General features: G+C 43.5%; 7 protein-coding genes across 7 annotated transcripts; 1 reads left to right on the top strand and 6 right to left on the bottom strand.

Annotated features, from left to right (window-relative positions):
* Nucleotides 1-6744: 6744 nt before the first annotated feature.
* LOC136652877 (olfactory receptor 14A16-like) lies at nucleotides 6745-7692 on the bottom strand. The gene has a single exon (XM_066629804.1). The coding sequence runs from the start codon at nucleotides 7690-7692 to the stop codon at nucleotides 6745-6747; it is 948 nt and encodes a 315-aa protein (XP_066485901.1).
* A 2259-nt stretch (nucleotides 7693-9951) lies between these two features.
* Nucleotides 9952-16787, bottom strand: LOC136652874 (vomeronasal type-2 receptor 26-like). The gene is made up of 4 exons (XM_066629802.1): nucleotides 16005-16787; nucleotides 13345-13572; nucleotides 12056-12182; nucleotides 9952-10856 (listed from the first exon to the last, which is right to left on the bottom strand). The coding sequence occupies exons 1-4, from the start codon at nucleotides 16785-16787 to the stop codon at nucleotides 9952-9954; spliced, it is 2043 nt and encodes a 680-aa protein (XP_066485899.1).
* Nucleotides 16788-27730: 10943 nt separating this feature from the next.
* On the bottom strand, nucleotides 27731-28672 carry LOC136652873 (olfactory receptor 14C36-like). Its single transcript, XM_066629801.1, has one exon. It carries the CDS (start codon nucleotides 28670-28672, stop codon nucleotides 27731-27733), a length of 942 nt encoding a protein of 313 aa, XP_066485898.1.
* Nucleotides 28673-47397: 18725 nt separating this feature from the next.
* Nucleotides 47398-48435, top strand: LOC136652872 (olfactory receptor 14A16-like). Its single transcript, XM_066629800.1, has one exon. It carries the CDS (start codon nucleotides 47398-47400, stop codon nucleotides 48433-48435), a length of 1038 nt encoding a protein of 345 aa, XP_066485897.1.
* Nucleotides 48436-53179: 4744 nt separating this feature from the next.
* On the bottom strand, nucleotides 53180-54139 carry LOC136652871 (olfactory receptor 14A16-like). The gene has a single exon (XM_066629799.1). It carries the CDS (start codon nucleotides 54137-54139, stop codon nucleotides 53180-53182), a length of 960 nt encoding a protein of 319 aa, XP_066485896.1.
* Nucleotides 54140-59267: 5128 nt separating this feature from the next.
* LOC136652870 (olfactory receptor 14A16-like) lies at nucleotides 59268-60203 on the bottom strand. Its single transcript, XM_066629798.1, has one exon. It carries the CDS (start codon nucleotides 60201-60203, stop codon nucleotides 59268-59270), a length of 936 nt encoding a protein of 311 aa, XP_066485895.1.
* A 2967-nt stretch (nucleotides 60204-63170) lies between these two features.
* Nucleotides 63171-66615, bottom strand: LOC136651087 (olfactory receptor 14I1-like). The gene is made up of 2 exons (XM_066627208.1): nucleotides 65718-66615; nucleotides 63171-63208 (listed from the first exon to the last, which is right to left on the bottom strand). Exons 1-2 carry the CDS (start codon nucleotides 66613-66615, stop codon nucleotides 63171-63173), a joined length of 936 nt encoding a protein of 311 aa, XP_066483305.1.
* Nucleotides 66616-71185: the final 4570 nt, after the last annotated feature.

The following is a 71185-nucleotide window of genomic DNA, read 5'->3' as shown; positions in this document are numbered from 1 at the left end:
TCCCCAGCACATAGTGAGGAAGGGCAATTTGCCAGGAGTTTGCCTCCTTTGTTTGCCTATAAGGCCTAGTGGCTGAGTGGTGTTTTACGCTCAACATTGAGTGAAGCTAAGCAGAGTTAGCTGTGGTTCAGAATTGGATGGGAGACCGTAAGTCTGTTTTGCTGTGTCATTTGCATGCTAGTTTAAAAAAAAAAAAAAAAAAAGGGGGGGGAGGAAAGAAAATAAGAAGTTGATTGGATAAATAAATAAAGAGGTGAGATTAAAATAATAATATTAATAAAGATAATAAATAATTAAAAAAAAACAGCAAACAAACAAACAAAAAACAAATTCCGTAATTAAGGAAGTTGTCGTTAAAATATAAATTAATAACAAAACAAAACAAAACAAAACAACAACAACAACAACAAAATAAAATTAATGATTGTTAAATAATAAGAAGGTCATGATAAATAAGACTTCAATCTTGTCTACACTTTCCTGGGAGTAAGCCCCATTGACTATATTGGGATTTACTTCTGAGTAGACATGCATAGGACTGGGCTCTCAGAAATAATATATATATTTCTCTAATAGAAGTATATTGGAGGGGTGAGAGGTGGCTGTCAGTTGCCACCACTCCCCCCCCCCCAGGTTTTTTGTTGAGACGTCTGTATGCCCAATGAGGAATAAGAAATCAGGGGGGAAGGCCCCCCCCAGCTTGCACTGATTTCTTCCTCAGAGGAGGAGGATGATACAGCTGAGCTGTGGGCTCTGGTTGCACAGGTAGAAGCTTTTAAGAAGGAGAGTGCAATGTGCAAACGCTGGTTTGGGTGATGGTCAATGCATCAGGTGCTTCCCTCCCCAGGGAGGTCTACCAGGAAGGACGTGGGGCAAACCTAACGCAAATCCTCTCTTCCAGAGTAACCATTGGAGGAGCTTAAGGAGTGACAGGCTCCAGCCAGACCTCCGGTTGTGCAAGCACAGTGGGACCCTGATGAGCAGCAGTAGCCTCAGGTGGCATCTTCCCAGGTTGCTGGGTAGGGACAGTTCAGGTTCTTATCTGTGGGCACTCCATCATTTTCTGGGCACAGAAGAGATTAACCGCTTTGGACAAGCTCATTGAGCGACAGGCTCCGGGACCTCCAGTTGTTCAGGTACAGGCATCGGATCTTGATGGTCTCTGGTGTCCCTTACAGCCTAACTCCTTATGCTGATGTCCTGTATGGGGTTTTCTCTCAGGGAGCCACAGAAGGGTCAGGTGAGCATCCACGAGTGGCCTAGTGGGATGTGGCCCTGCCTTTGGGTGGTCAACTCGCCTTGGCAGTTAAAGGAAAATTTAGCAGGGCGAGTTTGTTAATGTGTTTAGTTTATTGTGTGAGCAACCTGAGCCAGCCTTGAAGGTGGGTGACCCAGTGCCTGTCCCCCAAGTGGGGTGAAGGCAGAAAAATTGATAAAAATTGGAATAATTGGTTGACCTGATATATTATTTTGCTGCAGTAGTTATTCAAATGTAGGCAGCACGGGCAGCTGCACTTTAAGTACCTGGATATTATCCCCTCGACTGGCAGGTTTCAGAGCAGGATTGTGGGTTCAATTTATCTGGCCGGCCCGGTCCAATTTAGGCGATTGATCCTTAGTGGGCATTTGCTCTGGGTGCAGCCAGGCCAGTGGCAGGGTTGTTAGGAATGTGATGCGTTCACCCCCCGCTCCTGCTGTGAGTTTAACTCCATGGGGCGGTGCGGCAGGGCAGGTTGCACCCTTGCACATGTCAGTGGGCAGTACAACGGCCAGCACTTGGTGTCCGTGTGCCCCAAGTTGGCAGGATTTAGGAGGAGTCCCAGGCTCCGAGCTGGGCAGGCCAAAAGTGGGGGTGGTCAGCCCCCTCAAGCTGGGAAAGTGGCCCACCCTGATTAGAGTAGAGGTGTTGGGTGTATTTTGTAGGGGTATCCTAAGTTTTCGGACGCTCAATCATTAGTTGAAGGTAGTGACAAGGGATTTCAGATTCCTGCGGCCCCTCCCTCTAGGTCTACCTGGGCCAGGAATCTCCTGTCAGTAAAGGGTATGGAAGGAACAGTTTAAGCTAAGATAGATAAGGAATAGGGAACCGGCCATCTGGCGGGCCCCTTTAAGTCTCCTCCGTTTCCCAATGTTTAGGTGTTCCCATTACGTGTAGTTCCAAGAAGGTCCCTGGACCTTCCATCTCATTCACCATCTGTCCTATCCTTATGGGGGTTCAGTTAGTGATAGGATCCCTGCACACCTTAGTTCATTATGATATATTCTTTGGACCAAGCTATCAGGGTAGTATGTGGCTGTGGCCTTGACGCCCTTATGGCCAAGGCGGATATTGTGTCTACAATCAGACTCTTGCCCGTCCACCCTGATGATTTTTGTTTGCTTGGTTTTCAGTTTAATGGTTCCTTATATCTGGATAAAGCGCTACCAATGGGATACGCAATTTCCTGTGCCCTTTCGAGAAATCTGCCTCCCTTTTGGAGTGGTTAGTGGTGAGCAGAGCACGATTCGCCTCAATGGTCTATTATTTTGAGGGCCCCGCAACTACCCTTACGTTTTGGTATTGAATTAGACACTGTCCAGCGGTGCAGTAGGCCGCCTGGCAACAGGTTGGTTAGGCTGCAGCAGCTAATACGTGCTGGCCTCCAGGCTCCGAAATTGTCCTAGAGACATTTGCAGGTTCTCGTGGGACATCTGAATTTTGCCTGCAGGGTAGTTGCCCCCAGCCAGGCCTTTTTTCAGGAGGCTGCATGCCTGCGTGGCAGGTATTAGAGGCCTCACCATCGCCTGCGGATCACCCAGGACATGAAGGCAGATTGGGTAATCTGGTTACAGTTTTGGAGTTTTATAATGGTGTATCCTTTTGGCAGCAGGAGTGTTTACTTGGGGCGGGGCTGCAGGTTCACTCTGATGTTGAGGGTGGTTTTGGATTTGGAGTTATTTTAGAGAGAGATGGTGTTCTGCCCCTTGGCCGGATACAGGGGTTTCAGAAGGGGTTACTGTAGGCATGATTTTTTAGGGCTGTCCCCTCCTTGCGGTGGCAGTTCAATTATGGGCAGAGGAATTTGCCAACTCCACCGTGCGTTTCTGGTGCGACATCCAAGCTGTGGTTTTTGTCGTTAACCAGCAGACGTCCCGGTCCCCACGGGTGATGGGACTGGTGAGGGTGTTTGTTTTGCATTGCCTTAAGATTAACACCTTGTTTTTCATTAGGCACATCCAGGGTCTTGATAACGGCATAGCCGACACCCTATCTTGTTTTTTAGGTGGAGCATTTCCGGCAGCTGGCTCCAGGGGTGCGGCGGGATCCTGACCCGATGCCCCTTTCGCTTAGGACCCTTGGCTATGCAGAGCGCAGCATGTAATTTTGTCTGCGCTTGCGCCGTCTACCTTCACAGCTATCAAAGGGAGGCAAGGGAATTTGAGGCCTTTTGGGCAACCCTGGCTGTACCCCAAGTCTGGCCTATTCCGCCAGAACACCTGATGCGGTTCTTTTATACCTGCAGGGCATTAACGTATTGTGTGGGTCTTTATCAGTGTACTTGGCGACATTGGCGTTCTGTGCCAAGGCCTCAAGTTTTGCTGATGCTGGTCTTGTTTGGCTGCACGTCCTGTGGTTTGGGTTGCCTTGTTCTGTCATGTTGATGCCTCACCTGTTATGTTTTTCCAGTTTAGGGTCCTTTTTCGCAGGGCAGTGGCAGACCTTGGGTTTCGGGCGGAAGATTACGGCCTGCACTCTTTCAGGACTGGGGCTGCAGCGGCTGCAGCTGATATCGGCCTCCCAGCCCGGGGCATTCAGAGGATTGGCCGTTGGCGCTCCTGCGCATTTTCGTATTACGTCAGAGAGCCTGACAAGCGCTGAGCGGGATTCGCTCGGCTATTCCCCCTCGCCCTGGTGGTAGGGGCGAGGGGTGATGCAGATACCACAGAAATTTCCAGGCGCGGCCTGTGACAGCGGTTGGGCGCTCTTTATACTGGCATTGCCAGGCGTTATAGTGGCACTGCCACAAGTTCCTGTATTGCATGCTATATTTCCGGGCTTGTCCCGTGACAGCGGTTGGGCGCTCTTTATACTGGCATTGCCAGAAGTTTATTGTGGCACTGCCACATGTTCCTGTTTTGCATGCTATATTTCCGGGCTCGTCCCGTGACAGCGGTTGGGCGCTCACTTGCACTGGCTTTGCCAGGTGCTATATGGTTAAGTGATGCATGTTTCTGGAATTGTGATTCCTGTTTTCCTGTCCACAGGTTCCTGGGCGGGAGCAGTTCGGGTCATTATCTTCAGCCACTCCATCGTTTTCTGGGCAAGGAAGAGGGCGGCATCCAGTAGCTTTGGCATGCAGTTGCAGCTTGGTTCCTTGGCTACTGTGCATTGGGTTGCACGGCGGGGAATGCTGTGGGATCAGCTTCTTCCTGCTTTTTATGAGTTTGTGCATGCCCATGCCCAGCCTCACATCGTCGTTATACATTTGGGAGAGAACGACCTGGGCCAGAGGATGACTCTGTCCTTGAGGCTTCAGGCCTACAGCGATATTCTCCACATTAATCAGCATTTTGCAGGAAGGTCATCTTATGGTCTGACCTCTTGCCTCACAGTGTTTGGCGTTATGCCTCTGATGTTAAAAAGATTGAACTGGCTAGGAAGAAGGTAAATTCGTATGTGAGGCGGGCGGTACCCCTTTATGGAGTCGGTGTCATTTATCACCCAGGCATCAGCTATGATGCGCCCCAGTTGTTCAGAAGCGATGGAGTACACCTTTCGGTGTTGGGCAATTATACTTTTCTTCTTGAATTGCAACTGGGCCTGCGGAAATTTGTTTCCGTGTGGGGCGGTGGGGCCAAGCGCTAGGCTGACCCCCCGGGTGGCAGGTGTCGTGCGGGTTTTGGGTAGGTAAGGTCATATCGGTGTACACCGCAGGGTGGCAAGGGCCGGGTGGACTCCACGCTTGGTCATGCTGGCATTCCCGGCTGGGTGGCGCAGGCTGGATGAACCTTGGCCTGGTGGTAAAGGCACACCGCGGGTTCGCTCGGGTGGCCTGAGCTAGCCTGCCACCCTGCCCCTTCGGGGTGACAATGAAGGGGGCGGCAGGCTTGTACTGACGCTGCCCTGAGTCTGGTGTGGTCGCCCAAATCACTATAGGGGGAAGTAGACGGGCAGCTCCGTTTCCCCCATGTAGAACCCGCATGACTTATTTGTTAGGCCCTGTTGCAATCTGAAGTATATTTAAATAGTTAATAAAGTGGCCCTTTGTACCATATACCCTTGCCTGTGTCTTTATTGGGGGGTGCTGGGTAATGGTTTTGTTCTGATAAACGCAGGCACAAAAAACTCTGGAGAAGGAAGTCCTGCTTTCCCCCCCCCCCCAACCGACATGAAAAGTGTTTTGAGCCCTATGGAAAGTGACATTGAGCCACAAATGTGTGTTTACTTATGAGTAGGAAAACATGCCTGGCTTCTTAATGAAGGGCAGGTAGAATGCAAAGCTACCAGGATGTTTCCAACCCAATGAATGTGAAGTTCAACAAATGGTCCAGAAGATCGTCCCCCACCATAGTAACAATGCTAAAAACAGGGGCTTAAGCAGTTAGTAAATTGAACCTTTTTTAATTTTCCAAAGGTGGGTGGGTCTCAATAGTGTATCATTTTAAAAAGTGGGTAATGGTGCTAAAAGGTTTGGGAACCACTGTTCTAGTGGAATTTTCCACCCTCACTCTGGAAAGGCAAATTCCCATCTTCAAAACTTGGTGAGGTTGGTGATGGTAAGTGGATTTATGTCAGCCAGGAAAAGTTTGAGCTAGACTCTTTTACTTCACTTTGAACACTGCCTCTGAATCTTAAGTATTGAATCTGAACTTCTTTGTTTTTTCCTCTCATCCCATTAAACAAAAAATCCCTCATGTTTTGGTTAAATCCAATCTGCCTTCAGTGTGTTTGTGATTGTAAGAAGTGTTGGTTAAAAAGGGAGATAAGTCAAGCAGGGGTATTAGTCAAGCCACTCTGCCCCCTTCTCCTTCACGGGGAACTCAGTGTGCAGGCTCCTGATGTACAGACAGACCCATGGCTTAAGGTGAGTGTGATCACAAGACAATAAGATAGATTATCTCTCAAACCTGAATAATGTAAAGAAAAAAATCACTAATACCAAGCAAGTGATTCAAACTGTAACTTATGTACAGAAATAAGCATAAAGATCATTTCACTCAAATGTTTACGTGTACATATAGGTACACATTATTATTATTATTATTATTATTATTATTATTATTATTATTATTATTATTATTATTATTATTTAATTATATTATTATATTATTATAATTATATAATAATAATAATAATAATAATAATAATAATAATAACAACAACAACAGTATTTATATACCACTTTTCAACAGAAATTTCACAAAGCGGTTACAGAGAAAAATCAAATAACTAATTGCTCCCTGTCCCAAAAGGGCTCACAATCTTATATATATATATATATATATATATATATATATATATATATATATATATATATATAACACGTCATTTACTATTAAACTGCTATAAACAGAAGTGCTACATTCCAAGTCAAGTAAAACTATTTTTAGTCCCTCTGTTTTCAATCGGGCAGAAAAATTATTCATGTCCATTACTCTCCCACTAAAAATAAATAAATAAATAACGGCCCAATCATAACTAGTGCCTTTCAAGTTCCTTAACCTGAGTTTCAACTTGCAGGACAGGTTCCTAAAAAAGATTCACTACAGACTGAATTTTTTGGAAGAACTGGGGACAAAGCTGAGAATGAGCTTCCTTAGGGCTGTTTTGAGTTCTGTGTTTCTCATGCTATAGATCAGGGGGTTCATTACTGGAGGGACCATGCAATATAATATGGAAGTGAAAAGATCAAATGCCGATGGGGAGCTGGAAATGGGCTTTAGGTAGGCAAAAGTACCACTTACCAAAAAGAGGGAGATGACCAGAAGATGTGGCAAGGAAGTGGAGAAGGCTTTCTGCTTCCCCTTGCTGGATGGGATCCTTAAAACCACTTTGATGATCTGAACATAAGAAAATACCACTACTGCAAAATACATAAAACCCAAACAAGCACCGAAGATCAAGACCCAAATTTCAGTGAGATATGAGCCAGAGCAAGAGATTTTGAGTAGTTGTGGGATTTCGCAGAAGAACTGATAGATGACATTGGAGCAGAACTCCATGGTGAAGGCATTTCTAGTACATGGTATAGAATAAGCAAGACCAGCAGTCCATGCACCGGTTGCCAACTGGATGCAGGTTTTCTTGTTCATCAGAATCTCATAATGCAAGGGATTGCAGATGGCAACATAGCGGTCATACGCCATGACGCCAAGAAGGTAGAAGTGGGATATCATGAAGAACACAAGGAAAAACACTTGGCTGACACATCCAGAGTAGGAAATGACCTGGGTGTTCATCAAGGAATTTGCCACTGACTTGGGGACTGTGACCGATATTGAGCCAATGTCCTGGAATGAGAGATTGGCCAGAAAGAAGTACATGGGGGTATGGAGATGAGGGCTGTAGATGATGACGGTGATGATGAGAAGGTTTTCCATGACAGCCACCAAGTAGACAATTAGAAAAATGATGCTTTGGAATATATGTATCTCCTGGATATCAGAAAATCCGTGGAGAATGAATTCAGTCACTCTTGAATTGTTGGCCATTGTGGTTTTAGCTTTTGGTTTGGTGTCTCTGAAAAGAAGGATATCTCTCTGCCTCTGCTTCCTGGACTGCCCCAGTCTGAGAGATGAACTGACATTCTTTGAATATCACTCTCCGTACAGGCAGTGGTGGCAAAGAATCTGTAACAATGGCTTTATAAATCTGTGTTTCTTTTTGTGTGTGTGTCTTGAGAGGATTAGCCTCAAAGGACTCTGCTGTACTGCTATAGCTATGGTGTAATATATGATACAATGGAAGGTATGATAGAGCTGCTGGTGGAAATTATAAGTAAAAAAAGTTTAATTGTTCAATCCTATCCAACTATCCAGTACTAATACTTCTGCGCCAGTGGGGTATGTCATACATCCTGTGCGGCGGGGGGGGGGGATGGACAACAATGGTGGAGGCCTCCTCCTCAAGGTTTGTTCTCTTACATTGGGGCAGCATTGTGGCTGGGAAGTTATATAGGATCACACCACATGTAAACCAAAGTCACCCATACTTATGTTCCTTATTTGTAATTTTCAGTACCGTACATATGCTATGCAAAATGAAAAATCCATTCTTTTAGACAGCCAGGAGAGGCTGTCCTCTCTAGCCTGTGGCTAACAGATTTTGAGCCCAATTCTATCATCCCACCTCCCAGCTGATGCAGTTGTAGCAGATTCTTTCAGCAGAGCTTGAAGAGTATTGTGCCTGAAATAGCAGTGGCATTCCCAGGGGGGGCACAGTGCTAAGGTTTTCAGGGTACCTCAATGTACCTTATAAATGGCCCCTCCCCCTCACTGTTGGAGCCATTCCAGGTGGTGAGACCAACGCTGAGGAGAAACCCTCGTGTTGCTCTCGCCCCCAAAATGGCTCCAATGGTGAGGAAGATGGGCAGCTTACACGGCACGTTGAGGTACCTTAAGAACTTAAGAGCTGTGCCCCCCTCTGGTATACCACTGTGAAATAGCATTATAATACTCCTCTATATTTTTCTATAATTTCTTGCGGCTTTATTGTGTACTGACGTTTGTGTAAAATGCTTTGGTCATCTCATGAAAAGTGGTGCATACATCTTGGAACAGAATATATATTCAGATAAAATATTTATATGAGCTCTGGAACACAGGAAAATGGGGCTACAGTGTCAGATGTTTGCCTGAAGTTTTCAAGCTGAGTAAAGAGATATTAACAAACTACATTACTGCAGACAACTCAGGGCCCAATTCTAACCACTTTCCAGCACCAGTGGAGTCAGAATGCAGCCCAGAGGTAAGGGAATTAATGTTCCCTAACATTGAGGAGGCCTCTGTGACTGTCTCCCCACCAGAGGATGCAGCACACACCCCATTGGCATGGCTGCACCGGCCCTGGAAAATTGGATTGGATTGGGCTGCCTGTCATCATATAGCCACAGGTTTCATTTTCCATTCTTCATTCATGGGCGTTTACTACATATCGCTTGTGATAGCTCAGGATCTGTGAGTAGAATGAAATGGATTGGATTGACATCTATGGCAGCCCCAGCTGATTCCTAAAGTAGGCCCACAGTCTCCATTCCATAGACATTACTGTAAAAATACATCCAATATTTGTATTTATTTCTTTTAAAGACTTATATACCACCTTTGTTTTTACACAGGATTCAAAGAGATTTACACAGGCAGATGAATTCTAAACCACCGTTTTAAAATGGGGTTTTCACAATATTGTTCTGTGAGAGGAACTCAAAGTACCCTCAGTTTACCAGATGTATCCCTTCATGGTGTGCTCATCTCTTCTGGCTGCATGCCTTCGAGCTTCCATGTGAAACTGCAAATTACATCCAGGCAGGTTCTCATCTATCCTTGCAAGCTGACCTCTCCCGCTCTCCCGCTCTCTCACTATAGTAGCTCATCAACCACTCTTTCCTCTCACAATGGGTGATAGCAGCTTGTCAGCTTGGCTTCCAGTCTCCCCTCCAGAGGCATGACCTGAGCTGTTCCTGCTTAGTTCTTAAGGCAGTGAGACAGTTCAACCACCAGACCACACCTCCTTCCCAATAGGACTTATACAGCACAATGCATGTTGACTTGGAAGAAAGTTCCACTACATCATATCCAAAGAAAGTGAATCCACACTTAGTGCTGTTGAAATCAACAGAAACAATTTATTGCTGGCAAACTTAAATCCTTTCAATTTAAAAGGGACTCAAGAATCACTTTATTTGCATACAACCCATTGTGTCCAGTGGAACATACCCTTTGGTTAGTGTATTTGGGATTATAACCATAAATTCATATATTCTTTCTCCTTATTAGCATCTCTCTATTGTTCAGTGTAGGCTTTAGCAAAATAATGTAGCATTTAGGGAAAAATATACAAACCAGTAACCCAGCACCGGAGGCCAAGATCGAGAAGATCTCCACAGCCACCAAATACTTTCCTTTGGTGCTCAGATAGGCTGGAACAAAGGACAACCAAACACTGCAAAAGACCAGCATGCTGAAGGTGATAAACTTGGCTTCGTTGAAACTATCTGGCAACTTCCTGGCTAGGAAGGCTACAGTCAAGCTTATGAATGACAGAGTTCCCATGTAGCCTAAGACAATGCAAAACATGGTTATAGACCCTTCATTGCATTTTAGTATAATCTCTGCAACCAATGAGTGTATGTCAACTTCTGGGAATGGTGGAGAGGTTGCCAGCCACACAATACAAATGCCCATTTGAATCAGAGAGCAAGAAAGGACTATGGAGTTGGTCAGTCTTTTGCCCACCCAGTTTCTCATGCTGGACCCTGGCTTGGTGGCCATGAAAGCCAGAACCACAGTGATCGTTTTAGCCAACACACAGGAAATAGCCACGGAGAAGATTATCCCAAAAGCAGCCTGTCGGAGAAAGCAGGTCAGCTTCCTTGGTCGGCCAAGAAAGAGCAAAAAGCAGAGGAAGCAGAGCAAAAGCGAGACAAGGAGAGTGTAGGTGATACCACGGTTATTGGCTTTGACTATAGGGGTATCTTTGTGCTTGATAAACGTTCCTAGCACCAAAGCAGTGATCAGAAACAAAGAGACAGCAACTGAAGCTAAACCTATCCCTAGTTGGTCTTCATAAGAAAGAAAGATTATAACTTTGGGGATGCAGCCATCTCTGTTCTCATTTGGATATTGATCATCGAAGCACCTGAAACAGTCATCCATATCTGGGGGAGGGGGAGACAAAGAAGAAATGCTTATTCATGATTGAATTGGGGCCAGTTCTACACCCCCCCATAGGAATTGATGCTCATAGTGATTTCTACCTCCTGATTGGAGTTGACTGTGTGAAAAGACATTTTAATATCCTCTAACTTCTGATGCTGCTCATTCTTAATGCTATTGCTGTCGAATTTGACTTTTCAGGGTGGGGTTTCATTTTTTTTCTTTTTTAGTAAAATGCTCTTTCAGTGTATTTTTTTTTAAATACATATTTCACTTCTCCGGATTGCCTTGAGCAGGTACAGGAGAATGACTAAGCTTCCTTTATGCAAATTATAAATAAGTGCCATTAATAATTATTATTATTGATAATAATACAGTTATTCATTATTAATTAATATGATATAGTAATACCAGAAGAAAAAGAACTGGAAAAAAAAATACAAAGTTTTTCAAATATAAATAGAAAGGTTGTGGTAGAAGAAGAAGGTGATCCCAGTGGTGATTGGCACTCTTGGTGCATTTCCAAAACACCCTGAACAGCACCTTAACAGTACAGGGGCCACAGAAATTCCCACCCACCAACTACAAAAAGCAGCTTTACTAGGAAAAGCTCACATTTTGCAACGGTTTCTGCAACATGAAATGTGATAAAAGTCAGGCATCTCAGGTCCTTGGGAAGGACCTGATGTCTGGAAAAAACAAACCAGTTGACAACACTCATCTGACAGCCCTATCTTTAGATGATGCTGCCAGCAGTGCAGCAGCACCAAAGCAGCTACTGCTTGGCAGGGAGGGAGGGAGGTGGGAGGGAGTGGGACCAGCAGATCTCAGCTCCACTGGATCCTGAGCCCCATGTCGGGCTGCAAGACCCGACACTGTACACCTTGATTCTGTGGCAGGGCTGCTTCCCTTACCTGGGGAAGGGGGACAAATGTCCCCTTCCCCCAAGGAGACGCCGAGGGCTGCCCAGCACACACTGGATCCCACAGTAGCCATTTTGGCGCCCCAGTAGCTTTGCGTGCTGGGCATCTCAGGATTGTGCTGTGAGCTAGTGCAGAAATATGGTCAAAATTCCTCGAATCCCTCTACTGGATTACAGGGAAGACTACATTAACAAGTGCTTACAAAGGTGTCATAGAAAGGTGTTACTGGAATTAGCGAGTGCCGCATGCAAGAAGCATTGCTCTACTGTATCACTAACCATTCTGGTTTGAAATCTTCCCTTCCGGACATGGAGAACAATCATAGCAGCAAAATTTCTCCCCTTCTTTCTTTTTCTTCTGATAGCCACGAAAGCAGGGGTTACTGCAAGAGGAAGTAGGCAGCACCTAGCAGCAACACAAGAGTAGAATGGAAACTAAAATCTTAAGACCAGTCATCAGCTGGTCTACAAAGAAACAAGTAAGCAGCATACATTGAATAATCAAACTATGCAGGTGGAACCACGGATTTGACTCACCACTAATACTGGAGTCCCCCTTTCAAAGCCTTGTAACAAGAGGGGAAAAGCACCAAAATCCAATATCCTACCTTTGCGCTGTTAAAATGCACTGGTTGCAAGCTTGTCAGGGTTAAACATAGCTTTAAAGACCCACTTCCAGATTTCTTGCTCATCCATTGCCATGCCAGAATGCACTGGTATAGATGCTATACATTCAGCCACTAGATGGGGTAAATAATGGAATCCAATAGAATAATTTCATTCCATTAGATTCCATTATTCACCCCATCTAGCGGCTGAATGCAGTATAGTGTCTATACCAGTGCATTCTGGCATGGCAATGGATGAGCAAGAAACTTGGAAGTGGGTCTTTAAAGCTATTTTTACACTGATTTAGTATCCACTGATTTTTTTAATTCACTGGAGTTCTGGAATGGAACACCAGTGGATAACGAGGCATGACTTGTATACATTTTGCATGTAAAAAGTCTGCTAGCACATTGCTTAGTATGACAATTGCAATGTTTGCCATCTGTTCCCAGTAAAGAAAAATTTGAGACTGGGGGTGAGAACTTAACTATTCAACCAAGCCCTATAAAAACAAGAATGCCCAACCTGTTGCCAAAAGTAACTGGACAAAAACTGTAGCAGCTTTAAAAAATATTGATTGAGGCATGCATGCCACACTTGTATAGAAAATAAAATCTTGTTCTAAATCATGATCTTTCTAAAGCTATAATTTAGAAATTATAATCTTGTTTCTAACTGTTGCAAGGAATAAAGATATTGAGTGCCTTTATGGTATAACTTTATTGCTTTAATGTGATGGGGAGCTGATCTTATTAAAAAGACTAATGATCATCTGGTAATGGGGTCAGGTTATAAAGTTAATAAGAGGACAATCTTATGCTTGTCTATTCAGAAGTCCCATTGTCTTCAATGGAGATATCTCTCAGAAAGTTGTACAGGAAAGACTGTGGACTATATTTCCGCTCCCAAATCACACATCAAAAGGATAGAGTAACCTATGAATACCCCAGAATCCACACCTGGTTAAAATTTTTGTGCCACACAATTAGTTCATCATTAATGGTGAATTCTTCGCCTGTAAGAATCTGATGTTCAATCTGCCCAATTTTCACTCTAACGAATGTGTTATTCGGGAACACTACCATGTTGATTATATCAAATGCTGCTCCTATTTCTCCATTGTCATTAAAGGATACTGTTTCTCCAGCTGAATTATTAAACAAAATGCTTTGAAGAAACGGATGGAGCTACTTGAAAAAAAGTGGAGAGAAAACAAAGGTATAATAAGATCTGTTGGTTGTTAGTGCAGGTATTTCAAAAACAACACAAGAACATAGAGCAATGGTTCCCAAACTTTTTAGTACGAGTACCTACTTTTTAAAACAGCACCCACCTAAGTTTACCAGACTTTAAAAACAGGAGATCTAGAAAGAAATGTTATTTGTTTATTTAGAAGTAATGAAAGACCCATAAAGAAAGACCCATTAAAATTTATCTAACTATATGAGGCTTGAGGCAATTAGATACTGATCTTTCCATCACCCTTTAGCAACCCACCAAAAATCAGGTTGCGACTCTCCAGTGGGTCCTGACCCACAGTTTGGGAACCACTGGCATAAACATAAAAAATAATAATAATTTAACATCAACAGTGCCAGCATGATAAAAGAATGAAAACAGATACAGTTCCAGATCAAAGATGATCTAAAAGGTTACCTGAAAAGACTTGGGCAAATAAAAAAGTAATCACTTAGCATGAGGAAGACAGCCCAGTGCCAAATGAGCATTCTTGGGAGAAAATATTGGGGGGGGGGGGGGTTACAACAAACAAAACCCTTCATGGAGTTGTCTTGGAGTGTTTATACCAAAGTATGCAAGCACTTTTTCCTCTGCCAATTATTTATTTATTTACATTTATAGCCCATTTTTCATCACTCTTGATCCCAAGTCAGCTAAAAAAATGTAATTAAAAATAGTACTGAAAAATAATACAAACATCAAAATTTTAAAAAGACACTGAAAACAAGTCATGATTCAGCTGCAACAGGTATCAGCATTGCTTATCTTTTGTAGTTCAAATGCCTGATTAAATGAAAGGATCTTCAATATACTCTTTAAAGGTAAGTAGTCCCCCCCCCATACCTTCAAGGGCAAGGAGTTCCATATCTGACCCACAAAGAAGGTCCTTTTATTGAGTTTCATACAGACTTCACCCGAACATCTAGGTAGTTTACCATAGTAGAAAACTGAATATGAAAAGTGTTCCTTTTTCAGGTTCAAAGTAGAAGAAGAAATGGGAACATTGTGTACATAATAAAATGGTTTGGTTTGCAACCTTCAGTCTCGAAAGACTATGGTATAAGCCTACAGCACCCGGTATTCCCATGCGGTCTCCCATCCAAGTACTAACCAGGCCTGAACCTGCTTAGCTTCCGTGATCAGACAAAATCAGGCATGTGCAGGGTAACAGTTGCTGTAGCATTCCACCCAATGATGTCACTAGGGTTTCCGTTACCCAGTGTGGGAGGCTAGTGCTTCACCCCCATGAAGGAATTCCTCCCATGCAGTGGGTGGGGCAACTCCCCAGGCGGTGGAAGTAGTGATGTACCATTGCCCAGCCCCAGTGGTTTTTGGGCTTTAACGTTTGATAAAACAGTGATATTTCAACGCAGCTTGCTTCATTGTATTCTAATGAAATTATACATCAAATAATATATAACATGATGGTATCGTTCGAAAATACCAAAATTTCTTAAATGTCGACCAGTAATCGTGTCCGTAGTCATGTCACCACCCCCGGGCACATCACCCGGTGTGGCCTGCACACCTCTAGCGATGCCACTGATTCCACCGGTTACTCATGTTTAAATTATAAATTCCATACAATTACTAAAATATAAACCTGGGGGAGGGGGGAAGGCATATCAAACAGTTACAAAAATATGGAGTAGAGAAAAGGAGGAAAAATAAACTTCAATATGAATTCAAATTTAATCATTTGATACTTCATGCTTCATGTTTTCATTTTGCGAGTGTGCATGTGTGTATTCCAATAGTCAATGAACAAATATCAACTATCCAGGCAGTTTCACTTTGATTTGTACACCTACAGTAACTGTCTACTTCAGGGCTGCCAAACTTGTTTCATACAGTGGGCCAAATTTATGACGCCTGCTGAGGACTGAAAGTGATGTGATGTCATTAGGCAGGAAGTGATGTAATTAAACTGGTCATAACCAGCACTTTTTTTTCTCGTTTAGGAACCCATTAACTGCAAGTGACAGAAGAGAAAATATGCAAATCTTGAACATATTTCATGACATAGCAGAGCCCAATTATCGTGCAAGCTGCCCTTTCAGCAGTAACACCTCAGCAGCTGAAAGCCCAAGGGCCAGATAAAAAGCTTCTGCAAGCCTCATCCATCCCGGGCCTTATGTTTGACACTCCAGGTCTACTTAATTTAGTAATCAATTAATTAATTAATTTAATGTGATTTTGCATATCCAAATTCCAGTCACATTGCTTTCCTCCATGCATTCATTGTGAGCACATCTTGCTATTTCCATTTTTATAATTATCATTATCATTGCCGTAATTTATTGTGGAGAAAGTTGGATATTGTCTCACCTTGCATTAAGCTGATCAGGGAAACAAAGCCATTTCAATGCGGAGACATTACCTGCCAAGGCCAGAGAGCCTGATGTCTTTTACCTTTCTCCATCACTCTGTGACTGGATCTGGATGAAGACATTGTGCGCAAAGCATGTGCCACAGCATAGACCGCATTATAGATACTGTAACTGTGGCCCGTCATGTCCATTTCAAACAAAGGACCAGGAAGGCTTTCCAGCCGTTCTTCCCCAGTACATGTTCCATTGACCTTGATCGGTTCTTGAAGATTTACAAAGGAACAGTCAAAGGCTTGCTCCCAGAAATCCCTGAGAAACTCAAATCCCTGTTTCCAGGAAGGCGTCAACGTGCAAAGAAATTGCTTGAACCTTGGAAGCGGACGTGAGTGTACGGCGAAGGAAATGGTCCCTTGGAAAGCCTGCAGATTGGTTTTCCTCTGAATGCTTGCTAACGCAAAATCAATCCGGGCTGTCAAAATCCACACATTATTCAATGGTGTGTTGTCATTTACATAATCTGTTATAAGAATCAACCAGAGGAGAGCCATAGTTTCACCATAGATGAGAAATGCCCTGGCTTTCTTATCTGTAACACGTAGGTAAATTTTTTCAGCCATATTGCGCATCTCATCCCCAGTACGCCAAAAAGCTTCCTTTAGGAGTCTCGCTGTGAAGGCTGAACAGATTCCGTTTCGGGAAAGCAGAGGCTCTATCACCTGCAAGAAGTGTTCCCCACTGTCATCATCAACCACAATCAGCCCAATCCAAGTCCATCTAAAATGTTGGAGCAACCGGATAATCCCCACATACTGCTGGGATTCGTTGGGGACCATGTGATATAAGAGAGGGGGCTGCTTTGTGCTATCCTCTTCCAGGGCAAAAGAGCAATATGTGAGCTAAAAAGAAAAAGCGGACCATTGTTTTAGAGTGCACTGTATAAAGAATATGCAGGGAGATAAATTTCAGACTAGAATTTGCAAATCGAGTGTGGGCTAAATTCACTTATTCTTCTGGCTGTAGTCTTGCAGTGAGTGGGAATATGTCACAATTTCTGGGAACCAGTCATGAGAAAGTTCCTAGCTGCTTCTCTCCCTTCTGTCTGTCTTGTTTTTATTTCAATGTTGCCTCACTCTCTGTCTGATTTGTGAAGATCCCTAGATTCTCATAAGAAGAAGAGCCCCTCTGGATCAGGCCAAAGGTCCATCTAATCCAGCTTCCCCTTATCTCACAGTGGCCCACCAGATGCCTCAGGGGACACACAAGGCAACAAGATACCTGCATTCTGTTGCATCTGGCATTCTGAGGCAGCCTACTTCTAAAACCAGGAGGTTGCACATACACATTGTGGCTTGTAACCTGTGATGGACTTTTCCTCCAGAAAACTGTCCAATCCCCTTTTAATCCGTTTTTGCCCAATGTTGCATATATGCAACAAGGATCAAATGTGTATACCTGTGGACTGGGCAAAAATGGGTTAAAGGCATCTAGGCCAGGTGCCATCACCACATCTTGTGGCAAGAAGTTCCACAGACTAATTATAAGCTGGGTAAAGAAATATTTTTCTGTCTGTTCTAACTCTCCCAACACTCAATTCTAGAGGATGTCCCCTATGATTTCTCATGTCCCTCTCCTACCTGTGGAATCTTGTAGAGACCTAATATGTCGGACATGCGGAAGGTGATTTCAGAGCCAAGACTCCCAATAACAGCTATTAAACTTTTCTGTTTGTCACATTTGTAATTGGGAACAAGTCTATGCCATTTGAAGAGCAGGTCCAGGGTGGTACGATAGGTCATTCGCTCATCAAAGTAGCTGTCATAGATGTGGAATCCAAGTGTAATATTGGACAAAATCTGTGCATTTTCATTGATTTCATTCACAGCAAATGCCAATGTCAGGGCATGCTGGTAGAACTTGGTCATTGCACTGCAAAGAGAGTTAACTTAATCACTGTCATGCATTCTATGGTGTATCTAGTCATGCTATCTTAGCACGGACCCATTCTAGCTTTACAGCAACCTGATGGTTTAAGCCAGGGGTCGGCAACCTTAAACATGCAAAGAGCCATTTGGACCCGTTTTCCAGAAAAAAGAAAAACTTGGGAGCCACAAAACCCTTTTGACATCTAAAATGAAGATAACACTGCATATACAGTTTGCGCTCCCCTCTTATAGGTCCCAGTTATATAATACACTCCCCTCTTAGAGGTCCCACTAAAAATCAGGTCCAGACCCACAGTTGGAGAACAACAGTTTTAGATTGTGCACAGGTGAACTGCTTGTGAAGGATACTGTCATTCTTTACTGTCATTTACTTCTGTACTTCTGTAAATGCCTTTCCACACAATACTACCTCTGAACAAGACCACTTAGTACTACTTAACACTGTTCACAAAAGTGCTCCTGAACAAACAAGCTAAGAGTTCAAAACTGCATAAAATAAAAGGCATACTAACAGTGATTACTTCACAACCATGAAATATGCTTTGGTGCTACATATACAGTATGTTACACATACAGTATACAAACATATACAGAATACCATCTGGTGCAGGGGTCTCCAAACCCCTTTCAAGTTTCCAAGTGAAGGAAATGGAGCAGTGAGAGTGTGAGTGAGTGACGGGGATGCTGAGTGGAGAGCTTGAAGGCTGTAATCCTGTGCACACTTTCCTGGGAGCAAGCACAATGGGACTTACTTCTGAGGAGACACACACAGGATTGTGCTCTGAGCTTGGGAGGAGGAGAGAGCAGCTGCATTCAATTGCTTGCTTTTGCCTTGGCTCCCTGGGGTCAGGGCTGCTTGCGGAAAGGGGGGTTATCAGGGTGTTCAATGGGACTTACTTCTGAGGAGACATGCACAGGATTGTGCTCTGAGCTTGGGAGGAGGAGAGAGCAGCTGCATTCAATTGCTTGCTTTTGCCTTGGCTCCCTGGGGTCAGGGCTGCTTGTGGGAAGGGGGGATCATCAGGGTGTTCAATGGGACTTACTTCTGAGGGGACATGCACAGGCTCGGTCTGCGGCTCCGGCAGGAGGGAACGGGTGGCAGCAGGGGCGGGAGCTCGCTCTGCCAGTCGTTCACACCCTCTCCAATGGGGCGCAGCTGCAGCCCATGTGCTCGAGCTGTGGCTCGGAACATGCGGCGGGGGCTCGCTCTCGGCAGAGGAGCTGCTCCGCCAGCCGTTCGCGCCCTCTCCTATGGGGCACAGCCGCAGCCCGTATGCTCGGGCTGGTGAGCGGCAGCTGCGTCGCGGGAGGGGTGAGCCTCTCCCCCGGGACGGGTTGGCCCCGCACAGAGCCGCAGCCGAAGGCTCAAAGAGCCGCTTGCAGCTCCAGAATGGCAGGTTGCCGACCCCAGGTTTAAGCAAACCCATATAAGAATCATGAGCTTTCATCATTGTTAAAATAAGTGAGAAAAACATCACACTGCCTGACAACTATAGGGAGGAACTACAAAGGTGATCAAGGATAGGGGGTACAAAACACAGAGGAGGACAAGAGATGACTGGGTAACAGTACTGGTGTGAATTTTTGAAGCCCAAATAAAAGATAAGTAAAAATAATTTTTTTTGCATCTAAATTAATACTGAGCATCATTCCTTCTAGCCAAGTATCATCCATTATAACTAGAAGTGGTCTCTAACTGCTGGCATCGGAGACTGGACACATTGGCTAGTCTAGGCCAGTGTCTGAACTGTCAGGACCAGCAGCAATGGGAGTACTCAATACACCATGCGGGAGCAGGTGGGGTGTGGGGCACCACTGCAGATCAAGTGCAGTGCTTTGCCAGGACCTCAGCAACCTGGTGCCAGCACTGTCCAAGGTGGCAGGCAAAAACCTTTTCCATTTCTACTACCTGTGATCCCCCAAATCAAGATGCCAGGGACATGCTTCCACATGGTAACTATGTTCTCTACTACAGAACTATGGCCAAGTCTGACCACGCGTCCTCAACATTAAGGATATGTTCAGTTTGGGCATGATTCGTCTTGACATTAGTTAGTAGCTTGCTTAGCATACAATGAACACTGTGTCTTCTACTAGGCTGTGAACTAGTTTCAAGCAGTAGCAGAGCCAGAGGGGCTGGCACAGAGATGTAAGTGCCGCATGGCTCCAAAACCCACAGTGTGAGCTTCCCCCTCACTCTCAGGGCCAATCTGAGGAGCGAAAGCAATGTGGAGGTGTCTCCTCTGTGTTGCTTTCACCCTGGACAGGCTCTGAGATCGAGAGGGAGCTTACACGGAGAGTTTTGGAGCCATGCGGCACTTTCAGCTCTGTGCCACCCCCTCTGGCTTAGCTACCGGTTCCAAATAATAAAAAATGCAAAAAATTAGTACTCTGTAAAATAATGAAAAACACTACCATACTATATATTTATCAATAGTAGGAGAGATTTCGACAAATTTTAGATACTCCTTTTATTCTAGTCACTCTTGTGTCCTGACACCCACCTTTGTCAAAGCTGACTTTTTACTTTCTTTCTGAAAACACACATACACACACACACGCACACACACACACGCACACACACGCGCGCGCACACGCACACACGCGCACACACACACAAATTGCACGGCATCCAAAATAGAAAAAGCTGCTGGAGGAAAAAGTTTAGGTATACCATGAAAAAGGGAAAAAGAACAAGACTTCCAATCACTAATGAATAGGAAAGAATTACTGATGTAGACACATCCAACATTTACTTTTGTTGCAGTTACTATCCCTTGTACCACATTTCTTAGGTTGCTAGGAAGTAAAAGGAAAAGGATTCCTTACATCGAGAAACCAAACAGATTCTGAGAAGGATGCTCATTGAAGAAAACTTCGTGTACAATATACACGACCTGAGAACCGATCCCACCAATGAGGATGTCGCCAGGCTGATACCATTCATGTGGAACAAGGAAGAGATCTTGCGCAGGACATGCCTTGGTATCTACCATGCTGGGCATGTGATACAACAGAAGCAACGCCATTGGGCTCACCATCTTGGCAGCAAAGCTTCTTCCCAGATGTGGGTTTTCCTATGAACCTCTACAGAAGCAGCCTATTAAAGTTCACTATCTTGGATGGAAATAATTATACCAATGCATTTCTTAAAGGGAAAATATATCAGTCTCATTTCTTTCTTTTTTTTAGCATCAGTTTGGTTACAGGTTTTTTTTTTTAAATAACAGTTGATATTGTTCATCCACCAATGTCAAGTCTGGTTTATAAAATGGTAAGAAAAAACAATGCCTTCCCAATTCGCTGTGGCTCTTGGTTTTAATGATCACTTCTAGAGCTTTATGTCAATTTTTCTCCTCGCATGGAGAATCAAGGGCAGGGATTAGTATAATTACAGAGGAGATAATTAACTCTGCAGAGTTTGGGCAGTAAGTGGCACTATTGGCAGCAAGTGTTTATTTTAATTTCAAATGTGGTCACTGTTTTTTACAATGGACCAGTTTGAACAAAACACTTGCTGCCAAGTTAAACACATGATTAAAGAGATGAATGCTTATGGCTCATACATGTCCTGACCAGTGTGTCACTAGGAGGTGCGGGGTGTGTGGGCCTCACCTGGTGACACGCAAGGGGGGTGATGTGCACGGGAAGTGATATGCTAAAATTGTGGTGGTTAGGAATAACACTGTCATGTTATATACCATTGGATGCGGAATTTACAGCTGAATGCAATGGGGGGAAAAGAGTGAAATATCTCTTTTCTATCAAAAGATATTGGCAAAAAACTAGAAAATAAAAAAAATGCATGGAGTCCTATGGGAAATGAAACGGAGCTATATCATGTGTTTATTAATTGTACTTAGTAAGTACTAACACTTACTAAGAGTGTTTACTCTTACCCCTGCTAATTGGGTAAGAGGCACTTTTTCAAGTGGGTGCTCTTTTTTTAGCAGGGGGAGAGTAACTGGCCCACCTCACCCCAGCACTGTCTGTTCTAGTGGCTGTCTGCTGTCTTTTTAGATTGTGAGCCCTTTTGGGACAGGGAGCCATTTAGTTATTTGGTTTTTCTCTGTAAACCGCTTTGTGAACTTCTAGTTGAAAAGCAGTATATAAATACTGTTAATAATAATAATTAATAATTTACTAGCGAGTAGGCGAACTTGTCTCAGTCCTTCAGAAAGGGAAGACAAAGAGGAATCCAACAACACGAGAATGGTCCTGATCCAAAGAATGTAGCACCCAAAAAACACCCAGGAAGGAGGACCCTCCTTGCAAGCTGGAAAATGTATTGAGCCCTATGGAAAGCGAAACTAAGCCACATGGTCACGTTTACTTGCGAGTAAGCAAACATGCCCTTGCTCCTGGGCAGGTCAGGCAAAGGGAAATGTGAGGCCACCAGAATGGTCCTGATGAAACTGGAGCTCAACAAATGCGCCAGAAGGCAGTCCCCCCCCTAAAAATAATAAAACAGAGCCTTGACAGGGTGTGGTGAATTTTTTTCTATTTTAGACTTGAACAACCAGGTGGGTCTTGATAGTGATATGCTTGAAATATAAGCACTTAAATTGGTCAGGGTACTGGGTAGGGCTGAAAATCTTATTGATTGTTTGGGGGGGGGGTGTTATTGCAGGCAGGCTACAGAGAAAACTCACTTGGTGGAACAGGGCTGGTTTCCCCTTATTTAATTATTTGTTTTACTTTAATTTAATTATTTATACTTATTTATTTTAATTTGCTTTATGATGTCACTTCTGGCCATGACGTCACTTCCAGTGGGTCCTGGACAGATTGTCATTCTAAAAAGTGGGTTCCGGTGCTAAAAGTTTGAGAACTGCTGCAATAAGTTGTTAGTAAGTTGACACCGGGGGGGGGTGTGACACCACTAGTGACAAAAATCACTAAAATCAGAGTTTGCAAGAATAATACCATCATGTTATATATCAATCAATGTGTAATTTCATGCAGAATGCAATGAAACAAACCACATTGAAATATCTTTATTCTGTCAAAAGGTACAGCCAAAAAAAAAAACAGTGGGAATGGGGCGATGGTAGATCACCATGCCCACCACCTGGGGTATTGCCCCACCCACTGCATGGGGTGACGCGCTGGCCTCCTGCACTGGTGTTGCAAACCCTAGTGACGCCACTGGTCCTGACTCTTCACTTCCCAGTGAGTTTATTCAATAGTGTGGAGGGGTTGATTTGTCCAAAGATGTTTACAAGGGTAAACATTTTTTCAGAGGTAGCCCAGTTTGGGGACTAGCTGTGGACAGGAAGCGTGCAATCAAGAACTGTGGCAGGGGCTGAAAGAGGGTCAGATCACCCCCATTCTTCAAGGGCAGCCCCAGGTTGCATTTCTAAACTACTGTTCAGTGACTCATAGCCTATAATGCTTTGTACATATGTACAAATATGTGTTTACTGGCACCAGAGAGGACAGCATTCAGCAAAAGTTGTCTACAACCAGATGCTACCCTTCCTGCCTCCAACATGCCTCTTGCCCTCTCCACACCCTTGCTATGCCCACCTTAGTGACTCACCTCCCTCAGCAGGCCTACATCTTCCTGTCTCTGCATGCAGGACCTCTGCAGTCTCTGGCAGCGCCGTGGACGCACCCAGGTATGCATGAGCATGTCCACTGTTGGAGAGGAAAGTGCTTCAGGCCTCATGTATGAAAACGCATTTGTAATAAGAAATGAAGAAAAGACCATCATGTGGGGATTGCAGATAAAGAAGGCTTTATATCTGAACTGATGGAAGCCTCAACCCAGAAGAGAAGGGGTATTCGGGTATTCACATCCAGAACAATTGTGTCCCAATAAAAAATGCCCGGGTCATTGGCTTTCCTGGATATTTGCACCTGTTTGTGTGTGTTTCCCCTGGGTATTCACATCCCACTGTAAGTCGGCAACAAACGAACTATAACTAGGCAACAACTCATATGTCAAATATGCTAAGGCTCTTATCCTAACCGTAACCTGTCTTTGCATTTTAAAAAATTAAAAAAAGAACGTCTAATATAAATACACATATTTTGGGACACAAATGTTCAAGATGCAAAAAAGAAAAAAAAAAGTGCAAATGTCCCAGGTCACGCAGTTGTCCAGGACACAATGTTTTTGTCACCATTATTTATTATTTATTTATTAGTAAATGCTTTCACGGTACAGCCCATTCCTGTATAGGATTGGGCTGTTGGAAATAGTGTTGCAGGGTCATATTAGAGGTGTGTTTGTGTGTGTGTTTTGTAAATGCAATAATGTGCTATAACATGGAATTTGCATCAAAATAAAACCATGTTTACTAATAAAACAAAATAGTCCCAATTTTTCCTCCCAAGTATTGCCCCATGGTCCTCTTTTCTTTTCAAATGAATTATGGTCACCTCTCCAGGACCTGGGAAGGCTGGAAAGATCCAGCAAGGCATCCTGAGCACATTCATTTTTATTGGTGCAAGTACCTTTTCCACCACTGGATGGCGTCAGTTTGCAATTTTCAGAAAGCACCATTCTTTTCCCAGAGTCTTATTCATATAGTGCTATTTATCCATCTGCAAGAAGATGAGGTGCTGGGCATTGCAAGCAAGCACACAAGCTGTGGTTGTGTAATGAATGGTTGCTCCTACCAGTTTGTGCTAAAAGATTTATGAACTGCCTGGTAAAATAGCATATTGATCCATGCTATGGATTTCCTCCCTGTAAATATTGGAATATTCTGTTCTGTGCCTCTGTTCCGTACTCTTCCTGAATGTTGTAGATTTGTGTGATTTTGCATTTTCTTTTTCTTTTATATTTTGCATGCCCCCCTATACTGAAGCATTTGCAGTTTTTTCTATGCTGTTTTCCATTGCCTCCTCCCCCTTGCTTCTTCCAATACCTTACCAGGAGCTCCAGAATGTGGGTTGCAACTACTTTCACTATGGGCCCAATCCTATCCATCTTTCCAACTCTGTTGCAGTTGCAATGAAGCCCCAAAGCAAGGGAACAAACATTCACTTCAGGTCTCCATGACTGCCCCCCCCCCCACAGCAGAATGCAGCACTTACCCCATTGGCATGGCTGCATCAGTGCTGGAAAGTTGGATACCATTGGGCCCTATATCACCTATGTTACTTTCCTACCGCACATACAATCTATCTGAACTCTTTGACATCAAATGAAATTTTTTAAAATGATAACTTGGAATAAAAACACATAACATCATTTTTTTTGCCTTTTTCAATGTTTTTATTTTCTGAAATTTTGAAAAAATAACACAATTTTCACACACCTGTGTCAACTTGCCAGTGCTATATGTGTAGCTAGATATGTAGAATCTAGCTGGTGCCAAATGACTGGGATTTTCTATTGCAATGTGTATTGGAATGGTGGAAGATCTGTCAAGGAGGTAGATGTGATGTCAGCAGTGGCCCCTTTAAGGGTAAGGCCTGGGCATCCAGCAGAGTGTGCTGCACAGCTGCAGCCACTTGAAGGCAACAGGATTCTCAGGCATAAAAGCACCTGATGAAGGGAGAGTTTGGTGTGGGTAGCAGAAGGAGGAAAGCTTGAGGAAGGGGAGACTGCAGACATTAACTGAGGAATTGATGGCTAATGGACTGATGTGTGAATGGACTTTGGAAGCTGCTGGAGCAGAAACTACTGGAGATGCTAAGACTGGTGTTTGGCCTCTGTGCCCAAGACCTGCTGAGGACCAAGGGGCTGCTGTAGTGGTGGGAGGCTGCTGGCACGAAGGAGGACCTCTGTAGATTCAACAGGTGAGCTACCCTGGTGGTGGGGTCCAGCAGTACTGCAGGGCAGAACCAGGGTCACTTTTGAGGAAAGAAGGGGAGCTAATTAGCTAAAAGTGGGCATAATTCTCCAGGTGGAGCTTGGACTGGGAATCTGGCAGAACACACACACACACACACACACACACACACACACACACACACACACACACACACACACACACACACACACACACACACACACAACTTAAGACAAGATATATTTTGGGTACAATACACCACTTTTATTAAATGAGCATGCAATACAATGAGCATGTAACAAGTCCAAACTAAAGAGAGGTCCCCCCCCCTTTAGTTTAGTCACCTACCCTGGAGGAGACAGGAGCCCTGTCATTTCCCCTTGGGCACTGCTACCTTGGCACAAACCTGTGATCACCACCAGGCAACCCCAGCTTCTCTATGCTTAAAACATTTTTGTTTTGTTTTGCTTTTGGGATGTCTGCCTCCTGTGCCTCTAGAGGAGTTCTTGGAGTTAGTTTTGCCCTCTTCCACTTGGTTCCCCCTATTGTATTTTATTTTTCTTTTCTTATACTGTATTATCTATTTTTTACTGTATATTGTATTTTTTTTTTAAATCTATAAATTGTAAACCGCCTTGGGCATCTGCTTTTAGCAGACAAAAGACAAGGTAGAAATCTTTTAAATAAATAAATCCGACACCTTGAAAGAAGACCAAGACAGCCAATTTTTTTTCAGAATTTCCTGTACCTGATAACCTTTGAGATACACTTCATGATTCAAGCCCTGTGGAGTCACAAGCCTTCATCCTCAAGCCAGTCAGATTCTTGTGATCAGTTCTGGTTCCCTTGTAATTCTTGCTTAATTCGGGGTACACACCTGATACCTAATCTTAAACCCAGTTCCTGTCCCATACTATTCCTGCCGGTGTAGATAGATTAGTATGTGTGACAGGTTAATCTCACTCCACACCATAGCCAATCTGGTAAAGAGCCAAACATTCATACCTGGCCCCAAAGATGACCAGCTCCTCTCAGATTGCTCTCTTGGAAGGGGGGGGTGCGGGAGAAGGTTGTGGCATCATGCAGAGAAATGTCAGAAAGCTGAGCTCAAAGCTTGGTATGAAAACTCTCCCTTCACCACATCCCATCTGGCTTGTGGATACCAACGAAGTGTCTGGATTTTCCGATCTGCTTCATGCAGGATGTGAGACTGTAATAATGACATCCCCCCTCTATGGCATTTCATGGAAAGTAGTTTCTGCAAAGGACTTTTTACAGTGCTCATATCTGATTATCATTAAACGACAGGTGGGAGCTGAAGCTGAGAGACAATGTCCTACTTTATTTATTTAAAAGATTTCTGCTTTTCTAGTACTGAAAGTGGTGTACCAAATGGAAACAAAACATTCAAAAGATAACACATCTAAATAAAAGACATTAACACGAAACCATTAAAACCATTACCGCTTAAAAGATTGAAGTACCGCTTAAAATATAAAACAGCAATATCATAAAAGGAGGCAGGAGGTCTGGTCTAGTGGGTTGAGCCTCCATTTGCCTGAAGATAACATCCACAAGGTCGCCAGTTCGAGGCCACCGGCACCGTGCGACCTTGAAGCAGCTGACAAGCTGAGCCGAGCTATTCCATCTGCTCTGAGCGTGGGAGGATGGAGGCCAGAATGTGCGACCAGATCAAGAAAGAGACATCTGAGTGTTGTGGTTTCTTGAAAGATAGAAACCTTCTTTCAAAATGTAAAAATACCTATGGGAATTTAAATTTGCCTGCCTATGTAAACCGCCTTGAATAAAGTCTAAGGAGAAATCTGAGGACCAAGAAAGGCAGTATAGAAATACCTGTATTATTATTATTATTATTAAAAGCTTATGTGAATTCATGCCAGAAGTCAGATTTCATGAAGTTAATACCTGCCAACTGCATTGTACAAGGTCATTTTGCTTTAGAATATTACATCAACATGGACTTATCTTTATTCATCATTGAAAAGCTGAGTCAGTCACAGAAGAATCCCCTGGTATGTCTTCACACCATTCGATCAGAACATGATCTTTTTGAGAGACAGAGGCCTATGAAATCACTATATGAAATCTAAACCTCTTCTTGGACATTTTCCACATAGCCCCTTGGATCTCTTTGTTTCTCAGGCTATAGATGATGGGATTCATCAGTGGTGGTAACATAGCATACAAAACCGCAGCCAACAAGTCCACAGGTGGAGAAGACAAGGCCTTTGGTCTCATGTAAGAAAAGGCGGCCGTGCTAAAAAACAAACAGAAGACAGTCAAGTGGGGGGTGCAGGTGGAAAAGGCTTTTTGCCTGCCATGTGCCAACTGAATCTTGAAGACAGTGGAGAAGATGTAACCATAAGAAACCAATATAAACAGAAAGCAAAATGAACCCACAGTAAATGCTCCAGCCATAATGAGCCATTCATTAGCTGTTGTGTCCATGCAAGAGATGATCAACAACTGAGGGATGTCGCAGAAAAATTGTTGTATATGAGAACTGCAGAAATGCAAGCGAAAAGTGTTTGCGGTTTGGACCACTCCATTGATTGAACCAGTGACCCATGAAGCAGCAGCTATTTCAAGGCAGGCATGAGGGTTCATGATCACCGCGTACTGTAGTGGATGGCAGATGGCTACATAGCGGTCATAAGCCATGGCAGTGAGAAAGAATAGCTCTGTACCTACAAACGTGATCACCAAGAACACCTGGGTGACGCACCCCAAGAACGAAATCCCTCTATTGTCCATCAAGGAGCTGGCCATAGAATTTGGAACAGTGGCTGAAATGAAGCAGGTGTCTATGAAGGAGAGATTGAGCAGGAAGAAATACATGGGGCTGTGAAGGTGGCAGTTCTGGATGATGGTCAGGACAATGAGCAAGTTCCCCATCAGAGCAGCCAGATAAATGGAGAGAAAAGCCAGGAAGTGCAAAATCTGCAATTCTCGTATGTCCGAAAACCCCAGCAGAAAGAACTCCTTCCACACGGTTTGATTCGTCATTTGTTAATGGGACAGCAATCTGGGGGGAGAGGAAAAGGGATGTAGTACCAAGAAAGAAATGAGATAAAATAATATAGTATGATGGAACTCACTGTGCTTCACATGTATTCTGTCCAAAGCATCTACGCACTAGAATGAAACATTCCAGAGAACAGAGAAGATTGACACTATTAGATGTTCGCAGAACTTTAAAAATGTATCCAAGCTCATACATATATGCACAAACAAAGGGTTGTATCCCACGTTAAGGTAGTCCATGCTGAACTAACAATAAAGGACAGTGCATTGTGACATCTCAGAAGGAACATCCCAGGGGGAATTAAAAGTCTGGTTGTGAAGATTTCCGGTTATTGTCCTAATCCAGAGCGTTCCCAAGTCGTTCACCTTTTAGATTTCTCTTACAACTCACAAACAGTCCAGTTGCTGTTTTTGACATCTTTGCCTGCATAAATACAACTTGAGAATGTGTTGTCTCTTGCTCTTTCTGCTAGCTGCTTCCTCCTGTAGATTCTTAAACTTGGGCTGCAATCCTAACCACACTTTCCTGAGAGTAAGCCCCATTGAACAAAATAGGACTTACTTCTGAGTAGACCTGGTTAGGATTGTGCCCTAACCTTCTTAAATCATAATTCCCTAAACTCATCCTATACAAAGACAAAGCAGCACTCTAAACATTGTAAATGCATCTCATGACTTACTTGTCAAGTATCAATGAACGATCAGGTAACATTATCTCCTTTCTTCCAGGTATTTGTTCCTCATGCTGAAGAAGGTACAGATTTATCCTCTTTTGTTATTGTTTGTTTTGATATCTGCTCTCTAGAGTCCAGCATGGCCCAACAAGAAAAACTCAGAGGGAGAAATTAATTTTTGATTTTCTTTTGCTCATTCACTAATTTACTGATAATAAGTAACAGTGTTGAAAAATCACCAACAGGAGCCACTTGGCTGAATATCGTGCCTTCCAGTTGTTAGTGAAAGGAAAGCATAGAGATAGCAGCTCAACACATTTATTTCATCTTCAGAACAGAATTAACAATATATAACACCAGTCACTGGAGGAAGGGAATGTATGTGTGTGTCAGTTTCATTAAAGCAGTAATGGTAGTGGTTGGAAATCTCCTGCCTGAATTATAGTTCTTTTGTGTGTGTGTTGAGGAACTATTTAACAATTTCCCTCCTTCTTGTCTCAATTCTTGTCTCAATTTTATACATATAAAACCTGCAAATCATGTTTATTTCAAAAGTTGTATATTTTTCCTCTAAAACGCCGTGTTTCAGGTGGCTAAATGCCATTGTAGAGCGGCCCATACCCCTCGCTTGCAGAGACATTCGGATCAGGGAGAGCATCTCCTTTGCATCAGTCTCGCTGCTTCTTATGGCTCTGCAGGTGAGGGGGGTGCTTTACACCAGCATTCAGGTGCCTGAAAAATGTAGCATCCCCCCCCCCCGCCCTTCTGCAGGAACACCAGTGCAAGGAATGGACAAAGTGATCTTGGCCTACCATCTAAGATACAAGTCCATAGCCATTTAATTAATTGATGTGAAATGACAATGAATAGACATGAAGTGATTGAATGGGTGAGAGTGTGTGTGTGTGTGTGTGTGAGAGAGAGAGAGAGAGAGAGAGAGAGAGAGATTTTCAGTAAAAATGCATATTTTTGTGGGATTAACATTGGATGAAATGGTGATTTAAAAAAAAAACAAAACACAACCTACATTTTTGAAGAAAGTGCATACATCTGAATAAATTAATACACCTCACTGAATAGATATACTTGACAAAAAAGGTATAGCCCCTGAATATGCTTCCTAGTGAATAGTCTAACAAGAAACACTCCAAACTCTTAAATTCCTGGCATCTTTCTCATTAGGCAATCTTTGCGATTGAGATTGGGCTTCAGAACAATTATGTAACATTTGGGGAGAAAGATGCAACCTAGGAGAGCAGCAGCAGAGGCCAAGATGGAGAGGACCTCCACGGCCACCATGGACATTCCCTTGGCACTCAGGTAGGTTGGCACAAAGCTGATCCAAACACTGCAGAAGACCAGCATGCTGAAGGATATAAACTTGGCTTCATTAAAGCTGTCTGGCAGTTTCCTAGCTAGGAAAGCCACTATGAAGCTGAGAAGGGCCAAGAAACCCATGTAGCCTAAGACCACATAAAACATGGTGACTGAGCCTTCATGACATTCCACAATGATCTCGCTGGTCAGGGAACGGAAGTCCAAATGTGGAAATGGGGGAGAGGTGACCAGCCAGATAGCACAGATAATAACTTGGATGAGAGGACAGGTCAGGACAATGCCATTGGCTACCTGTTTCCCCAATAATTTTCTTGCCAGGTTTCCTGGCTTGGTGGCCATGAAGGCCAGAACCATGGTGATCGTTTTTGCCAATACAGATGAAACGGCAACAGAGAAGGTGATTCCAAAAGCAGTTTGCCGGAGAAGACAGGTGAGCTTCCTGGGTTGACCAATGAACAGAAAGGAGCAGAAGAAGCAGAGCAGGAGGGAGATGAGAAGGACGTAGGAGAGGTCTCGGTTGTTGGCTTTGACAATGGGTGTGTTCCGGTACTTAATGAAGGTGGCCAACACTAGAGATGTGATTACAGCGAGGAAAAGAGCAAGGGAGGCTAAAATGGACCCCAGCGTCTGTTGACAGGAGAGAAAGTTCACACTTCTGGGTAGACATTGATCTTGCTTCTTGTTTGGATATTGATTTTCTGGGCACTGGACACAGCGTATTGCATCTAGAACAGACAACAATTACATGTTAGATTTTTGGTTATCGCAGCCAGTTAATCCCTACCCAAGTATATGGACCATTCCCTGCCTTATTGTAGCTAAATGGTAGAGATTAATTTTCTTGTTCACCTTCTTCCTCCAGCCACAGACTTCACTCATTGTGAGAAAACATCCCCATCTATCAAACTGTTATAAGCCATTGATTTTATCTGGATACAGTGGCAAACCCATCTGGTACTAGAGGGCCAGATTCCTCGTATGCAATTGGATTTATCCATTTTCCCCCCACATTTTAATACCTCCCATCTTCCAAAGAACTCAGGACATTGTACAGGATTCTTTTCTCCTCACAACAACCCTTTTAGGTAGGTGAGGCTGAAACGTAGTGACTGACTGGCTCAAGGCAACCCAGGTAGCTTCATGGCTGAGTGGGGATTTGAACTTGGGTCTTCCAAGTCTAAGTCCAGTTCCCAAAATGCTACAAGGTGTGCTTCTGAAATTAGTCATATTTTCTCTAAACTAAAATATCCCAAACATGGAAAGGTGTTGAAGGTCTCTAATCATTTTCCGTCAGTCACTGTATCACTGTACACAAGCAAGCTTTTCAGCAGCACTTGTGTCAGTGCCCTTGTGAATATTGATAGAGAAAAGAAATTCCAATAAACTGAAGGAGCTCCATCCAAATCCAGGCAAATCCAAATAATAATATAGGGAAAGAATGGCAGATATGAATGTCTCCCTGTCAACCCCAACTCCCTGCAACTTCTGCACTTATGGTTTTCAAGGTTCAAACTACCTGTCTGGTTGGAAAAGGCCCCTTCTGGACAAAGGATACATTTATAACAGCAAACCGGCATCCCTTCTACAACTTGCTTGCTGTGCCCTTCTGAGCAACTCTGCACACACCTAAAAGAGGGAATCTTCTAAAAGAGAAGAGAAAAATGTACTTGAGGTTTGCTGGATGAGCAGAACCTTTGTCTTGGACTAAATAGATACATTGGGTTTCTAATAAAGCAAGATCAAGAGTCTCAAGGGATTAGAATGCCCTATTTTTATTTTTTTTTAATTTGTGGTATGACCCAAGAATATCTACCTCAGTAGTCCATGCAGGTTTACCTCAGTAGTCCACACAGTTGCATCCTTGTTAATGGAGGAGCCCCTGCATCCACCTTTCCAACCTCCACAGAAGTTGAAGAGTGATTTGGGAAAAAGATCCAGTTCAGAATATCATAGCTAGCCAAGCTCTCGCCATGTTCCGTGAAAGATATTTCATCTCCAGCACTATTGTTAAAGCGAGTGTTCCTCAAAAAGTGTAGGATCTACAATTAAAGAGACACTTTGGAAACATGGGTCTTGGTCATGACTGTGGAGGGACTTGTCAAAGACTGTGCAATCTCACACACCACCCGTCATGGCCAAAACCTCTGCTGTGACATGTTTTAAAGAGGAAAAGCCCCAAGTCACTTGCACAGATTTCTCAGACCTCGAAGTATGAGACTTCCATTTTTTTTAAAATATTTTATTTGATTTAAGGCATGGGTACTATAGATTTAAGATTTGATTTAAGGCATGGGTACTATAGATTTAAGATTTGATTTAAGGCATGGGTACTATACTATTATGGGTATTATAATTTAATATTTTATCAAATTCCGTCTATCCTGAAACTATTACAAGATGTTAAAGAACGAGCGGGTTTTGGAATGCCAAATTGGGAAATTTATTATTACGCGGCAGCAATGAATTGGATAAAGAATTGGGTAGAAGCGGAAAAATCTAGAGAGTTAAAATTAGAATTATATGATTTGCAGATTGGTCCTCATGCTTTTATGATATATGATAAAGCCAAATATCATAGCTATTTTAAACAACATCTGATAAGAAGGGCACTGTTATTTGCCTGGGAACAAATAAGGTATAAAGTTTATGAGAAAATTCCAAGATGGGTTAAACCATTGGAAATTAGTACAAGGCCAATATGGTTGAGAGGTTCACAGAATAAGAGATATGATGAATTATTAGATGAAAAAGCAGATCTCCACTCAAAAGAAATATTGTGGGATAAAGGGATTAAACTGGATTGGTTGACGGAACTACAAATTAAAACAAGATGGATGAAAGATAAAAAAGAAGGAATCTACCTAGAGGAGACGGAATTTTTTTTTTTTAAGGGACTATGTGCAGGGCCAGGTTTAGAAGCTGCAGAACCCAATCTGAAAAATTGTTTGTGGGGCCCCAGGTTCAAAGCCAAGATCTGTAGAATCTTTGAGATGTTAACAAATTTGATTTATATCTTTATGGTAGAATGGAAAACAATCAAAATGTGTGCTTCATTGATGATATGTGAATCATCTGGAACTGGGCCACATAAATGTCAGAAATTACTTTCTTAGATTAAGAAGTTCTTAAATTAGAACTGGAGATAGGTTTGGTGCAGTAGGCGTATGACTCATGGAAAAGTTATCATTTGGAGGTTTAACAGGTGGTCATAGAGAAGTAGATGAGGAGATGGTTGTGTTGTGCTGTGTGGTGGTGAGGAAGACCAGTACTACTCTGCTGTCTAGCACTGGACATCTGGGTCTTTCCTGATCTGCCTTCTGGAATGTATGCATTTGCATATAAACAGAAATTCATTCCACACTTATCAAAGAGTACCCCACAGTGACTACAATAAGACTTACTTCTGAGTACACTTGATTTTGATACTAAAGCCTTTTGATACTAAAGTCTCAAGTGCTTTCGAATTATGGTGTTGGAGAAGACTTTTGAGTGTTTTCTGGACTGCAAGGAGATAAAATCAGTCAATCCTATAGGAAATCAGCCGTGACTGTTCATTGGAAGGACAGATGCTGAAGCTTAAATACTTTGGTCATCTCATGAGAAGGGAGGACTCCTTAGAAAAGACCCTGATGCTGGGAAACATTGAAGGCAAAAAGAGAAGGGGATGGCAGAGGATGAGATGGTTAGATAGCGTCACAGAGGCAATGGACATGAATTTGAACAAACTCTGGAAGTTAGTGATAGACAGGGGGGCCTGGCATGCTGTGGTCCATGGGATCACAAAGACTCGGACACAACTTAACAACTGAACAAAAACGCATGCTTAGGATTGGGCTCTAAGGGCCAAAGCTATTGCTCTCCAGTGAAGGTGCTGAGCTCCAGTGCTGGGTGTTGTAAACATGCCCTAAAGCACATTTACAGCACCCTTGGAGTAGGTAGCATTGGTATTGGGCAAGCACCAGTCAGCGCTGGGCCCTGCGCTGGGTGGAGGATGCCATGTGGCCGCCTGGAGCAAGGTAAGAGCACCAGGCAGTGGTGAGGCCTTACAGGGTGGGGGAGGAACAGGCTCAAGAGGGTGATTGGATGAAAGTCCCCTTCCTCTGAGGAGATATCTGGTGACTTTCCTGAATCTGAGGGATACAGCGGTTGCCAATCTGGTGCTGCTATTCCTCCGGTTGCAGGAAAGATACATAGGATTGGGCTGCCCATCTTTACTATATTCTTCACATCAGCGAAACATGACTTATCCTTTCCCGCTTAACCACTGCCTGTTCTCTACCATCCCAGTAAAATCAGAAAGGAGCTAGGTGGTCCATTCCTTTTCATAAGAGAGTCAAATCTATGGACCTCACCTGCCATGGCTGGACATTCAGAAAACTCTTACTGTTCCCCATCATTCCGTGTTTCCATTCCATAGAATACATGGCATGCAATGCGTGTGCTACGGTATAGACGGCATTATAGATTCTGTAGCTGTGGCTGGTCATGCTCATTTCAAACACAGAGACTGGCAGGGTCTCCAGCTTCTCTTTTCCTGTACAGATTTCCAAAGTGCTCGGAGAGGCCAGATCTGATTGCAGAAACTCACAGTAGAATGCAAGTTGCTAGAAGTCACGGAGAAAGACATCTCCCTGGGGTTGATATGGATCTAAAGCCGAAAGAAAATGGTTGAATCCTGGCAAATCACCTGTGTGAGCTCTGAAGGACAAAGCACCATAGAACTTTAATTGCCACCAGGTGGCATATGGTTCTAACTCAGCAAACTCACACTGCATTGTCAGGATCCAAAGTTTTGTGGATGAGGGGTTGGTCACTTTTCCCAGAACAATGAACTGTCTTGCTATTGTTGAAACGGTATTCTTGTCCCCATAGACAACCATCACTTGGGCCTCACTCTCAAAAATTTTAGAAACACGAGAGACCCCAAGGTTACGCCAATAGGTGCTCTGCATGTTTCTTTCGATGATGGCCACGCAGATCTCATTCTGGACAAGCATTGGCACAAGGGATTGGATGAAATGTTCACCATTGTCATCATCTGGAGCAATGAGCCCAACCAGTGGAAATGCAGGAGGAGCCGGACCAAGCCCACATTCTGTGAAGCTTCATTGGGATCAATCCGGTAGAAGGAAGGAAAGAGGGTTCTCGACTTGCGAACAGGATTCAATGAGCCATAACCAAACTGAAGGAAGAAAGTTCTTCAGTTTAGATGTGAATTTCTCAGTTCCATTGAGAACTGTTTAGTTATCACTGCTAAATTCATTTGTGCCCCCCCCCCAAGAGGGGGGGTAATTCCTACTCTCCATGACTGGAAAGGATTTTTTTTTTTTCACCTTCACCTGCTGCCTGATCTTGACAGCACGGACATTAGGTGAATGTCCATCCGGTGGGAAGCAAGAAAGGAATTGGACTGCAATGATGGAAGCAAATTGACTGTGAAATGTTAATGGGGTGGAAGAAGAAGATACTTCCAGGTAATCCACTTTGAGATGAGGAAGTCACGTGAGAATCATGTTGAACCTATAAGCACAGGAGACTACCTTATTCCCAGATTGCTGGACCACCTGGCTCAGAAGCTGTTTACACTGACTGGCCACAGCTTTCCAAGGTTTCAGAGAAACATTTCTCTGTCCTCCCTGAATGTGCCAGAGATTGAAACTGAGATACTCTGTACACAAACCATGTACTATGACTGAGCTATAGCTGCTCCTTCTCTCCCTTTGCCATGCTGGAAAGACACAGGGCATTAGCTGAGCTTATAACCAGAGTGTACCCCACTTTTACAGGGCTCAACTGTAACTTAGCTTTTACAGAGCTCAACCCTAACTAAACTGTGCCCCAGTTTTACAGAGCTTGTCTGTTGTATTCGTATTTTTATTTAGTGCATAGTATTTCCTCTCCACCCTACCTCCATAGCTACTTCCTAATAAATTCCCTTGTTTCATTTTTTTTTCTTTAATGCTTCAGTTGCTTTTAGTTTCTAACAAGGAAAAAAGAAACTCTTACGAGTCCATTTAAGACGAGCTTGGAAACCATCCAAATTCCACCACCACCACCTCCACCAAGAGAGAAAGTTCCATTTAATTCAATGGGGTGTACTTCCTAGTTCAAATAAATACATAGGCTTCTGCTGTATGTCAAAGCTTGAGATGAACACTTGAACATTAAGTACAACTGTTTTGAGATGTCAAACATGCCATGATGAGCAAGTGGAAGTTGACCCATGACGTTTCACATACAGGGCATACAGGTTTGCTAATTTTAGGTTCTAACAGGCTTTCTCGGGTGCAAATAAACCTCTAGCAATATGTGTTCTGATAACCACTGAAAGTTACATTCAGTCGTAAAAAAGGACTGTTCAGAGAGCTGGGCAGGTGAAAGTTCACCCATAACATTTTACATTCTGAAGCAGGAGGAGGAGGAAGCAGTCAGTCAGGTAGGCAGTGTCCCCCATTGCATCCTCCTCTGCTTCTAAACTGTAGGAGTAGCAGCAGCAGCAATGGGGAAGGGGTAGAATTCCCATGGCACTGAAGGTGCCATTTCCCCTAGGGCAGGACCTTGCTGGGGTGCAAAAACTGGGGTGCAAAAACAGTTAAAGGGTATGCCTTCCTCCCATGTTTTTGGGCTTCCCAATTTCTCTGGTTGGCCACTGCGGCAAAAAGCATTCCGCACGAGATGTGCTTTTCATATAACCTAACAGGGCTCTTATGTTAAATGACTGGGCAGTGAAGAACAGAGGGCCAATATATATATATAAACAAATATGACTGACTTTTTAAGAATTCAGAAGAAAATTAAAATTGTTGCTGTTTTCTAAAAAACCTGCCATGCTATGTTAGAGGTTTGTTGCAATTTGTTGTGTGTATTTGATGAGACTAGAGTAGATTATCCTAGCATGGGGCCCCCTTTGGGACAGAGCCCAATCGGGATAAATGGGTCCAGTTGACTTAAAGCCGGTTCTAGCAACAAACATTCAAAGAAGGAAGGTTTGAATATGACTGGAAGTTTAAGCAAGGTGAGCACAGCCCAACATGAGAAGTTCTCCTATTTCAATTATATCTGAACCTCACCCCTGGCAACTTCCACCTCCTCATTCTGCCAGGCTATGTGCTGTGCCTACTGCCCTTTGCAAGAAAGATAATGGAAACAGGAAGAGTTCATGACGTCAGCTGGAAAGTCAGAAGTTCCAAAAAGTTTCTACAAGGCAAAATGGAAACTGTCACTGAAAGACTTCCCAAGGGTTTTCAACTGCTTCTCCCCCCCCTTTGCACCAGCCATTTTCAGAACAGGAGGGTGAGGGTCTTCTATCTATTCAGCTCAATAGACGAACCATTTTCAACCACTGTGCCATGGCACACTGATGTGCCACAAATAGTCTGCATGGGTGCCACAGGAGTTTGGGGGAGGGTCATTTATTAGTAGAGTTATTAGGGGATATGAGCCCCCCCCCCACTAACAGCATGGTGTTCCTTGCCAATTGTCAGAAACTGGTGGTGTGCCTTGATCATTTAAGTACCTTGCCAGTGTGCCTTGGGACAAAAAAGGTTGAAAATCACTGCAATTGATGCATGAAGACACTGTTGCATTCAGTAGAAAGACCTGAAGCTCCAGTGTTCACACAAAATGACATATTCAGAAGAATCCAAGGCAGATGTGAAATCTAGTCCATGCCTTACAACACACTGGCACCACACAGCCATTGATTGCATTGGCCATTGCACGGATCAGAATGATATTTTTTCTTTCTTTCAGAAACTGGCCTTTACATTTCTGTGTGAGTGAGCTGTGCAGCCCACCGTCCACTGCATCTTACCTGTGGGATCTTGAAGTTACCCAAGATGGATGCCATCTGCTTTGAAGTTTCAGAGTCCAGACCACCAATGATGGATAGCAGTTTCTCCTTCTTATTGCATTTATAACTGGAAGTTAGTTTCCCCCGCAAAGAGAGCAGACAGAAGCTGACATCTATTGCCAAACTGTCATAATGGCTTGCCTCATAGATATGATAACCTAGTGTGATGTTGGGTAGAAGCACTGGATCATTATTGATCTCCTGGATGGCAAATGCCAATGCTATGATGTGCTGGTAGTTCTTCGGAACAGGGCTGCAATGCGAGAGACATAAAGTGGGCATTAAGCGTCATTCTGAAATGGCAGGATAACATAAGCCATTTGAATCCACCTGCTTGCAAAGGCAAAGAAATGTCTCGATTCAAAAATCTAAGTTTATTGATGATTCATTTCCAAAATCAAATTGTACACGGTGTTACTTTGCACTTTGGTTAGGGACCAGATCATGGGTGAAAGTCAAAGTGGATGAATGACAAAGCATGGCCCTATTGCAAATTTATTTTGGCCAGTGAAAAACGTAAGTAACTGACTGACAATACAATAACAAGTGTTCAATATTTGTCAGTTATGACAAATTATGATTAGTCAGTTGTTGTTAATATTAAACAATATTTAATATTAAATGTTAATTGTTTAACAAAACAATAATAAACAATAAACAATAATAAAAACAATAAACAATAGAACATCAATGAAGTTTGTGGACGTTTCAATGAAATTGGTCAAAGGAGACCACGTGGATGAAATATAAAATGCGGTTATAATTGAAAATGGCTGAAAGAGCAAAGCGATGAAAGTCAAGTGGATGAAAGTCAAGGTATTGTTGCCTTTAACTATACTGCTCCCATGCTGAAACAACTTCAACAACAATTCAACCTGTTGGTTCTGAGCCTGGGAAATGCAAACATCTTTCAACATCTGAAAGATTAATTTCTCTCCCCCAAAGTGCCTGCTGATCTTCCTTGGAGACCATTCCTTGATCTTCCTTGGAGGCCATTGTCCATTTCCAGCCCAAGTTGTTCTGCTGCCTGAGGCCAAGGATAAGATGGCTCTCCAGTCCCCCACCTTACCCTTCAGATACAAATACCATAAAAGCCAATTGTTTGCTTGTTTTGAAACCCGAGAATATCTCAGGTTTTTGTATTTCCTTCCAGCTCAGAAGTACAAATATGCTTGATCAACATCTGGGTTTCTAATGATGGATTTAAGGTGTTTTTTTTTTTTTCTTCTTCTTCTTCATTTGAAGCAGTTGAAGAAGTAATTTATGGGCACTAGAGTAGAGGTAATTTGTTAATGAACAAATAGAACAAAAACCAGGGTGATTATTCTCAATCAGCAATTAGACTGGAGATATCTACAGGACTCCCTTCCATAGGCACTGATTTTGTCCTAACTGAATGAACTATGGAAGTAAAAATAGTATTGTGCAAGTATCAGGGACATGTGCAGAATCAAGTGGTTCTTTGAACTTCAGTACATTGTCATTCCTGTGAAATCCAAGGACTTGACATTCAGTTTATATACCACAAATGCAGAGAAGGACTTCTGAAAACTGGCGCTGAGAAAACATGTCTTTGGCCATGCAATATCAATGTTTGGTGAACATGATAAAGAACATGTCAGGCTTCTGCCAATAATGACGTGGGAAGTGGTACATGCCTAGCCTTGTTCCTGATCTGCAGTGATTTGAAAAGCAGGAACTTTCATTTTTATTTTAGAACATATACATTTATATGACGATCGACAATACTGAAAGCAAAATGGCCAAGAAAACAGGAGCATACTTTGTACCGATATGCTTTCTTTTTCTCTTTTCTTGAAAATTAAACCTAGGTAATTCTAAATGCAGAAAGCAAATATTCTTTTCAAGGTTTTCAAGCAGCGAGAACAAGAGAAAGTCAGACATTTATCCCTGCTTTAAAGTATGTCTATTATATTATATAAAATGACCTTAGGTTAAACTTCCTGCTTCTTCAATCACAGGAACAGTTCAAGAAGCATCTATACTGAAACTTGAGCAACCTCAATTATAGCCACGTGGTCAGCCAGTGGAACGTGCGTTCCACTGGCACACACAGTCACAAAAGTGTGATAGTTGTTGGTGCATGGGCAGGAAAGCCAGAGGAAAGCCATTGGTGGAGCAAAGGATGCCTGTCAGAACAGGTAAGTCTGGTGCAGTGGCATGGGGAGGGCATGATGAGGGTGTAACAGGGCAGGAAAGGGCAGCTATGTGGGCCGGGTGGCCAGATCAGGCCTGGGAGGGGGAAAGACCAGTGATGCTGTTGTGTGCTGTATGCTGTCCCCCTTAATAAGCCCTATCAGCCTCCATGGATCAACTCGAACTCGCACCAGCGATACAGCTGGCACAGGTCCAAGTTGACCTATAGCACATACTGGGGCTTACCCCGAGGCAAGGGGACAAATGTCCCCTTAGCTGGAGGAGGCTTCTAGCATTCGGAATTCCCCTACAGTATGCAGTGCAGCCTGTGCTGGCACCACTGCATCTCTGCACAAGAATTTAGTTAGGATTGGGCTGCATTTCTCCCTAAGGTCCTAGTTTGAAAACTTACGAAACAAGTTTTGGGCACAAACTGTGTGGAGAGTTCTTGAATTGCTGTGGTACAACTCCAGCTGTGAAGAAGGGTAAGTTCCCAATAACAAGGAGTTGCCCTGGTTTGTAGTAGCCCTCCTCAACATGAATTTCTCTGTAGTAAATGCACTCAGTCCTCAGCGCACTTCGGATAGCCAACTGAGGCAGAAGCCAGAAACACAGCACGCACCAAATCATGGCAGCCCAAAGAGACCTTCCCTTCTTGTTTTGCAGCCAATCTTCATACAAAACTTGCAGCGCAACAGATTTCACAGGCTTCAGCCAATGCTATGACCGTAATGTAACATTAAGGTATCCCTTCTGCATCCAAGCCCCAACTGAATAAAGATTTAGGTCATATTTATAAGAAGTCTATTTTGTCCTGGATCATTTTGTTATTGACTTGATGTGTTGAAATCTACAGGAGTTCAGGAAACATGGCTAATGATGGATAATTCTAGGGGAGATAATCACACTCCAATAACCTTGAATTATCTTTGTACTTTGCCAGAAGGGGGGGAAAACATGTCTGTGTCTTGCGCTGCTTGTTTATTGGACAGATGGAACCTGTCAATGTCTTGTCTTAGGTCTATGTGAACCTGAGTCCCTAAATCCAAAATGATGTCCAAATTTCAGCCAAAGTTCATTAGCTCAGATTGGTGGGTGACGGAAAGAATGAGTCAAAGGAGTCCCTGGGTTTTCAGGGGAAGCCCTTCATCTACCCACCCCCGCTTTGGACCCCTATTCAATTTAATGGAACAACATAATTTCTTTTCTGAGTTGAAAAGAGTTTGGAGAACTTTTGCCGTTTGCTTATTCATTCCTGAATAAGGCTTGAGAGAATTTTGTCAGCATTTGTATATGAGATGCAGATGCCATGGGTCTTGATAATTCCAATAGGACTTCCGAATCTATATCAGGGATGTCCATCATAAGGCCTGCAGGTCGAATAGGCCCCTGGAAGCAATTTATCTACCCCCCCCCCCATTATATTTGGGCTTTCCCAGTATGATAATTGGGCTCTCATATTTGGAAAATATGAGCAAGATTTGCACATTTTTTCTTTTGTGATTTGTAGCTTATGAGTTTCTAAGTGAGAACAAAGAGCTTATTTCTGACCGTTATCTGCCTAATGCTTACTTTCTGCTTACACTTTCTGCTTTCTGATGTCACACTTCTGGCCCTTAGCAGGCACCATGAATGCTGACTTTGGGCCTCTGCTTAAAAGGAATTTGGCACTCCTGATCTTTACAAATGACATCATTATTCCAACACAAAAGACACCCACAAAAAAAATGAAGTATAGGTGTTTTGGGGAAAGGAAGTTTGTATTAGGAACTGAAGTGGGGAAATGTCTAGGCCAGGGGTGTCAAACATAAGGCCCGGGACTGGATGCAGCCTGCAGAAGCTTTTTATCTGGCCCTCAGGCTCTCAGCTGGTGAGCAGTGCTGAGGTGCTACTGCTGAAAGGGCAGCCCATATGAAAATTTGGCTCTCCCATATCTTGAAATATTACCAAGATTTGCATATTTTCTCTTCTGTCATTTGCAGCTAATGAGTTCCTAAGTGAGCAAAAGTTCTTATTTTTGGTTTTGACTCGTTTAAAGACAACACTTCCTGCTCAATGACATCATTTCTGGCCCTCAGCAGGCATGATGAATGCTATTCGGCCCTCTGTATGAAATGCGTTTGACACCCCTGGTCTAGGCTTTATCAGAGTCACCTGGAAGGAACTTTTGGAAACTTACAAATGTCGCTCTCCTGGTTAAGCCATATATCCACAAATGGCATCTGATACATTTTATACGTTAAAAAAGGTGTGTGTTTTGCACTGAAAATAGGAAATTGAGATAAATTCATCATTCTTACGGTTTCATCATAACTGAAATGTATCAAAAATCCTAATTTATCATAAACCTCATTTAAAAAAAAATCCCTTTCACATAAGGCAGAACTCTCAATTAACTAGTTCACTATTCCCTTTATGAAACACATGTACAGTATAGTCTAGATGTCATGGGTTTAGAATGGGAACAGACATATCTATTAATTTTTGCTGCTGTGTTAATGGTTTCATGAACCTGCTCCCCAGGGCTCTATACCACTTAGAGGCAAAGAGCTACTGGTGCAAACTGAACCTTGTCTCCCATTTGCACCTTTGAGCTTGAAAGGGAATGACTTGTGAGATCAGAAGGGAGAATTTCCACTTGATTGAGGAATACAGTGTAGAACATCTTGTATTTTCTTATTTCCATGAACATCTCAGCAGAAGAAAGGAGAAGAGGTGAGTCATTAGATAAATTATTCTTTGAACACTAGTTGGGGCAGTGAGATATTTGATTTTTCAGTGATGCAGTTAAATATTAGGAAAAGAAAAGCAGATGGAATTGCACAATTATGAGAGGGTACCGTCAATTAAATTAGTAGGCAACTGGTAGCCCAAACCTATCCAACTTTCCAGCACCGGTGCAACCACAATGCAGCCCTGGGGTAAGGGAACAAATGTTCCCATACTGTAAGGAGGCCTCTGTGACCTCCTTACACATAAAAAAATTCACATTTTTATACCACCCTTCCTCTAAGCAGCTCAGGGTGGTGTACATGGTTCCTCCCCTTATTTTATCCTTGCAACAACCCAGTGAGGTAGGTGAGACAGAAATAGTAATAGTCATGACATGGAATGAATAATAATAATGGCCAGAAAAATAAATGCAGTGAATATTTCCCCACAAGCAATGGATGAAATTCTGCATTAAATGGTATATAACATGATGGTATCATTCCAAAAAGCCACTATTTCCAGAAATTTGGTCACTAGGGTGTCACCCCTCCCCCCGATGTTTCATTGTCCTGTTTTGAGCTAAGGTAGTGGTTCTCAAACTTTTAACACTGGGACCCACTTTTTAGAATGACAATCTGTCCAGGAACCACTGGAAGTGATGTTATGGATGGAAGTGACTTCATCAAGCAAAGTGAACTAATTATAAATAATAAAATTAAAGAAAAACAGATAAATATGGGGAAGTCAGCCCCTAACACCCCCCCATCCCACACACACACACACACACACACACAAAATAAAGTAGTGAGATTTTCAGTCCTCCCCAGTGCCCAGTTTACCAACTCAAGCCTCTGTTTTATCCTTTTGGGGGGTTGCTGCCTGCAATAACACCCCCCACAAATAAATCAGTGAGATTTTCAGCCCTCCCCAGTGCCCACCTTACCAACTCAAGCCTCTGTTTTATTCTCTCTTTTTTTGGGGGGGGGCTGCTGTCTGTAATAACACCCCCCCCACACACAAATAAATCAGTGAGATTTTCAGCCCTCTCCAGTGCCCACCTTACCAACTCAAGCCTCTGTTTTATTCTCTCTTTTTTTTGGGGGGGGGGGCTGCTGTCTGTAATAACACCCCCCCCACACACACACAAATAAATCAGTGAGATTTTCAGCCCTCCCCAGTGCCCACCTTACCAACTCAAGCCTCTGGTTTATTCTTTTTTGGGAGTGAGGGTTGCTGCCTGCAATAAACCCTCCCCCCCCCAAAAAAAAAAAATCAAAAAATCAGTGAGATTTTCAGCCCTCTCCATTGCCCACTTTACCAACTCAAGCCTCTGGTTTATTCTTGGGGGGGGGGTCTGCCTTCTGGAGCATTTATTGAGCTCCATTTTCATCAGATGGGGACCATGCAGCTAGTTTTGCATTCCCCTTTGCCTGACTTGACCAGGAGCCAAGGCACACTTGCTTACTCATGAGAAAACCTGACCCTGTGTCTTACTTTCATTTACCATAGGGCTCAATACATTTGTCTGCTTGGAGGGAGGAACTTCCTTCTTGGGTGTTTTTGGGCAGCTGCTTTCATTGGATATGAACCGTCCTGGTGTCATTTGTTTCCTCTCAGCCTGCCCTTTTCGAAGAACTATGGCCAGTTCACCTACTCACGAGTAAACAAGCGATATGGCTCAGTTTCATTTTCCATAGGGTTCAATGCATTTTTGGTTTCTGGTTTTTTGGGCCATAACTTTTGATGGAAAGGAGATATTTCAATCGGTAGTTTGCATTGCGTTCTGCTGGAAATTCTGCATCCAACGGTATATAGCATGATGGGGTTACTCATAACCTCCGCGACGTTAGCGATATTGGGGCATTTGTGGTGTCATCCCCCCCAAGGGTGGTCCCCGGGGTAGACTGCCCCTGCCCTCCGCTAGCTATGCCACTGCCTATGAATCATTACCATTATCATCTTCATACAGTATTTAGACTGCTTATACTTCCTTTCTCACTAATTCTCACAAAGAGTAAGAGACTTACAGACTCAAGGCGATTCAAATAGGCAGGCCATCACCCATCCCATTTGTCTTACAAATGGAATTCTTACAATTACACAGGCCTGAAAAATTGAGAGTCAGAAAAATTGGTATATATATATAAAAAATTATGTTGGTTTTATATGAATTTAGGGTGCTGATTCCAAAAAATGGCATCAGTTTTTGCAATCTGAGATCTATAGATAATTCAGATATATTATTTAGAAGCATTTTCCACTGATTATACAAGATAGGATGGTCAAGATCTATACTCCATCTTATTCTGAGTGCAGAATAAGTGTCATATTTATTAATAAGTAATCTCAGGTATTTATAAATATTGTAGACTTCTTTTTCCATTGACTCTAGAAACAGTGGTTCACACACCTTTCAGCATCTGGACCCACCTATCAAAATATTTCACTTTATTAGCTGCTCAAGCCTCTGTTGCTGTAAGGTTGATTGGGCAGCAGTGCTCCCTCTACCTGATAAGTTGGTTAACCCTTGATGCACTTAGCTTAATCTACCCTGCCAGTTTCATGAACCACCAAAAATTGTGTCATGACCCTGATGGGCCATGGACCCACAGTCTGAGAACTGCTGCTTAGACGTATTCAAAGAGCGATGGAGAAGCAGATAATGCCTCCGGACCAAATTTAGACACCAGTAAATGCCACAGTTGGAAGGATTTCCACTTAAGCATATGGTGGCAATTCGTATCTAGTCGTCAGCCTTGGAAAAGAAAGGAAGTTCTAATCTTGATTAGTTCTTGACTGTGGCTCTAATTAATATACAGGTTGAGCCTTGTTATTTGCATGGGTTCCGTTCCAAGCACTCACATGGATGGCAAAAAACGCACTATAGCAAATCAATTTAAAAAACAAAGTTTCTTTGCTCTGGTGATTTAAAAGCAGCCTTGCTGACCTTTGTGATGTAAGATAAGAGTCATTAAGGGCACAATCCTAACCGGCAGTTATGCCGGCATAGGAGCCTCTGGAGGGTCGCAAATGCATGTTTGCGCCTCTGTGGGAGGAAGCTGTGTCAGTGCATCCAGATGTGCCGACGCACGGAGGCTGGCGGAAGCTTCTGCAGCGGCTTCCTCCCCACCACTTGTGCCAGCGGACCCGTACCAACACAAGCGGCGAAGGTAGGCATGGGGAGGTGGGGAGGAGGTGGGAGGGGGCGTTTCTGGGCAGGGGAAGGCAGGTGATGTGCAGCCCCGGGGGTGGGCATGTAGGGGGCCAGGGGCGGGCACGTGGGGAACTGGGGGCGGGGCTGGGACCTGGCGGTTATGCCGAATCCCAACACCCATCCCCTGGGAGAACGGAGCAGCTTTGAGCCACTCTGCTCTCCTTGGACTTGTGCCACCTCCAGAGGTGGCACAGGTCCGAGGAGGCCCACTGGGGTGCACAGCCCTTACCCAGGGGTAAGGGGAAGAGCTTCCCCCTGCCCCTGGCTGAGCAGCTGCTGTCGACGAAACTGCATTGGATGCAACACAAGCCTCCTGGCTTGCCTGCTCCAGCGCAGGTTTGGATTGCACCCTAAGAAGACAATCCATCAATCAGTCTTCCAAGCAGGCTTAGAAAGGCGCTTCACTCAGCCCCTCCCTTCACCAATGCAAAGTGATCACCTTTCTTTCACTTGCTCAGGGGGAAGGGAGGGGTCGCCTGGAGAGAGAAGGATTGATGGATTGTCAGCCAGCTGTCCTCTCTCTCTCTCATTAAGGAGGCTACTGTTAAAGGACTGTTCAGTTTTTAAAACTGATTTTAAAGGGATGCATTTTCCCCTTCTCCAGGGATCAGCACATTCCTGCTCATTTGCAGTGGCCATTTGTGTTGACTCAAATCTGTGGATAAAATATCCATGTATAAATAGGCTGGACCTGTATTTCTAACTTGTTTTCTTTTGTATGTTTTTTCTCTCCATGTGGTTTTCTTGTTTACGGAAGGACATGTTAAACCAAAGTACTCCAACAGAGTTCCTACTGCTTGGATTTTCTGATGTCCGAGAACTCCAGACCTTACACTTTGTGGTGTTCCTCTCCATTTATTTGGCAGCACTGATGGGGAACGTTCTGCTCATCATCACTGTCCTCCTGGATTGCCATCTTCACAGCCCCATGTATTTCTTCCTGGTGAATTTAGCGTTGTCAGATGTTTGCTACATTTCAACAACCATCCCCAAATCTCTGGCTGTTTCATTGACAAACAACCAACGCATTTCATTCTCCGGATGCGTCTCCCAGGTTTTCTTGGTGGTTACATTTGCTGGAGTTGACCTCACCTTGCTCACTGCCATGGCTTACGACCGTTACGTAGCAATCCGCCATCCTCTCCAATACACATTAATCATGAACAAGATTGCTTGCTTATGGATGGCAGCTGCTTCTTGGATAATCAGTGTGCTCAATGCTGTGATGAACACGGTCAACACTTTTAGGTTAGAGTTTTGCGACTCTCACAATATAGGACAATTTTTCTGTGATATTCCTCAGTTATTAAATATTTCTTGTACACGTACCTTTGGCAACCTTATCCTTATTCTTGCCAATGCAGTTATTTTATGCTCATCCAGTAGTTTGGTCATAATAGTTTCTTACAGCTACATCTTTACTACTGTGTTGAAGATTCCTTCAGTTCAAGCCAGGTACAAAGCCTTCTCTACTTGCACTCCACACTTAACTGTTTTCGGCTTATTTGTTTCAACTGCTCTGTTTTCTTACTTCAGACCAAATGCCTGGTTTAGTTCATCTTTGGATTTGTTGACTGCTGTTTTCTATACAGTTTTACCACCACTAATGAATCCCATCATCTATAGCCTGAGAAATAAAGACATCCACACGGCTGTGCTGAAAGTGTTGAAGACTGGCATTTCACAGACACATTTCAAGAAGCTTTCTCAGAGGATTCCAGCAAATAGAGCAAAAGAAAAGATGGACTCATCTTTGCCAGGTCCAATGCTTGGGCCTCCACATTACAGTGGTTGTTAGATAAAAACTACTGGTGCTGTGTAATCACTAGATCAGTGGTTCCCACCAGACTAGTGGCTACTTTGGCCCACTGGGCCATTGGCCTCAGCTTCCCATTACCAGTGGCATAGGTAATGATCGTGGAGCCTGGTGCCAAGTTCAAAATGGTACCCTGGAAGTGATGTCACAACCAGAAGTGTTCCACAAGGCAGTTGTGTTTTCATTTTCTGGTTAATTAGCCATAACTTTTGATAGAATACAGATATTCCAGTGCAGTTTGTTGCATTGCATTCTGCATGAAATTACCTTTCCAATGATTTATAACATCATGGTATTAGTCATGCATATCAAGATTTTCACAATTTTGGTCACTAGTGTCAAGCTCAGTATGTTGCCCCCCCTAAAGCTTGATGCCTGGTGCAACTGCTACCCCATGCACCCCCTCAACTACACCACTGCCTATTACGGTTACAATCCTATACACTGTATAGGGTGGCATGTTTTTTGCAAAACATCTTTCCTCGTTGATTTCCATAGCTCCCCAGGGAGCCACAGCTCACAGTTTGAGAACCACTACACAAGACTTTTCAACTGAGACAACATAAAGGACAGTAAGTTAGATTGGAATCCACAATTTTGCAAATAGATGCACATAACAGTGGTCTACATACAACAATACCAAGTTTATAAAGTAATAGAAATAGGAGTTGATAGATTTACAGCTCAACCCTATCCTGCACTGGTGCATGGGGCACAGGGCCGCTGATGCAGTGGTTGCTGCCTACTGTGGGTCAGATGGGGACCAGGCTGGCCAGGAGAGGTAAGTCAAGAAAAAAATTATTTACCTCTTCAGCCACTCTGTGGTCCCCTATAGGACTCCTCCAGGCTACACAAGCTCTTTTTCTGGCACAGTCTTGAGACATGTAGGGGCAGGTCAGGCACAGGAGGGGAAGTATATGATTCAGGGGGTGCCAGTGCCACTGAGATCCACCCCATTTCACCCCTTGATCTCCCCCAAATGGATAGAGTCCATCAGCAGGCAAATTGTGGGCTGCTGTAGGCAGTGCACGGCTTACTAAACTTACACCAGGAGCAACACACCACAGACAGGCAGAAAGGCTATTGCAACAATGGCCCACATGGTGGACTTGTTGGCCACACAGTTTGGTGGCCATACAGTTTGGCCACCACCATGGTGGCCACACAGTTTGCTGGCATGCGACACAGATAGGATTGAGCATTTAGTTGCAATCCTATATATACTTCCCTGGGAGTAAACACCATTTAACAGAACGGGACTTCTGAGTAGACATGTATAGGCTTGCATTGTTACTGTTTCTTATAACTCAACCTTCACTAGAATACTGGGATTTAAATATTTGTCTGCTTGTTTGTGTTTTGGAAATAAATATGTTAATACACATGTTAACACTGAAGTCTCATGGTCAGAATTCTATATACTTTTTTTGTAAATGATATGATATAATCTGGGTGTGTTAAGATGGGTGTGTTACTACTTGATGCATGTTTTCCTCTGTTTAAAACATTCCCAGTTTGGATTAGCACCTGTTTCCCACTGGCTGTTCTTGTAATAATAATAATAATAATAATAATAATAATAATAATAATAATAATAATACAGGTATTTATATACCGCCTTTCTTGGTCTTTATTCAAGGCGGTTTACATAGGCAGGCTATTTAAATCCCCGTAGGGATTTTTACAATTGAAAGAAGGTTCTATCTTCCAAGAACCACAACTTTCAGATGTTTCTTTCTGATCTGGCTTCACATTCTGGCCTCCATCCTCCCACGCTCAGAGCAGATGGAATAACTCGGATCAGCTTGTCAGCTGCTTCAAGGTCGCACGGTGCCGGTGGCCTCGAACTGGCGACCTTATGGATGTTATCTTCAGGCAAATGGAGGCTCTACCCTCTAGACCAGACCTCATGCCCTTGTCCTGCCTCTTGTACTGGGACAACCACATCCCACTCGGAAAAGATGATGCTGGAACTCTGGAAGCACTGAACCCTGAAGTTAAGACCCTAGCTGGGGTAGGGGGGAGGTGGCACCTGAGTCTTTGTGAACAGGACCAGCTCATCCATGAACTGCAACCATCACTTCAAGGCAGCAGATTGATGGGGATATCCATGCCTCCTCTGTTCCTCTTCATTTTGAGGTGAATTGCAGTGCCAATGCCAGATGACCAGTGCATCACAAGGGGGGGTGCTGTGTACAGGCCATTCCTGATGTGTCGACAGACTAATTTTGGCTTGCAAGTGGGTACTCTGCAAGTGGGTACCTTTTGATTTACAAACTGCTCCCTCCTTGGAGGCGTTCCGGTCAGGCCTGAAGACATTTTTTATCAGACAAAGCTTCTGAGTTCTCCATCTTTATAATGTCATTTGGCTTTTTATTTTATTTATTATTTATTTAAAGGATTTCTATCCCACCTTTTTAACCCTTATGCATATAGCTGGGAAATTGGTTAGGATTCCTGCCTGCCTGCCTGCCTGCCTGCCTGCCTTCCTTCCTTCCTTCCTTCCTTCCTTCCTTCCTTCCTTCCTTCCTTACTTACTTACTTACTTACTTTTACTGTATTTTCCCCACATCTCTCTTTCTGAAGTGACCCCATACAATGTACGAAAGCCAATGTAAAAATACAAAGAATATAAAATCAAAATTAAAACACAAATCATACACGAAAACCCATATAATTAAGAACATCTTAAAACAGCAATAAAACATTAGTACAATAAAAACATAAGAGCAGCAGCAACCACACATTAGGGCACCCAAGGCAGCTTTTACAGGCTTTGTTTATATCTATATAAGGAGCCACTGGCAGCTACCTGGTAGGCCACTGGTTGCAGCGGCAGCCATTTTGGCGCCACTGCTCATTTAGGTGCCAGGCAGTTCAGGATTGGGCTACCCACTGGATGCCTGCCCAGTCCTGATCCCCCCATATATTATAGCATGCAACCGCATCAATGGAGGCTGTGCTGATGCTATGTTGGGGAGGGTGATCAGACCATTTGCAGGAGGTGAGTAATTTGTTTTTTTTTACTGCCTCCCCCCTGGAAGGTTGCCCTATCATCTTTGGGCCTCCTTGGACATACAACAGCCAGTTTGCTGGCATATGTCCAAGGAGAGAAAGGGGGCAGGGTGAGTAAAAAATTGAGGATAGAATCAGGCATGTACAACCGCCACCAAAATTCACCCCCTTTGGCCAACTCTCCACCCCCTACCACCCCCAAGCCACCTCAGAACAACCCCGAACCTCCCCCTCCACCTCTTAACCTGCCACAAACATACCCATGCTATAGTGCTTCCCAGAGTCTCTGCCTTATGCTCCATGCTTCCTGCTGTTTGCAGCAGCAGACCGGAAGCGTGCAACAGTGGCCCGGTGCCAGAAAGCACCTTGCACTGCTGGAACATGAGTTCTGGCAGTGCCGGGGGCAAATACAATTGGGCCCAGAGTCATCTTTCTGACCAATGCCAAGCCTATCATGGAAAACATTTAGTATTACTCTAAGATCCAACACCTAATTTGTTTGACCTTCTTATGGTTTTCCCTAATGTGCTCCCTCTTTCCTATTAATTAATGGGGCTAGTAATATAAGAATAGCTACCATTAGGCAGCATCAGAATACATAAGGAAGCTCTGCTGACCTCCTGCAGCCCTAGCCATGAGTGGTCTCTCAGTGACTGAGCTGGTGCTCTCAATAAAGAAAGGGTGCAGGCATGTTATCCGTTCTGCCTGCTTTCTAAGGATTGTTAAAGCTGCTGATCTGTTATCAATAAACAGCTATTGCTGTATTGCTGTCCAGCCTGCCTGCTGTTCCAGGGCATGTTAGGTTTGGGCTGATATTATTATTATTATTATTATTATTATTATTATTATTATTATTATTATTATTATTATTATTATTATTATTAGTCTAGATACAGCATAGATTGACAAGTAGAAGTTAAAAGTAGGACATTCATTTTATCTAATACTACAGGGTACTATTGAGATGCTTAGGGCTCAATCCCACAGTCACTCTGCGCTGCTGGAAAGGGGAAGACTGCCATACCAGGCAAGATCGGAACACCAATAAGTTGCTTATTTTCAGACTTTATTACAGTTTTTCCTTCCTTTTTTGTCTCCACTTTATTCTATCCCTCGGTTGCTCTTCTTCCTCCTTCCTCCTTCCACCTTCCTTCTCCAACCCTACCAATAAGAACATAAGAACATAAGAACAGCCCCACTGGATCAGGCCATAGGCCCATCTAGTCCAGCTTCCTGTATCTCACAGCGGCCCACCAAATGCCCCAGGGAGCACACCAGATAACAAGAGACCTCATCCTGGTGCCCTCCCCTACATCTGGCATTCTGACTTAACCCATTCCCATTCCCATTCCCAATGCTTGTCTAAGGGACAAACTTGTGGGAAAGAAACTCTATAGGGGCTTCAGCTGGAAGGGTACAAGAAGGTGATGAATAAGAGGCTAAGGGCCCAATCCTATCCGGCTTTCCAGCACCAGAGTAGCCGCAATGCAGTCCCAAGGTAAGGAAACAAATGTTCCCTTACCTTGAGGAGGCCTCTGTGACTGCCTCCCCACCACAGGATGCAGCACACGCCCCATTGGCACAGCAGCACCAGCCCTGGAAAATTGGATAGGATTTGGCCCTAAGATGTCTCCACAGCAGACAGTAAGCTTAAAACTGAACAGGTATTTTTATTCATATCCAACACAGCAGATTTCTCTTCCCTGGAACCTTATACCCCTTTGGAAAACCTCATCCAATGACTACATGAAATACAATTCTTTGACATTCTCATCAAAGTCATTTGGATCTCTTTGTTTCTCAGACTATAAATGATGGGATTCATGAGTGGTGGTAAAACTGTATACAAAATGGCAGCCAACAGGTCCACAGCTGGAGCTGACAGGGCCCTTGGCCTCAGGTAAGAAAATATTGCAGTGCTGAGAAACAAGGAAAATACAGCCAGGTGTGGCATGCAGGTCGAGAAGGCTTTATACCTGGCCTGAACTGATGGGATCTTCAACACCGTTGAGAAAATGTAACCATAGGAGAACAGTACACAGGAAAAGCAAAATAAGCTCCCAAAGACTACAACAGCAAAAAGGACCCATTTATTGGCCTTTGTATCAGAGCAAGATAAAAGTAGTAACTGTGGGATATCACAGAAGAATTGCTGAATGGTATTGGACCTGCAAAAGAGGAGTTTAAATGTATTGGTGGTGTTCACCACAGAATTGATTACCCCAAAGACCCAAGAAGCAGCTGCCATTTGTAAGCATGTGTTCCAGTTCATGATCAGAGTGTATTGTAAAGGATGGCAGATGGCAATGTAGCGGTCATAAGCCATCACCGTGAGAATGAACAGCTCCCCGCTTGCTAGCACGACAACTAAAAAAACCTGAGTGACACAACCTGAGAAAGAAATCAGTTTGTTGTTGGTCAAAGAAGTGGCCATCGATTTGGGGACAGTGGTTGAGATGTAGCAAATATCTGAGAATGATAAGTTGACCAAAAAGAAGTACATGGGGCTGTGAAGGTTGTGGTTGAGGATCACGGCTGTGATGAGGAGAAAATTCCCCAGCAAAGTTATCAAGTAAATAGAAAGAAACATCACAACATGGAAAATTTGCATGTCACGTTCATCAGAAAATCCCATCAGGAGGAACTCTGTTGCAGTTGATTGGTTGGCCATGATTTTTCTTTGAATTATTCTGCAGAAAAGGAGTTAAAAGATCATTAATTGGTGGTGGATATTAATACGGAACTAATATTATTTGCAGCATCATAAGTGTCAATGAAAATTGCAACTGCGAGGAATAAAGTCCTAACTAGGCCATGATTTTCTGCCTAACTCTCCTATGGTCTTCTGCCCAACTGTCTATATCACTGGTTCCCAACCTGTGGTCCATGGACCACAGGAGGTCTGTGAGACCTTGAGAAGTGAGCCGCAAGGTTTCAGAAATAAAAGACCACGTTAAATCACCTCCAGCATCTCACTTGTTACATGAAAATCCCCTTGTTGCCTTTTAGTTGTGATTTTCTCTCTATCTGGTTATGTACTATGGACTAAAATATCATGCAGGTTAAACTCACACAGGCCACAATCAAGTCAAGTCAGGCTCATGGTTACACAACCTCCACCTCCCTGTGTTCCCACATTATGGGAGGAAGTCTGGCATCTTAAATCATTATTTAAGTGTCTCCTACATTACTGTATTTGTTGTATTGTTTAACCCAATCACTGCTTAAGCACTGTATGCAAACTGGAACTGCTTTTCTTTGTGTTGCTGATTCATGGTATTGTTTAAGCCAGCCATAGTCCCCATTGAATTTTGCTGATAATCCTTTCAATGTTTTACACACTCCCAAGCACCCTGGTGGTAGTAAGCAAGCTACAATCCAGCTCAGCTCTGTCTGAAAACCCCTTTTTAAGAGAGGGCTCCCTCCCACGTGCTCTCTCTGGCTCTCCCTCCAAGGACCAACACATCTGTGTTGTGTCAGAGGGTCCTCTACACAGGACTCCCCCCCCCCACTGCTCTACAGGACAGGTAACTATCTTGCGCCTAGAACTCTTTCCCTTCTCCCCCGCCCCCCGTTTTTCTCCCCTTCTCTCCCCATCTTTAGTTAGCAACTGGGTTTGGCCACCAGGGACCCCTAAAATCCTTCCCTACAACTTTCCCTTTTCTAATTTCCTTGGATGCACCAAATGCTCTTTACATGCAACCACCATAAAAGCTAGGTACACTAGATTCAAGTACTAGGACCAAGAAACATATCATTTTTCCATGTGCATTATATTTACCTTTGTGCTTTTGTAATAAAACTACAATCTTTTATCTTTCTCTCAGTCACCTCTTTAAGCTAAAGGGAATTTCTCTGCATTATGCCGTCTTGTTATCCAGCCTGCAATCCTGAGGTTCCAATAAAGGGTAGTGTAATAATTCCCCTAAACAAAACAGCCCTTTTGGTAACACACTGGGAACAGACTGCCCACAGCCAGTACTGAAGTGTTGGAGGTGGCTGTTAGCAGTCTGTTCTTCATCCTCTCTGGTAGTCCGTGGGGGAGTGTTAGCTCAGGAGATGCTTCCCCACAGACCACCAGAAGAGTGGAGAATGAACTGCCTGCAGCCAGCTACAAAAGCAGCAACCCACAAATCTTCTCTATAAATAATAAATCTTGAATAAATTGTCTCTGTTATGAATGTATTTTTTGTGTGCAGGGGGGGTGGTAGGTTACATGTGGTCCATGATGACTCTGATTTTTGCGCCAGTGGTCCACAGGCTCCTAAAGGTTGGGAACCACTGGTCTATACAAACCCCTTGCTGCTTATCTGAGATAGCTTTAGGTTGAAAAGTTGTCTAACTTTTGTGCTATCTCGATATAAAAACACCATAGAACTATCTCTAGCTGGCCAAAACTTGGATCCTTTGTGAGGGGACACATAAAGTCATCCATGAAGACACCGATTGCTCACTGAGGAATTTTAACTGAGACTGTGTTCATGTGTTGAAAAATACATTTAAGCAAATTGAGAGCAAAGCCGTGGAGCCATCTACTGCTCAGTAAACAAGCATCATTGTCTGAGGAAAAACATTATTCAATAACATCCAAGAAAAAAACAAGCAAGAAACAAGGATGCAGAATACTTGCAGCGCGTGATTCTTCAGTGCTATTGGATTCAGTGCTTTGCATGAGATAGTTCCATTTCCAGTGTGTTCCACTGTCACAATACATTCGGAGTGGCAGCCCCAGGTTTTATTTTAAAAACATTTCTTTTTTTCAAACATTGTATAGCCACATTAATAGCAAGGGGGCTATATTTTATTACCATACTTCTGTTACTAAAATTCTAGCCCTAAGTAGGCAAATTGTAGAAGAGCATTTTCTACTTCCTCCTAACACAACTGTCAAAATTCAGACTAACAGCACAATCCTTTGCATGTGTATTACATGGTAGGTCCAATTTTTTTCAAAGGAGCTTACTTCCAGCTAAGTGTACAATCACACCCTAAGAAGACCAATTAAGGTTCTACAGCAGTGATTTTCAACCATTTTTGTCTTATGGCACACTGACAAGGTACTAAAATGTCAAGGCACACCTTCAGTCTTCTGACAATTGACAAGGCACTCCATGCTGTCGGTGGGGGGCTCACATCCCCCACTGGCACTACTAATAAATGGCCCTCCCCCAAAATCCTAGGGCACACCTGCGGACCATTCGTGACACACCAGTGTGCCATGGCACAGTCATTGAAAAAGGCTGTTCTATAGTAACAGATGTTACTGCAAATATGTTACTTTCAGGACAATCCCACCATACATGTGCAGCAAGGCTGCAAAGGACCAAACCCAACCTGATATTTCCAACAGTTATCAGAGGGCAAGTCAAAATCTTTTTTCTTTTTTTTTAATCTTTCAATCTACAGTAGTAAGAGTGAAACACCACTTGTAGATTCTTTTGAAGAAATTTTATTTTGACCATGCATAATAAAAAACTGCTAGGCCACAAAAGCTTACTACTGAAAAATGTATTTGTTAAAGTTTGTCTCTAGGGGCCCAATCCTATCCAATTTTCCAGCACTGGTGCAGTTGCAATGCAGCCCCAAGGTAAAGGAACAAATGTTCCCTGTACCTTAAGGAAGCCTCTGTGACTACTACCCAACCACAAGATGCAGTGCATGCCCCATTGGCACAGCTGCACTGGCACTGGAAAATTGGATAGGATTGGGCCCTAAGTTGTCACAGATCAGAAAGGCAGATTCTGTAGAGCAATGCAATGAATGTAGATGAGCAACAGGGATGAACCGAATGGATTGCACTCACCTCTTAAGTCTCTCAGAAGATGCACGGAAAAATGCTTCTGCAAGGTTTTCATTGGAAGACACATTTTTATTATTAAACAGTATTTATATACTGCTTTTCAGTGAAGCATTCACAAAGCAATTTACAGAGAAAAATCAAATAACTAATGGCTCCCTGTTCCAAAAGGGCTCACAATCTAAAAAGATGCAAAAGAACACCAATAGACAGCCACAAGAAAAGACACTGCTGCGGTGAGGGGAGCCAGTTATTATCCCCCCCCTGCTAAATAAAAGAAGAGCACCCACTTGAAAAAGTGCCTCTTACCCAGTTACCAGGGTTATATTGTGAGAAGGAGGATCAAGAAGAGGAAGGGAAGTCACTGCAGTTCCCTGTGGTGTTTCAAGGTGTAATTCCATGGAGAGCACCACTGTTCCCATGCTGTTGTGCCAAGACTGTTTGCAAGCAGTAAAGTTGCAAATCTTTTCTACAAGTTCCTTCCCCCCCTCCACATACCATCAGTCCCGGATATGTTCTTTGTAATGACCATTTTATGGAGACAGGATGGGGTACTTGGATTCCAGGCACCAATCTTATTTATGTTTGATGCTAGCGGAATGTGTGTTCTCCCAAGTGAGATGTTCCAAAAACGCCATCAAGTGATTTGTGAAAGTGTTACTTGCCAGCATACGGGCGGGAAGTCTGGAGCCTTCCCGGGTGTGCCAGCGCAGTGAAGGACACCTGCCATACCAAGTGAATGTGGTGCAGGGAGAGGAAGAGAGCAGGAGAAGGGGAGAATGGGGTGGAATGGGAAGGAGTGGGTGGACTGGGCCTAGGAGAGGAGCAGGCACCGTTGTGCTGGTGCACACCATAGTCTAGCTCCCTCCCTGGGCCTAATTCACCTGCATGGATCAACTCAGATTTGCACAGCTGGTGTTGCTGGCACAGGTCTGAGTTGACCCATAGTGGCTGCTGTGGTCCCCTTGTCCCAAGGAGACAACCAGCAGCTGAAATTCCCCAAGGGATGCAGTGTAGCCTTGTGATAGCATGACTGCATCACCACACAGGAATTTAGTTAGGATTGGGTTGTTACCCACCTTTAAAACCATCTAAGCCATAGGTTTTCAGACTGGGGCATCACGATGCCCCAGCCTGTGGGTCCTGGCCTCTTTGCCCTTAAGGCGTGGGGGCAGCCAGGAGGCAGGGAGGAGGCAGCGGCGCGATCCCCAGGATCATGCCGCTTAAGGGGCTGCAGGGGCTTGGCTGCACTTACCAGAGCCTCCTGCAGCCTCCTGGGGGTGCCAGGAGCCCTGACTCATCATCTGCAGGGCTCCCCGATGCTTCCAAAGTGAAAGTGGGGAGATTGCGCCCCACCTCCACTAAACCGGAAGTGGAGTGCGATTGCTCCACTTCCACTTCTGACGGGGCTGCAGGGACTGGGGTGCACCCACCAGTCCCTGCAGCAGCCTTCCTGGGGTGTGGGGAGCCCTGTGCAAGCCTATGCAGGGGTCCCCAGGTCAGGGAAAGTGAGAGTAGAGTGATCGTGCTCCCAGTTTTGTGGAGGCAGAGCACAATCCCTCCACTTTCACTTTCCTTGACCTGGGGAGCCCTGCAGGAGCTCGTGCAGGTCTCCCTGTACCTCAGAAAGGCTGCTGCAGGGACTGGTGGTAGTACCCCAGTCCCTTCAGCCCCCCGAGCGGCGCGATCCTGGGGAATATTATTATTATTAACAGTATGTATATACCACTTTTCAGTGAAAGGTTCACAAAGCGGTTTACAGAGAAAATCAAATAACCAATGGCTCCTTGTCCTAAAAGGGCTCACAATCTAAAAAGATGTGAAAAGAATACCAGCAGACAACTATTTGAAAAGACACTGCTGGGGTGAGGAGAGCCAGTTACTCTCCCCCATTAGATAGAAGAGGAGCACCCACTTGAAAAAGTGCCTTTTACCCACTTAGCAGGGATCAATAATGTTACAGAAATCTTCTTACGGAATCTGGATACACTTACACAGGCATTCACATTATGAAACGTTTCAATTTCTTTGGGATTTTCAGCACACTCTCCTGGATATCTTTGTTCCGGAGGCTATAAATGATGGGATTGAGAACTGGTGGCAAAACAGCATACAAAAGAGCAGAGAGTAGATCCAGAGTTGGAAAGGAAAGCTCTTTAGGCCTCACATATGAAAACATTGTTGTGATTACAAATAAGGAAAAGATTGTCAAATGGGGAATGCAGGTTGAGAAGGCCCTATATCTACCTTGATCTGATGAAATCTTCAGCACAGCAGAGAAGATGTAGCCATAGGAAACGGAGATACCCCCAACGCAGAAGACACCCACGATGGATCCAAGAACAGTCACTAGAATATGATTAGCTTGTGTATCAGTGCAAGATATTTTTTGTAACTGGGGCATATCACAGAAAAACTGCCTGATAATATTGGTGCTGCAGAAATTTAACCTAAAAGTCATACCGGTTTCTATAACTCCATTGAGGACACCGAGTGTCCAGGAAGCAGCTGCCATCTGGATACAAGCAACCCAGTTCATGATTATTGTGTATTGTAAAGGACAGCATATTGCTATGTAACGGTCATAAGCCATGACGGTGAGTAGGGCCAGCTCAACGCTCCCAAATGCAATGACTGAAAACACTTGGGCAAAACATCCAGAGAAGGAAATCAGTTTGTTGTTTGTCCAAGAATCAGCCATGGACTTGGGGACAGTGGCGGAGATGTAGCCAACATCAGAAAATGATAAATTGACCAAAAAGAAGTACATAGGACTGTGGAGGTTGTGGTTCAGAGCCACAGCTATAATAAGGAGAAAGTTCCCTGTTAAAGCGATGAAGTAAATGGAGAGAAAGATCCCAAAATGGAAGATTTGCATCTGACGGTCATCAGAAAATCCCATGAGAAGAAATTCTGTCACAGAGGAGTGGTTGATCATCGTAGTTCTTAATATGCTTTGAAGAAGAGAGAAGGATAGTCAATTAGCTGATAGAAACAAGTTTGTTTTCTTGTTGCAGAGGGGAGCAGCAACCACAGAGGAGTGCAACCACAGAGGAGTTGCAACCCCAGAGGAGTGGTTGATCATCATAGTTCTTAATACACTTTGAAGAAGAGAGGATAGTCAATTAGCTGATAGAAACAAGTTTGTTTTCTTGTTGCAGAAGCATGCATACATACAGCTGTTGGATTGGTAAACCAAATTAATCAGGATAGCAATCAATCGAATGGTTGGCAACCTTCAGTCTCGAAAGACTATGGTATAAGCCTACAGCACCTGGTATTCCCTGGCAGTCTCCCATTCACGTACTAACCAGGCCTGACCCTGCTTAGCTTCTGAGATCAAATGAGATCCAGCATGTGCAGGGTAACAGTTGCTGAGCAATCAATCACTTAGTGATCAAAGTGGACCACTCTACAGTCAGTTGAAACAAACTTCTTGTATTTTTTTCAAGTTGTTCAGATTCATTGGTTAAGTGAGCCTATTCAAGAATGCATGGTCTGAGTTTATTTATTGAACATTTAATCAACTTAAGAATTCACCATGTCTTTAAGATGCTAGTTAAGCATGCTGGTCAATAATTCCTTCCATTGTTGCATTGCAAGTGTGTTACTTGGTGAATCTAGCAAATACTGATGGCAGCTACACATGCAGAGTGACGACTGAGGGTCCAATCCTATCCCATTTTCTGGTGCCAGGGCAGCCACAATGCAGCCCCAAGGTAAGGGAACAAATGTTCCCATACTTTGAGGAGGCCTCTGTGACTGCCTCCCCGCCACAGGATGCAGTGCATGCCCCATTGGCATGGCTGCACCGGGACTGGAAAATTGGATAGGATTGGGCCCTGAATTATTAAAACCCTCCAGTTCAATAAAAAGAGATCAATTACTCAAGAATAATGATTTTTTTTGACACATCCCGATCAATCTATTCCACTAGTAATAAACATCTAAATACTTCACCCATTGAATAAACAATGCTCATAAGTTGTCAAAGATAAAAACTGAAATTGTATTTAAATAATCCAATGAAAAGATAAGAGTTACTGAAATTATCAGTTGCTTTTTTCTACACAGTGCTTATTATCTGTACTGCAGCGAGTCATGGACTCTTCGTTCACAACAGGAGAGGAAACTGAACACTTTCCACATACACTGCCTCCGACGCATCCTCGGCATCACCTGGCAGGACAAAGTTCCAAAAAACACAGTCCTGGAACGAGCTGGAATCCCTAGCATGTATGCACTGCTGAAACAGAGACGCCTGCATCGGCTTGGTCATGTTTTGAGAATGGGTGATGACTGGATCCCAAAGGATCTCCTCTATGGAGAACTTGTTCAGGGAAAGCGCCCTACAGGTAGACCACAGCTGCAAAACAGAGATATCTGCAAGAGGGATCTGAAGGCCTTAGGAATGGACCTCAACAAGTGGGAAACCTTGGCCTCTGAGCATCCCACTTGGAGGCAGGCTGTGCAGCATGGCCTCTTCCAGTTTGAAGAGACACTTGCCCAACAGACTGAGGCAAAGAGGCAAAGAAGGAAGGCCCATAGCCAGGAAGACACACCAGGGACAGACTACATTTGCTCCCAGTGTGGAAGGGATTGTCACTTCCGAATTGGCCTTTTTAGCCACACTAGACGCTGTGCCAGAACCACTTTTCATAGCACAATACCATAGTCTTCCGAGACTGAAGGATGCCAATGATGCTTATCATCTGTTTATGCATCCACAATGCTTATTCATTTCCATAAGACCCTGGGGTGGAAACACTTTGTTTTACAACGATCTCGTCATTCTTTTTGAGGACTCATCTTCACATTCATCTATGGATTTTTCTATGCAGTACATATATCTTTTCTTTGTATTATTTATTTACCCTAACGATAATAGGAGACAAAATGGTTTAAATTTTTTCCCTTTTTATAAGTTCTTGTAACTGCATCAATCCTACTAGGTTCCAGATATTTCACATTCATTTCAGAACTGAAATCCTAAGCAGGATTTCAGAAGGACCCCCTGAACTTGAATGAGAATAAACGAAGAGTATTTACTCACCTCTGTTTCTCTCAGATAATCTGTGTGATAATGTGTTTGTGCAAGAACTCTCTTGGAAGCTGGGCACATGTCCTAAAGTAATAAGATTAGAAGAAGAAAACGGGAGACATCCCACTTTTGTGATGTGCAGCAATGTGCTAAAGAGTGTCATCATTTGTTGGAAGATATATGAGCTGCAAAAAGAAGGTTGAGTCATCCTTCTTCTCTGTGTTTCCCCAGGAGTCAACAGTTCCCATGATGTTCTGCAAGGCAAGGTCTATTAAACAATTGGCAAACTTGCAAAACTTTGCTTCGGGTTCTTTCCCCACAAACCAATGCAACTCCTGACATTTAGACTCAATGTCTAATTAATGGTTCCAGTTACTTATTAGAGAATGAAGGGTATATACAACCAGAGGAATCACATAAGCACACCTTGTGATTCTTGGTGGTAGATTGCCTTGAATTGTGTAAGGGTGCAATTCAAAAGTGCCCTTGAGCCGACAAAAGTCCCTTGCATCGGCCCATCGTCATCATGACAGAGTAACTCTGGGCTGCTTGGATTTGTGCCACTGAATTAGGTGGTGCAGATACAAGCAGACCCATTGGGGCTGCTGTGGTTCTACCTGGAGTAAGGGGAATTTTTTCCCCTTTCCTCAGGCTGAGCCACAGTCAGCCCCAGACTTGTACTGTATACAGTGCAGGCCCACCAGCCTGCCTGCTCCAGCACAAGTTAGGACTGAGCTGTAAATAAGCATTTAGGTGTCGTTCTACACCTAATTCCAATGTCATTGGTTAATGCTAGAGCAGGGGTGCTCAAACTTTCAACTTTAGGGATGTTGGACTTTTAACAAATGTATAGAAGAAAGAATTTCAGCAGGTGCAACTTGTCATCCCACAGATGACAAGCTGCACCTGCTGAAATTCCCTCTTCTATACACTTGTTAAAGGTCCAGCATCCCTAAAGTTGAAAGTTTGAGCATCCCTGTGCTATAGTCTGGTGCTAGGAAATAAATTTTTAATGACTCATTTCACTGCTCATAATTTTAGGACAATGTTCGACATTACTGTACATGTGAATCATGGCCTGGAGTATGTCAGAAACAGAAACATGGCATGGGGAAAAGCTGGGGAGATTTTGGACTTTTTCCTTGCTGTGGTTTTACTTCTGATGCACCCCTCACCTCATGCCATTTTAAAGGGGAAAAAGATACACTTGTTATCCACAGACTCCATGAGATTCACTTAGCCACTTCTGTAAGTGTAACCCATTTCACCACATGCATGGTCTCTTTGTGCCCATTCATGGCCCTTGTATCTCAAATCCCCAGTGACAAGTTAGAAAAATCTCACTATTCTTACAGGGCCATGAGAAGAAAGACTTTACTTACATCAGAGTGATAACAACCTGGTGGAAGTCTTTCCTAGCAGCAGGGGCCTGTCCTTGCAATTCAAATTAAGTATCTTGGAGGAGGGATGCCATTTTAGGACACCAGTGGCCCATAGCATATGGCAACCAGGAAGGGGCGAGCATACGAAGAGGTCAACGGAAGCCCATCAAGAGTCAAGAATTCCTCCCTTGGTTCTTTTGGGGGAAGCCAAGGTTGAGAGATTCACAATATTGCAAAGCCCCCCATCCCCAGCATCACCACTCACTATTACAGGTAAGATTCAGGTTCATAAAGTTCATTTGGTACATAGCAAAGAGGGTCTGCAAGAATCTATCCACATTTTCTCCATAGGATCAATGATTCTGTAACCACGGTTTCTGTTACTGCAGGTTTCTCCAAGACCATGACCCTCACGGTTAACAAGATACATGAGGATGTTTTATGGTGATATGTGATGATGCTTCTCCTTCAAAACTAAGATGATGTAAATCCATTGTACCTTACTGAACACTACATCAGATGCCAAATAGTTCGGTTACATTGTCCTTATTATAATTTAGATGTATTTTACAAAACACGGGCAGCGCAATCCTAATTTGTGCTGGAATGAGGAGGCCGGCAGGCCTGCCCCCTATCCAACACGAGTTTGGAGTTGAAAGTGGATCAGCCCAGGGCAAGGGGAATCACTTTCCCATACCCCAGGGAGAGCCACTACAGCTCCAATGGGTCTACTTGGATCTGAACCACCTACAGAGGTGGCGCATATCTGAGCAGCTCAGAGTTGCCCCGGGCTGCCTGGGAACAGGGATAGGATCCGGCATAACTGCTGGATACAGGCTCTGCCCCCTGCTTCTCCATCACTCTCCCACAGGCCTGCCCACAGCCCCCCTTCACCCCACCCCAAAATGCCTCCCTCCAGCCCTCCCCACACACACCCCTCCAGACACCTGCGCTGGCCTGGAAAGCAGAAGATATCCATTGGTAAAGCTCCTCACAAGAAGACTACTGACATTTTACACATAATGAAATGACAGGTAGATAGGTAGGTAGCGATAGATAGACTTTGGACGTTTCTTGACTGTATCTTTTCAGAATTCAGTTTGGGTGAGGTAGTCATGTTCTATTAATGGTCCTCCATGTGAACATGTCCCCCTTTATACTGAAGCTGCATTTTAGAAAGAGAGCTATAATAAATATATCTGCCTGTTAAACTAGCTTACTGTATCACGCAAGTTAAAAAACACACACAAAAAACTGGAGAGTCTTGTTCCTCAAGGTCTAATTTCATAAATCTTCATAGAGAATAGGGATGGGGCAACATGTTCCTCACAGTGCATATTTTGTGCATTAAGAATCAAATTCAACCACAAACAGTCTAGTGCTACCTAACTCTGTGCATGCCAAACCTTTTGCATCAAAAGGGTGCATGCCACATCCCACAGGGGAGTTTCGAGCTGTGGAGGCCCCCTCAAGGTAAGGGAACACTTGTTCCCTTGCCCTGGGGTAAGCCCTCACAGCCCAGAACATCATGTAGAAGACTCCAAAAGCCACTTCCAGTTTTTGGAAAGCTACTTCTTGTTTGTTTCTGAAAACTGGAAGTGGTTTTCAGATGTTTCTGAAGGCTTTTCTGTGGCCTGTGGAGATCCAAAGAGTGGGTTGCTGGCCTGGCATGACCCAGAGGAGCCCCCCCCCCCCCGGCACCATAAGGTTGGTTGTGGCATGGGAAATTTGGGGACTCTTGTTCACCCCTGGTCAAGAGGGACAATTTCACCCTGCTAAACATTCAACAAGCTCCATTTGAAAAAGTGCTTCTTTGCCCAGTTTGTAGGGGTACCTAGTTTTGTGTCAATTTCCATTTAACGGAGGGTATATTGTAATGAGATATGGACATCTGACAGGGGAAATTATGGGTTCCTTCCCGAGTCCTGCTGGTTTAGTTTTTGAGTACGTCTTGGTAGCAGGACATGCCACAGAGATGTACAGCTCTGTCTTCGTCTGATATAATTGCCCCAGGATCTGTCACAGAATTTCCTCAGTCCTGCTTTGATCTCTTTGTTCCTCATGCTATAAATTATAGGATTTATAAGAGGGGGAAGAACACAGTAAGCCATGGCAACTGCGCTGTCCAGACCTGTTAGAGAGGTGGAAGTCAGTTTTAGGTTTGCAAGGGTGCCAGTGAAAAGAAACAAAGAGACAACAGCGAGGTGTGGGATGCAGGTAGAAAAGGCTTTCTCTCTGCCCTGTGTAGAGGGGATCCTGAACAATGCCTTGAAGATCTCCACATAAGACCCAACAATAAAACCAAAGCAGCCCAGCCCTAAACATACACTTAAGCCAAGAGCCACAACTTCAATAAGGTACAAGTCTGAGCAGGAGAGTTTGAGCAATTGTGGGATCTCACAGAAGAACTGATTGATGATGTTGGAGCAGAAGGGGACTGCAAATGTAGCTCCGGTGTGTAGTGTTGCAAAGAGCAGACCACTGATCCATGTGGTGGCTGCCATTTGGATGGAGGCTTCCTTATTCACCACTGTCTCATATTGCAGTGGGTCACATATGGCAACATACCGGTCATAAGCCATGACGGTGAGGAGGAAGAAATCTGATGCCATGAAGAAGAAGAGGAAGAAGACTTGAATGATGCATTCGGAGTACGATATTAACTGGGTGTTCACGAGAGAGTTCTCCATGGCTTTGAGCATAGTGACTGAGATGTACCCAAGATCCATAACAGAGAGATTGGCCAGGAAGAAGTACATGGGACTGTGAAGACGGGAATCTGTTGTGACAGCCATGAGGATGAGGATGTTCCCTATTAAAGCTGCCAAATAAATCAGCAGAAAGATTGCAAAGTAGGCAAATTGTATCTCCCGAACCTCAGAGAATCCCAAGAGCAGGAATTCAGTAATGGTGCTTTCATTGGTCATTGTGTCCTTAAAACATTTTGACCTACCTGAAATTAGATAGGGAGAAATCAGAGATTAGTACAGTGTGAGCCACTTAACGTTCTCCAATCCCCATTGTTATGCGATTACATTGTTAAGTGAATCTACTGCCTTTGAGCACAATCCTAACCCCTTATGTCAGTGCTTTCCAGCACTGACATAAGGGCAATGCAGCTCTGAGGTAAGGGAACAAACATTCCCTTACTTTGAGGAGGCCTCCGTGAGTGACACCCAACTGCAAGATGCAGCACACGTCCCATTGGCACTGCTATACCAGTGCTGGAAAGCACTGACATAAGGGCTTAGAATTGTGCCCTTTGTTGTGTAAACAGACACTCCCTGCCAGTAGCTGGCTACATAGGCTACTGGTGATATATTGCCTCTTCTTTGCATTAAGAGCCTCTTTGTTGTGTTAACACACACTCTCCTGCAGGCTATGGGAGACCTGACTGCCTCATTAAGAGCCTCTTTGTTGTGCTTTGACCACCGTCCTACATATGTGGTTCGTCATTAAGTGGCATATGACTGTAATGTAGAATGTTTTCACACTAACTGAAATATCCACATCCCCATCCACAAATATTTATTCTAGATTTTACGTAGATTGTAGTTCTCATCAAAATGAGTACCACTCACCCCTTAAATTAGAACTCAGGATCACCCAATAAAATTGATTGGCAATAGGCATGGGACAGATACCAAGAAGTATTATTTAACACAACACAACATTAACTAACTTCATTTCCTATTAATACCTTACCAAATCAGACTTTAAAACTAATAGCTCTGTATTGTCAAGTGTCGGACATGACTGAATGGATAATTTGATTCAATTCGACTGTTAATGCAGGCTGGCAGTAGTTTGTCTACCACACTTGAAGATGCTAAGAATTTCTCTTCTGCATGCACAGCAGGTGTTCTACTATTGAACTATAGCCATTTCCTCCCAAATAACTGAAGCCTATCTAGTCCAATAGAATAGCTTAGTTATTTGCATCCAGTCCCTCAGATTTTCCAGATAAACCACTATTATTGCATATTTCATAATGATCAGTATTTCGTTCTTATCTTCCAATATTTTGCATAAAGAGCTCATGGAATAGCAGTAGTAGAGGAAATTTAGAAAAGACGTACACACTATTCAGAGGTTGTGAGCTTGTTTGGGGCTTTCCTTTTGTATATAGAAACACAGGCTGATGTAGAATACTTGCTTTCTGTTGCCACCAGTAGTCATCTGGACTTAGCCATCTGAATAATCTTTTGTATATACATGGTGTGCATGAACACAACATGGGTCTCATGGTGCATACATATATGGTGGGCTCAGTATAAGCACTGCCTAATGGGTGATCATGATAGTAGTGTCTGATAACAATGATAACAGAATTCACATGTTAAGTAGGAGACAAGGAAGATGGTCTTCCTCTTAGCCCAGAAGATTTCATCCCCTTCTTTCCAACAGATAATTCTTATTCATTCTGATCAGATGTGTGGGGCAGGGGATAGATTCATCCTGATCAGATGTATGGGGTAGGAGACAGAGATGGGAACTGCAAAAACCAGCCATTTAGATCTTGTACTCATGGTGTACACATGCAAGAACTTTGCTGCAATCCCGTTTCATTCCCTACCCTTCCCCAAAGGATCTCCTCTATGGAGAACTCATGCAAGGAAAGCGCCCTACAGGTAGACCACAGCTGCAGATACAAGGACATCTGTAAGAGGGATCTGAAGGCCTTAGGAGTGGATCTCCTCTATGGAGAGGAGGATCTCCACTTAGGAGAGGATCCGCTTAGGAGAGGATCCACTAAGGATCTCCACTTAGGAGAGGATCTCCTCTATGGAGAACTCATGCAAGGAAAGCGCCCTACAGGTAGACCACAGCTGCGATACAAGGACATCTGCAAGAGGGATCTGAAGGCCTTAGGAATGGACCTCAACAGGTGGGAAACCCTGGCCTCTGAGTGGCCCGCTTGGAGGCAGGCTGTGCAGCATGGCCTTTCCCAGTTTGAAGAGACACTTGGCCAACAGACTGAGGCAAAGAAGGAAGGTCCATAGCCAGGGAGACAGACCAGGGACAGACTGCACTTGCTCCCGGTGTGGAAGGGATTGTCACTCCCGAATCAGCATTTTCAGCCACAGTAGACGCTGTTCCAGAACTACCTTTCAGAGTGCGATACCATAGTCTTTCGAGACTGAAGGTTGCCCTACCCTTCATTATCCCAAGTGACTACTTGAGGAAAACAATATATTGCAATGGTTTTAGACTGACTGACTTCCTAAATTCTCAGGAATAATTTAGTGAATGACTTAGGCCAGTTGACATGGAATAAACTGTCAGCACTGCAAGATGGAGAGTGGGAGCCAACACACACAGGAATGACAGAAGGAATTAGAAGACTGACCTGACCCCCCCCCCCCCCATTTCTGGCCTATGCATAAATAGAAAGACCAGATGAAGACAGAAATTGTTAATTGTGCCAGTAAAAATAAAAACGTACCTTTAACCAGGATGAAACGTGGTTGCAAGAATGAACAGCATCGGAGTGTTTCAAGTTAGCACATTAGCAAATCTTGATGTGTTCCATTTGATGTGTTCTATTTGTAAAGAACCAGGTACAGTGAATGTTATAATAGCTTCATACAATATATCTTGTTCCAGTAGTCAACAAGAAATTTGGGCTGTAGAAAAATATAATCAAGCTTATTCTCAGTGGAGTTCAAGTTTCTCATTCCTTGAAGCTCACGGGCAGGGATAGGAGGATCAGCTGTTACATTCTTTCCTGAACGCCACCTTAAGTACTCTTAACTGAATCAATCACATTTGCTTCTGCTTTTCACCCCTCCAACCATTTCCCCTTCCCTCCTTTTGTTGTCATCTCAGTAATATCTAGACTGTAAACCCTTCAGCCAAGGACCTGTCTTTTCACTCTCTGTAAAGAGCCAAGTACAGCGATGGCACTAGATTAATTAATAAATAACAGTGATGAATAGTATTTGATGCAACCTAATCAATTCTAGCTGATCCTGCTTTAAAAACAATATCAACACTCTCAGCCCTCCAGTTGTACATGTGCATTGCATGTACCAATGCTTCATGTGGTACAGGCATCCTCTCCACCTGGCATTTGGGAACTAGAGAATGGTCCGAATATCCAGAGTACCCTAAATAACTTCACTCGTAGAGTCTGGAAAAGCGTATTTATGCATGTCTTTTTCAGAACTAAGCAATTCTCACACTAGTTGCAACAGCAAAATGTGACACTGACACAATCTAAGGCAGCCTGCCAGAAACAACTGCATTGAAGATCATTTCACACCTCACCTGTGTGAGGTGTGAACCTTTTCCCACCACAGAAAACACATCACTCCATCAAGGGAAATAAACAAACCCACATATATAGGATCAAACATTGGGATGTGAGAGTTTCCTTCCTGTACATAAAACAGCACTGGAGATAATTCCAGTAGCAGCCAGGAATCTAAATTTGTGCTTGAAAATGCCAAGATCATTTACTAGTGTAATTGTAACACTTCTCTGTAAATTACCTTTTCAAGAACGTTTATCAAAATAGTACAGCCATCTCTGCTATCTCATTTTATGTTTTCTCAGTTCAACTAGCTTTGTGGTTGGTCAAATTGTGATAACTACCCAGTTCTACACACTCTCAAACCACCTTGTCTTCCTTAACTACGTAAAAGCTCTCTCATTGCTCAGGGAATGATCCAATATTTCTTACCCCTTCCTTCTGCTGGTTTGTCCCATTAGTAAGAAGATAAAGTGTGTAGAGGAACATATTTATTTCCCTCTTGTATTGAATTGAAGAGCCTGCTCTTCATTATCTCATGGCCATACCAAGAGGTATCAATTAAACATTTTTTTTTCCTTTTCATGTCTCTGAAGGTTCACAATGCAATCCCAGTGACTACTAAACATTGGAGAAAATGTAGCTTTTAAAAGTAGTATTAGTCACATTTTCTATGATCATCTAACATGCCCTATCATTTTCATCTTACAAAACTTTTATTTCATATGGTGAAATAAAGTTTGCTTGTATCATGTCACTCATAATAATATTAAACATGTCCCAGTTGTGGTGGGAGGGGACAGGGTGACCGGGCGTCATTACCACCAAAGAGGACAAGGCACCCCAAAATGTAGGACATCCAAGAAAAATGTAGAACATGACAAAATAAAAGCAAAAAACACTGGCATATTGTATATTGATTCATGTAGTTAATTAAAACACTATAGTACTTATTATTAGATTTAAAACTATATTACATATAATGTATTCCTTGCAAGAAGGCTATGTGCTGCCTGCATGGGTCTGCTCAATGGAAAAGGAGAACCTTTAAATTCTTTTCCAGAACATGAGGTTAAAAAAGAGGACATGTCCTGGGAAAAGAGGACATCTGGCCACCCAATTTTTGCCTCATTCCCACACATGAGGCAAAGCAGGAGAAATGAATTTCATGGTACTAGGGTATCTTCAGCCTGGACTATTGTGTTCCCATCAAATACATCTGGATCATTGGCATCCCTGGAGAT

The sequence above is a fragment of the Tiliqua scincoides genome, chromosome 5 (assembly GCF_035046505.1).
Source record: "Tiliqua scincoides isolate rTilSci1 chromosome 5, rTilSci1.hap2, whole genome shotgun sequence".
NCBI lineage: Eukaryota > Metazoa > Chordata > Lepidosauria > Squamata > Scincidae > Tiliqua > Tiliqua scincoides.
Note: the sequence above shows the minus strand (reverse complement) of the source record. Positions and strands in the feature narration are given on the sequence as shown.

Excerpts from the sequence above, each read along its gene's own strand:
- LOC136652877 (XM_066629804.1), bottom strand. The coding sequence starts at position 7,692 with ATGGCCAACAATTCAAGAGTGACTGAATTCATTCTCCACGGATTTTCT.
- LOC136652874 (XM_066629802.1), bottom strand. The coding sequence starts at position 16,787 with ATGGTCCCCAACGAATCCCAGCAGTATGTGGGGATTATCCGGTTGCTC. Across the intron at positions 13,573-16,004 it reads AGGCTCTCTGGCCTTGGCAG|CTCCATCCGTTTCTTCAAAG; the intron begins GTAATGTCTCCG and ends TTTTTCAAGTAG. Across the intron at positions 12,183-13,344 it reads GGCACAAAAATTTTAACCAG|GTGCTGCCTACTTCCTCTTG; the intron begins GTGTGGATTCTG and ends TGTTGCTGCTAG.
- LOC136652873 (XM_066629801.1), bottom strand. The coding sequence starts at position 28,672 with ATGACGAATCAAACCGTGTGGAAGGAGTTCTTTCTGCTGGGGTTTTCG.
- LOC136652872 (XM_066629800.1), top strand. The coding sequence starts at position 47,398 with ATGTTAAACCAAAGTACTCCAACAGAGTTCCTACTGCTTGGATTTTCT.
- LOC136652871 (XM_066629799.1), bottom strand. The coding sequence starts at position 54,139 with ATGGCCAACCAATCAACTGCAACAGAGTTCCTCCTGATGGGATTTTCT.
- LOC136652870 (XM_066629798.1), bottom strand. The coding sequence starts at position 60,203 with ATGATCAACCACTCCTCTGTGACAGAATTTCTTCTCATGGGATTTTCT.
- LOC136651087 (XM_066627208.1), bottom strand. The coding sequence starts at position 66,615 with ATGACCAATGAAAGCACCATTACTGAATTCCTGCTCTTGGGATTCTCT. Across the intron at positions 63,209-65,717 it reads GATCAAAGCAGGACTGAGGA|AGCTTGTCATCTGTGGGATG; the intron begins AATTCTGTGACA and ends TTCAGCAGGTGC.